Raw genomic sequence first — 72,089 nt, 5'->3', positions numbered from 1 at the left:
GCCTCACTCATTTTTTTAAAACTCTCTTCCTTCTCCAATAACAACAACCTTTTGTGAGCTCCTCAAATCTCAAGCCCATACTGTTTCACCTGAGCAGGTTGTTTTAGTGTATTGCTGAGTGGGATTTTGTTAGTTGGCAGGGTAGTTCTCTAAGAGTTTGAATTAAAGTCTGAAAACCAGCATTTGAAATACTGATGGAGATGTTGTCTGTTGCCTCTCCTTATTCCACGCAACTGTGTAGTGCCTGTTTTAGCAAGGAGTGGGACCCCGTGTCCTCTGCAGGCAAAAAGTTCCCCAGTCACAAAAACGATGATGATGTAAGGTGAGAGAATAGAGGGCACCTTAAGAAGTGTGAGTAGAAGTTAAAGGGAAGAAAACTATGCATGAAAAAGCCAGTGATCGATGAGCAGTATGGGAAAGCAAACAATTTAAATTGCCAAGGTAAAGCAACTGTAGACAATGAGGAGCAGAACATTGGAGAGAGTGAATATTAACAAGTTAGACATATAAGTAGAAGGGAATGGCCCGATTATGTCAGTAGTGATGGAAATGGGCTCAATAAAATCAAAGTTCATATTGTGTGTGGCTGTAAAATGTCAGACAAAAAAATGGATTGCCCTTCGTATGGATCATACCTCCTTCAAGGTTTTGCTGTCATTGCCACTTCATGAAATGGTGTAATCTTCTGCTCAGTGAAGCGATGTATAGGCTACCACAGTACCTTATCTGACTGTGTTATTCTCCGAGGCTGGGGAAGCTCAGTAGCTCATCCAGAAGTAGAGGCAAATGCTCATAGTGCAAAGTAGGGTAAATAGTACAAGGAAATATTTATAAGAGTCAATGTTTGACTTTCACACACAATACTTGAGCCCCAAGATAAAAGTTGCAATTATCTCTGTGGTTTAAAGAATAGAGTCTTTCATTGGTCTTTGTTCCTGTTTCTCACACTGCTGCCCCTTCTGATGGTTTCCCCCACTGAGCCGTTGGTGTTCCACCTCTCCAATCGCCTCACATATTCTGTCACCTTCTAAGTTAGAAGAAAGAAAGCTAAATATAAATTATGAGATTCTGTCTACTCCAACACCCAAAATAACCAGTGTCTCCTCCCTCCATGTTCTCTCACTCTTCCAGCAAGAATCAATCCTTCTCACTTATGAGGCTCCCCGCAACCATAAGATGCTTCAATCAAGAGCAACTTCTCCCATCTTTGTAAAAGGGTTGTGTTGAAGCCTCTGGTGATTTCATTTGTCCCAAAATTCATTTCTAGACTAACCATTCATTTCTAGACATCCTATAGAAAATAAGGCTTTTCAAAACTTCATACATATATGTTGGGCACATGAAGGTCCTTGTGCACACAGATCACCAGGATTGTTCTCTCACAGGAAAGGACATAAAATCTGTTTTTCTACTCAAAAAGCTGTGAATCGGAGGTGATCAGTAGCCTGATGATCTATCTGCATTATCTATTGGGTCAGGCCACATTAAGCTCCCATACCAAGGCCTGAGGTGGCCAGTAGTCTAAATGACATTTACGTTATCTTCATAGCCAGGGGCTTCCCACAAAACTCTCTCAACCAAGACCCAAGGTATCTCATAGCCCAAATGACCTCCATGCTATCTATATGACCAAGACCACACCAGACCCTTCCTTAGGTGGTTAAGCTGATACTGGAACCCTATTTCTAGTACTCATCTTCTTGGAAGCACTGACCTGTAATTTGAGTTGAGTTTCAGTATAATATGCTTCCTTGTACACAATGGATTGTATTACACCAGGGAAATATTTTTCCAAATTGTACTGTGTTTAAACATGCTGGCAATAAACTGCCTGGCATTAGACTCCCAAAGATTGATCCAGCCAACCTAAGTCAGGCTGAATTCAGCTCTCACTCTCACCTTCTGTGATGCTTACAGGGACCCACATACATATACAGGATACAATTGATATCTATTTCTGTGTAACAATTGCCAACCTCAGTGATTTAAAATAACAAGCATATACTATCTCAGAGTGTGGATGATTCTGGCATGTTCTGGTGAGTGTCTCTGACTTGGAATATCCCACAAGTTTTCAGGCAAGATGCCCCAAGAGCTATATTATTGCTGACAACCTAGAGCTCAAAAATCTGCTTCAGAATCCTAAACTCATATACATGGTTGGTTGTACAACATGACTCCTGGCTACATATACCCCTCTACAGGGACTCAAGTGTTTTATGCATATGATGGTGAAGTAGAACCATAACTTTATTACACAGTCTTGGAAATTACATCCATCAGTTCTGTCATACTCTATTACATTTAAATCAGTAGTTCATTTGATGTTCAAGGGAAAGAGGGTATCCTTGAGTGCCAGAATGAGATACTGGGGACCAAGGCAGAGATTGTTATCCAGTTAATAGGAAAGATACACAATAATTTTCCAAGAAATATATGATCTGCTTGATATTTGTTGAGCATCCTGAATCTGAGTTTGTCATCACCACCAAATCCAAGTTGGGTAAGAAGTGTTCCAACAATTATTTCTCTTGACACTTCTATGTCCCCAATTGGATACCAGTTGTAGATGATAGCAAGCTGTTGAATATTGCCACTGGGGTCTATAAGAAAATATGCTGAGCGATCCTCAGTGAAAAAGCCAGAAAGCAGAACTCTTCCATGGCCTCAGCTTCAGTTCCTGCCTCTAGGATCCTGCCTTGACTTCCCTTCATAAAGGACTGCACTCTGTAAGGTGAAACAAACCCTTTTCTCCCCATGCATCTTTTGGCCATGGCATTTTTCCACAGCAGCAGAAACCCTGACTGAGCTCTGCTGGTGGCTCTGCTTGAACTCTAGAGAGTGTTACAGCTGTTTGCTCACATTTGGATTTCTCAGATACCCAAGCTAATTACTGTTCAAGCATACATTAGGAACAATCTCTTCCTATTTCTCCCAGTCTCTGTCTCTTTTTACACGTATGCACTTCCCTTCCTCTACTAGGTCATCTCTGAGCGCATGCGGCAATCCTAAGACTCCCCCACAAAAGAAAGCCACCCTGCCCTAGGGAATTTTCCCTGAGCTTAGAAAAGCCACCTGGCTCTACTTGGTGTCCTCACCTCTGAACTATCAAATGTGCTTACTCCAGGCTGTAAAGTGAAAGAAATTCAGAACTCATCTCCCTTCCTTTCCTGGGAGTAGGGCACTGCACTACCTGTTGTCTAATGCAGACGAATGTTACTGTTGTTAAATATGAAGAGGGACCAATCCAGTTCCATTTATCTCATCATGGCCAGGTATGGAAGTCTAAGCCTATAGGCATTTGACTGGGCCTCAACCATGTCTATCATGACACTGATTCTAGGTGAAAAAAGACATGACCCAATTTTTTAAGTCAAGAGAACTACATTAGAAGAGATAGCTGAGTTAACAACTTAAGTCTTCAGCAAATTAGAGTACTATTTCTCAGGCTGTTTGATGAAGAGAGTTAACCACATCAAGCATTTTCAGTTGTTTCACCCAATAATTACTATTATTATTATCAATTTTGTGACACTGGGTATCTTATTGCTTGTTCTAATGAGAGGGTCCAGCCTCCAAATTCTTGTCATGTTTTCAACACTCAGTTAGTGTCTGATGGACATGAAATCACATCCCATTAATTCGCTGAACTCATCTAATTCCAGACAGAAGTGAAATGGCCACATCTTTGAAAACCTTTCTGAGAGACAGTCATTTTCCATTAAGAATAAGCCATTATGGCTCTACCACTTAAAGTTTATAAGCTTTTGCCTTGGTACTGAAAAGTGTCTTTCTACAGTAGTAATAATACTTAAGACTTCTTACAAGACTCATCACTCTCATTGTCACCAATCCTTTAAATATCACACAGGCAAATTTCCACTTTCTGATGACAGCCAGAAAATTTTCTAGGTCACAAGCAGTTGCTCTTTGAAATATACTGGGAATGTGATGGGTTCTTTTCCCTCAAGACACTTGGACAAGATCTCAATGTGGTTTTTCTTATTATGGCCTTGGAAATGAAGCCACTAAGCAACTTTGCCTCCCCAGGTGACTGGCAAGCAATCAAAGTTATGATTCATGACCAAAGCTCCCTGCTGCATCTTTCCTTTTGGGGAGGAAAGATGCAAATATGTTAGCATCAAAGTCTCTCTATTCCTGTCCTCAGTAGAGTCACTTCTTGACCTATACTGTTATTGACTGATGCTGCTCTTGTCCTTGCCAGGTCAGATATCATATCGCTTATCATACATTAGGGCCTCAATATGTCTACAGCCACCCACAGCATGAACAAAATTAGTCATGGCAACGTTCTTTTCCCCTGAGCTCTATGTACTATTTATCCATGTATTTCAGTAGAGTGATCCTTCAAGTTTTGATGATCATTTCCCCCTGCTAATTTAATATACTTTATAATCTGAATCAAAGCAATTTCAAACTTGACTCTCTAGTTGTTCAAACTGTTTCAGTTATTTTAACACACAGAGAAAATCTACTAGACTTACAATAAGAACAAAAGCAACCAACAATAGTGAATAAATGAGCACAGCAAATCTGGAACATGAGCTTGTTTCTCTTGAACAAGCAGAAATCCTACAGATTGGAGCTGGAATAGTACCTGCACTCGAGGACTGTGTAAAGAGATTTTGTATTTTGAATATATCTGAGCCAAAACAGATTCTCATTAATTAAATCAATGGATGTGATAATGATAACATTGATGATAAAGTTCATGTTTATAAGTTGATGCCCCAAGCCCTAATTTTCTTGGAGATTTTACATTTTATTATGAAATTTATACAGCATTTATAAGACCATTAACCTATGTATTCACTACCTATAGTCTGTTATTCATTTTATTACATACCAATTCTATCCTCTATCTCTGTTTAATTTTGACACATCTCAAAGTAAACAGAAGGTTTCTTTGCACATCAGCCATCATACCACTAATTAGAATGCAGGTTTATATTCTGTATGTATGTATACACATATACATAACATGATATACAGTTCCTAATATAAATACTTTCACTGTTTAATTGATAAACACAGGTATAGTGCCAAGCTATTAAGACATTGTCTTTACCCTCCAAAATTACTTCATCTATTCCTCTTAAGTCAGTATCTATATGTACACACACACACACAGAGAGAGAGAGAGAGAGAGAGAGAGAGAGAGAGAGAGAGAGAGAGATCACACTCAACTCACAATGTATCAATGTCATTTCTGATATTTTTTCCATCACAGTTCAGTTTTGACTATTCTAGAACTTCAAAAAGACAACACACCTATTATAAATAGGACAACACCTTTATACTCTTTTACATAAGACTGACTTTTTTCTTTCCTCATTGTGTCCTGTTTTTGCTGGATGATATTCTATTGTATAACTATTCACAGTCAGTTAGTTGATTCTATTGATAGACACTTGACTTTTTGCACTTGGAGGTATTGAATACTGTTGCTAAAAACATTTTTTGGATTAGCCTTTTCCATAGAATGATATGTTCTTTTGTTGGATTTTAAGGTCACAGGAACTGATTGTTTTCCATTTTCTGTCCCCCAACCCCATACACCTACTCTGTACTTTTGAACTGTTAAATAGACTCTTACACAATGTAGTGGTTTGTATGAGAATGGCCCCATACACTTGAATTCTTGGTCCCTAGTTGGTGGAACTGCCTGGGAAAGATTAAGATCACTGGTGATGGGCTTTGAGCTATCAAAAGCCCACACCATTGACAATTACCTGCCTCCTCTCTGCCTCTCAGCTACTGCTCCACTGTCATGCCAGCCTGCCTGCTGGTCATGTTTCTCACAATGATGGCCTTGTATTCTACTGCCCTCTGGAATTGTAAGCCCTAAATTAAATGCTTTCTTTTCTAAGTTGCCTTGGTCGTGGCATCTTTGTTAGGGTTTCTATTGCTGCAATTGGGGAGGAGAGGGTTTATCTGGCTTATACTTCATAGCACTGTTCACCACTGAAGGAAGTTAGGACAGGAATTCAAACAGTGCAGGATTCTGAAGTTAGGAGTTGGTGGAAAGGTTGTTTCAGGGTGCTACTTACTGGTTTGCTTCCCACGATTTGCTCACCCTACTTTGTTATAGAACCCAGGACTACCAGCCCAGATGTGGCTCCACTGACAGTGAGCTAGGTCCTCCCCCATTGATGTCTAATTAAAGGAAATGCCTTACAGATAGATCTTATAGAGGCATTTTCTCAATTAAGGCTCCTCCCTGTATGATGACTCTAGCTTTTGTCAAGTTGGTGTAAAACCAGCCAGTGCACATGGTATCTCTTCAAAGCAATAAAAAGTAACTAACGCACACGCACACACACACACATACACCTCTATACACAAGAGTAGTAATTTTACTAAATGAGCAAAAGGAAAGGTGATCCATGGTTTTGTTCCCATATTGAAGATTAACAATAGTAGAAATTTCTACTATGTACCACCTCATCTCCACCCCTGCAATTTCATGAAAAGATTGGAGTCATACTCCTGGAATGAACTGAGATTGGAGACTTGCTTTTCGGTCACTGTGTTGTTCATGATGCTCTCTTTACCACTGCTTACTTAATAAGTTTTGCCTAAATATCCAAAGAGTCAAAATGTCTAAATTTAAGTCCATTAAAGCCTAGGTAGTACTGTAAAAACCTACAGCATGCTGATCTTAGATGTACTGTTCTCCAGTCTCTCTGCTTTGCATTATATTTCTTAAATCCATTTCCTTAAAGTGCTGAGGTGCGTTACCATCCATCTAGGGGTGGAGTAGGGGCTCCATGGCATCACCCTAACTATGCTGCTTTGGAAAGCCTCTCGATGACTTATAAAGGTTTCCTGTTTCTAGAGGTATCATGAGCAAATGGGATCTGATTCCTATTGGAAAACCTTGGTAATTAATGGAAGGGAATTTTAGGATATTATATTAATTAAAATAAGTAAACTAGATTCTATGTTGTCTTCTCTTTGGAGTTTTGTAAAGTTCTAGAGCTGTTAGGATTCTTCATCAATTCCCCCAGGAGTTTTAAGAGTTACTTGTATTAAATATCTAAGAGAGAAAAAAAATCCATGATCTTCAGGCAGCAGCACATACCACTATTGGTCTAATAAAAAATCTTTAGTCTTCGGTACTTCACATGGACATGCTGACAGCATGAGCTCCCTGAATAACTGGGGGGAGTGAGTAAAAGCCCATGAAGGACATACCACTAATGAGCAAATGATAAACCATCTCTGCCTAGGGCCTCCCAGCATCCTGTAAACAGCAAAGATGTCTTAAGGTGATGTAGCCACAAAGGTATAGCATTTCCTCCTAAGTGAGAGGTGATTAGAGCTTCAGGGCCCTAATGGATGAAGCCACAGCTGCCTCTCACACAAAACCATTGTTGACTTTACACTGGAAAATTCTTTCTTCTCTACCATTCCCGAAGAACTTCAGACCAGAGCCTAGTGTTCCCTTCTTATAACTTTTCTCAAGATTTTAAGATTTCTTTTTTCTAGTCACCTGTATGTTTGAAGTCCAATATCACTTCTACTCGGTGAACATTTAATACACATACTCTAGAGACAGATGTTTTCATTGCTTTTTCTCATTGCTGTGACAAAATGCCAGATGACAGCAATTCGAGGGGTTTATTTGGGCCACTAGTTCAAAAGTCCTGTCCCGCATGGCATGGAAGGAATGACAGTCAGAGCATGAGACAGCTGATCACATTGTGTCTGCAGTAAGGAAGGGGAAAACAATGAATGATGCTACTCAACTCAGTTTTTTTTTTTTTCCTTTTCATCCAGTCCATGAGTTCTGTCAATGAGAATATTCAATATGTACCTAATTAACACAATGTAGAGTTAAGTTTATTTGCTAATGATTTTAACTTTGGTCTTCTTGTCTATCTAGAATACCTAGCAAGCCCTCTTACCCACTGAACCATCTACCCAAACTCTTTACCTTTGTTAATATATTTTTGTTTGTTTGTTTTGTTTTGTTTTGTTTTCAAGACAGGGTTTCTTTGTGGCTTTGGAGGCTGTCCTGGAACTAGTTCTTGTAGACCAGACTGGTCTCAAACTCACAGAGATCCGCCTGCCTCTGCCTCCCGAGTGCTGGGATGACAAGCATGCACTACCACTGCCCAGCTACCTTTGTTAATATCTTAAGATCTCTTGAAACATTAGTCATAATTAGGAAGGAGACACTGGTGGCTACTATTAATTAACTGCCAGTCTTTATTTGAATGCCACTTTTTCCCTTACTGCAACACTTTATGTTCAGTGACCCCATGCAAGATGACACCATCTGCTTGGTTCTCATGTTTCCCAGGTCTCTTGCGGTCTATAAGCATGTCTCTGGCATTCCTTGTGGTCCATTCCCTCAACACCTTTGAAGAGGACTGACCACATATCTGGTAGAAACTGTAACTGTTGGATTTGTTCTGTCACTTTTTAAAAGTGTTAATACATTTGAAAATCTAATCTTACCCTGAAAAAAATGTCAGAGAAAAGGTACAATTGAGAGGGCTTTATTGTCACATTAGACTGGGGGCACCTAGGCATCCATATGATACTGCTGGTGATGGTTGCCTTCATCACACGATAGACCCTCAAATTATCCTTGAAGACCTTTGGAACCTGTCTAAGAGTTTTGTCTCGTGTGGAGAGATACAGAGCTTATAGGTGGGTCTGTCCTCTGCTCTGCCCTCTGACAGTTTCTCAAGCTCCTGATTCGGGAACCTGGCTCTTTCGATAGGCAATGCCCTTCTCCAAACAGGAAGGGACAAGTGAAACCACCAGCCGTAATAAACAGGGTTTGGTTTGTACCTGCCCAGGCCAGAGCAGAACAAACATGCAGGCTTCCGGTAATCTGCTAAGTCATGCCTCACCCTCTTACAGCAAGCTTTGCAAAGTGGAAGAGCAGTTCCTGGGAAAATAACTCATTGTAATCACGCAAACTCTACAGGGGAGATTTGAAATTAGGGAGTCTGGGTGGGGAAGTAGCGACTACAGCTTCCCCAAGCCTTTCAGACACACTAGGTCCACATTGTAGGTTTTACAGAAGTCTCGGCTGTGCTCTTTCCTGAATCAAGAGACTACAATCCAAACTGTCCTCATCCATGTGATGAATTCTAAGGCACATGAACAATAGCCTAAAAATAGAGCTACCTTGCTATTCTTCCTCTTCAACCATACAGCCCCACCACAGGCTGCTCTTCCTTATAAATACTCAGATTTTAAGGAGGAAGCTTGCCTGCCCCAAGCTTACTGTATATAACAGTAAGCTTGGGAAGGAATAAAAACAAAAGAAATTCCCATGTGTTTTATTCTCTAGCTTTTTTAAAAAGAGCCACAGAAAATTCCTTTTAGGAGAGACACTAGAGGACACAACTGCCCCAGTGTGTTGCAGGTACAGACAGGAGTAAGAAGGCAGGTACAGCATGAGGCTGGCTTTCCCCTGCATCAGTACCTCATATACTGACAGTCATCGGGGCGGGACTCCTGTATGCAGCAACTCTGGAGGTGTGTTCCTCAGAATTACAACAGCAGCACAGGTAATTTCCCCATTGCTAACTCTTTATAGACTTTTCCTGTTAAAACTTTCAAATGGAGACTAGGAAGGTTTGCATGGACTACCCCCAGTAACTAGATCCTAAAAACAGGTTTACTTAACTAGCATATTAGTTGGTTGAATTCAGTTTCAACTATAGAGGACAACCTGGAGCTCATCATCAATGCACCCCTTTATTGAAAACTGTAAATTTTCAAATCAATATCATTGTGTTCAGGTGTATTTCATTTAAAGGTGTTACTGCAGCATTTGTCACTTAAACATATTATTAAAGAAGGATCAACTTATAATGAAACGTGCATCTTAACATGCACATCATGATGGGTATGCATATTTTTTAAGCACAAGAATAGAGACAAAGCATGCAGGCATCACTCTTCCAAGTCCACTAGTGCCCCAGGGCACACTCCCACAAGCTTTCTCCTCCTTTAACAGGTATCTCCTAGAGCTTGGGTCAATGAAATCAGCTTTCCTGAGATCTAGTTCCGTGCACTCCTGATGGTCATTTTGAGAGTCATTCTCTTGGTCATATGCACTAGTATGCTCAGAGCTGTCACACAGTATTTCATTCATTTGAAGAGACAATGATGTGTCTGGTATTCCACATCTCAGTTCTTTTCAATTTGTAGTAATTATGAAGTTCAATGGCATTTAGCAGGACATAGGCTTTCTTTTTTCCTGGGTAAATGTGTAGGAAGGGAATGACTGTAGTTGGACCATGTATCACAAGTACATGTGCTTTTGAGCTCTAGGAATAAAGGATACTGTATTGTGTTTAATATATACAAATAGATCAGTGGTCAGAAGAAATGCAAGAAAGTGGAATAATGGAGTTTTTTAATTTCCCCCAGTCTTCAGGAAATGGCATTTAGTCTTTTACTATTAAACATGATACTTACAACAGCATCCCAGGATGACAGAGTCCCATCTAGTTCCAGTTTCCCGAGTCAAACAGTGAGTTGGACCTTTATCAAACAACTTTTTTGTATCTACTATGATTATTAAAAATTAATTTTTGATTTTCAGTTAGTTAGCATGACCCACTATGTTCTTCAACTTCGGAATGCTGAACTACGCCCAACTTACAGATTCCATTTACTTGGCTATATTATTCTTATAGATTGTTAGGTTCAGTTTATTGACATTGTCCTTATAATTTTTGCATCATTCTCTGTGAATTCCTGGACTCTCCCTGCCTTTCTTTATCACTATGGTAACACCAGCTGTGTAGAATGAGCTGTTCGTACATTTACATTAGTTCCCATTTCTATACAATGAGTAATTGCCTAAGTCCTCAGCTCTGAATACTAAAGGCCACAAGTGATGCATTAGCTGTGTTTCTTCTAGAGACTTGGATAAGGCCTCTGCTAATTTTTGCTGTTCATTTGTAGGAGGAGAATACTCCTCCTAGCCAAGTGTCACACTCATCTCCTAGAGTCTCTCTATACATCTTGTTAACTTCTGCCTCCAGTCTTTAAGACAGTTACTAGAACCTATTCATGCTTCGGTACCTGATCATCCTTTGGGTCACCTGAAGAGAAAATTTTCATGTTTTTAAATTAAATTTATGTATTTATTTTACATAATGACCTCAGTTTCCCATCCCTCCTATTCTCCATTCCCTCCCTCACTTCCTGTTTGCCTTACCTCCTGGAATCCACTCATTTTTCTGATCAGTAAGGGGCAGGCCTCCCATGGGTGTCAGCAAAGCATGGCATATCATATTGAGGCAGGACTAAGCTCCTCAGATTAGACCTGGCCCACCCGAGACACGCTTTCTGTTACCTGACCTATAGGCTTAATTATATTCATTAATTAAGATCAGAATTTGCTTGAACGCCTGGGAAAAGGTGTGTCTACACCATGTGCTGGAATTTTCTGAAGTCATATTAGAAGGCTGCTGGCTGTAGAGCTTGCACATCTTTGTGTCTTACCCACTCATATTGGTTCTTCTTTAAGTGTGTGTTAGCATTCTTCAGTGGTCATTTGGGCTGCTGCGGATGGTTTTTTTCTTGAGAAATTTGTCAAGTAAAATGTCAATTTATTTAATAAATTTAGCCATGTAAATTGCTCATTGCTTCTTGAATGAGCTCTATTAGTTTATCCTTCCAAAGAATTATGTAACTAATATTTTACTGTTGAGTTTACTGGCAGGGTTGGCTATAAAGGTCCCCTGATATTCTAAAAGCTGTAGATTGTCAACATTCCCCTCATTGCTTTGAAATTTTACCTCTTTTCCTGTACCAGATTGGCTAACATGGTAATATCCTATAGCATTCATTTCCTCCAACAAACAAGATGATAGGTTTCACCAAAACCAATGCCAGGTAGTAGACTTTTACACATTACCAATTCCAGTTGTCAACTTGAAAGGCATTTGTGGTTATATATTATTTATGATCTAATAAAGCTTACCTGGAGATCAGAATGCAAAGCTAGCTACAACCATAGAGGCCAAGCAGTGGTGGTACAAATCTTTAATCCCAGCAGCCTTACTAGTTAGCCATAGATGGTGGGCGATGTTTTTCTAAGCTCTGAGTAAGTAATGGCTTTTCCAGCAGCAAGTTCCAAATGCTTCAATGAATTTCCCCCAAAACTACATGATCAGGTCCAACACAGAAAGATCCTACTCTTGCTACCAATTTATATCCTAGCTTGTTTTCTGTTGCTATGATAGACACCAGACCCAAAAGCAACTTGGGGGAAAATAGAAACCACTGTACAATGCTGATTACTGGCTTCCCTCTCTGGCTTGCTCAGATAAATTTCTTATATATATAGGCCAGACTCACCTGCCTAGGAATGCCATCACCCACAGTGGGCTGAGCTCTCCTATATCAATTAACAATTAATTAAATGCATTAAAGAAATGACCACAGATCAATGCAGAAATTTCTTCGAGGTTCCCTATTCCCAGGAAATTCTAGATTTGTATCAAGATGACAGCTGACATTAAGTTTAACAAAGATATCTGCTTCATTCACTTTCTCTACTGTTTTTGTCCTTGTTTTCTATTTTACTTGTTTATGATCTAATCTTCATAATTTTCTTTCTTTTGCTTAACTTAAATGAAATTCACTCTTTTAGTTTCCTAAATTCCTTTTATTTATTCTTTGACAATTTAATACATGGACATACTGATTTTAAAGCCTCTTCATCTCTCATTATCTTCTCTTATCTCCCTCTCTGTAGCTGAAATTCTTCTTCCCAAGAAGCCACTTCTACTGTTAGACCCCTGGAAAACTCAGGTATCCAGGGTCCCAGGCCACGTTCGCGGTCACCCCAATCACCAGGCGGATTCGAGAGCTTGCTGCAAACTGCACGAGGCTTTATTGTAATTTAACGAGCTAACCCCATGTTAGCTCGGGTCTTTCACCCACCTGCCATGGCGGATGGCTTGCAAAAGACAGCTCGAACCCACTGCGTACAGATCTTGTAGGGCAGCGTAAGGGGAGTGTCTAGGGGTACGCACAGGCTCATGATTGGTGTGCCTCCAGACTTGGAGGGCTTGACCTGTGTTGATTGGTCAACTGGTTGTTATGGCCCATAGGCCTTCCCAGGGTGGTTGCTATGCTTTGTGCGTCATTGCTATGTGCTTGTCCGTAAAGCACACCCAGGGTCGTAAAGCATAGCGCCACCAGCTGACTTCTGATGGGTTCCTTGTCACGAGACAGGCATCTGACTTTCTAGTGACTAACTAACTTCTGATTGGTTCCTTGTCACAAGGCAGGCATCTGACCTCTAAGTGACCAAGGCAAGTTTATGGCAAGCACGTGTTCGGCTGTTATGGCTGCCGAAAGGGGAGCAGGTCCCTTCACTACTTAACTTCTCTGCTTGTTTTAACTAAATCTAAATAGAGCTTTCTGCAAGGGCATATAGAAGAATCTTCTTGATTCAGCTTTATATTTTCCTTTTTAATTGATCTGTTTGGTAATTTACATTTAATATGATTACTGACATTATAAGTTTAAATCTATCACCTTGCTATTTATCTTCTAATTATATTATTTGAGTTTTGATGTCATTTCATTTCTTCTTTTTATACCATCTCTGGGATTATTTGTATATGTTGTCATGATTCCATTTTGTCTGCCCCTCTCCCCATGCTTCACTAGCTATGCTGTTTGTTCCATTATTTTAAGCATTGCTTTAGGATTTGACTCCAATTTAGCATCAGCTATCAAGGTAGACATCACTTTATAGGTAGCTTAATTAAGTTCCTTGTGATAAGGATATGCTTCTACTTCCCACTTCTTGGGTTTTAAGGGATTGTTCCGTATTGTACTTAATAAGAAAACTGGGTGAGAGCAAAGGAGAGAGGTGAAGGAAATAAATGAAGGAGGGAATTGAGAGAAGAGGAAAGGGGAAAGACTGAAAGGGGGAGGAAGACAGACTCTACTGTAATTCCTTATTAACAAGTTTAACAACCCAAGAAACTCAGAAAAACATGATTTTCATGAGATTGTTGCCCATGGCAATACCTCCTCCTAGCTAATTGATGGTGACATATGGAGTAAGCAGTGGCCTTTGTTGGATCTTTGAGGTATAACCCTTCCCTATATTACTACAAAAGAATAGCATCAAAAACTTAACATAGCAGAAAGCTCTCTTCTGACACTGGTGCAAAACTGACATATAAAATGTAGATTTTGGAGCCTTGCTGCCGTTGCCTAATGCCTAAGAATGACTCACTGTGTCTGAGCTGTTTATACAAAAAATAAGACACATGCTAAAAGCTCATCTTTGCCTGGGAGCCTTAAATTTTTTCAGGTAGAAAACCCAGCTGTTGGGGGAATATCAGTGGAGGGAAAACAATCTTGTCATCAATACTGACTGCCATCTTTGCTTCATTGAAAAACACAATCTGAATACTGGGCAAAGGTTTACAGGGATATTAGTTCCTTGTGAACACCTGTCTTAGTCACTATTTTCTCTTGCTGTGGAGAGACACCATGACCAAGATAACTCTTATAAAAAAGAATGCATTTAATAGGGGCTTGCTTACAGTTTCAGAGGTTTAGTTTATTATTAGCAAGGTGGGGAAGAAGGTGTCACAGACCATGGCAATAAACAGGCATGTTGCTGGAGAATTAGCTGTGGTTTTAGGAAGTCTCCAAGCCTGTCCTCAGTGACACACTTTCTCCAACAAAGCCACAGATACTCCAACAACACCTACTAATCCTTCTAATCCTTCTTAAAAAGTGTCACTCCCCATGATTAAACATTCAAATACTATGGGGCTATTCTTATTCAAATCACCTTAGTCTTCCTTAATGCTAAGTCAATCTCATGTGGAGTCACGTGTTATCACAATGTGTTTGTCAGAAAATTAAATGTACCCTTTGTGGCTACAATGGGGCAGACTCTTGGAAGCTCTGTACTTTTCTCTATAAGCCAGTGCCCTCTGCTACCTTCTCACTGTATCCTTTGCTGCGGTAAATTATAGCCAAGGAGAGGAATGAATGCATCCTAAGTCCTTTCTAGCAAAGCACCTGACCTGGAAGCCTCCTTGATGCAAAAGTGACTGCGAATGATGACAGGGAGTTAGAGATTGCTGGGACTGCTGTGTGGCACCAATCCCCTCTGTAAACACTCTAAGTTTCTTAATTTAAAACTAAAAATTAGTTGGAAATTTTGAACAGAATACTGCAGAAACATGTCTAAAAATGCACATCTAATAAAAAATGCATCATTTGCAAATGTGTGGAGTCGGGTATTCATTAGCTACAATTCCTTTTGAAAGGTCTAGGCATTATGCTGGCCTGCTTCTGCTACCTGTCAGAATCTGCTCAGGCAGTACCTGGGTCAGCCCAGGGTTCCATGGGAACTAAGTCTGCATGCAGGTGCAAAGGATCCCTTTAAAAGACAGACCCCCCCCCATTTACTCTCTACTCTCTCCTTCTCTGCTCTTCTCTTCTACCACCTATGCTCTTGAAAGGCCATGATAAAGAAGACCCCTCAGCAGACAAAATAAGGCCTAGGGTGGCTAGCCGGTTCAGCAACTCTGTTCCAGGAAAAGGCTAGCCATAAAAAGTTAGATTAGAATCTTACAAATGATCTTAAGTAATAGGGAGTTTCCCCTTGTGATTTTCCTCGGGACCTTTCACTGGTATTCTTGGTATTTTGGGTTGTGGTTTCTTCCCTCAGGACCTTTCACTGGTGTTCTTGGTATTTTGGGTTGGGGTTTCTTCCTTCACTGGTATTTTTGGTATTTTGGGTTGTGGATTCTTCCTTTAAAAACCCCTATTCCCAGCCATTCGGGGTTGAAACTCCTGTACCCCTGTGTGGGATATGAGTCTCGGCCCCAGCACGCTTGTTCCTGTCAATAAACCTCAAGTGATTGCAGCAAGGACGGTCACTCGTGAGTTCTTGGGGGGGTTGCGTCATCCCGAGACTTGAGTGAGGATCTTCCTTCTGGGGGGGGGGTCTTCACTCTCTCTCTATGGCCACCGGCCATGGCAGTCAGCCATTAACCCTGTTTCTCTTCTTTCTTAGTCTCTCTACTCTGCCAGGCCTATAATAAACTGGTTAATATGTCTAATAGTCTCATGTCTCATCTCTTGTCTCCTTTTCTTTTATTTTTAATTTAAGCAAAAGAATAACACCTTTCCTGGGAGGAAAAATTATATCTGTGATAAGATGACAACGAAGAGTTCGGTAGAATAGGAATTCTAATGATGTCTTCATGTCTTCATGCCTAGCACCATATGGGTTTACAAATTCTAACAACCTCAAGAAGTAAATTATGCTACTCTTCCTTTTCTGTTAAAAGTAACTGAGAACTGGAGTTGGGCAATAGGGCCACATCAAGAAGTTACAATAATTGGGGACAGGATAAATCCATCCATCTTAGATGCTACCCAAGCCCCTATCACAAGGCCAAGGAAGCAGCTCCTCAACATTCAGCTCATCTATTTTTCTTCATTAGCCCTTTGTCTATATCACAGGAGTTGCTCCTGTCTTGGTTTAATTGTAGAGCTACATGTAATGATTTGCATGTAATGATTTGCATGCCTCAGTCAGTGCTTCTGGTTGTCAATTGAAATAAATATTCCCCCATGATCTCTTCCTCAGCTTTGTTCCTTCCCATAGAATCTCCAGAATATGTTGATACTTTTCCATGCAAGTAGTTTTATATTATTTTAAATGCTTTCCTGGGCAGAGATAAAATAAAACTATATTAATCCCACTGTGTGACAAAAGGGACCAAGAACAGGGAGAAAAAATTGTGGCAGTCTGGATGGATTTAATAACAAATAAGTCCAGGCTTAGGCATGAATAAAAAGTCAATTTGATACCGAAATGATTGCACAAGGCAGGGAACTTCATGTCTGAAAAAGCGGGGCTTGTGAAGTTAGTTTGTATGTATAGAAAATATACCAAAATACATATGGATAAAGGCTCAAGAAGATAATCAAGAATCAGGAGGTCTAAAGTCTTTCACATAGCTCTGCTTCTCTATGGCTGGCATGACATTGAATATCACTGAAGCTCCACTGTCATTGAAAATAAAATCAAGTTGCTAGAAATGTCACATGCTCCACACTAATCACCATACATTACAAACACATGAGAAGACTGAGAAGATGTTTGGGAGATGACACTTGGAGGTTCTAGACCAGGATCATCTGGCCTTGCATCTCTGGGCCTGTGGTGAGGCAACACAGTACTGTGAGAGTATCATGTGCAACAATAGCACTCATCTTACATTCAGGAAACAACAGAATAGAAGGGAGTGTCCCACACCCCCTTCAAGAGCATGGCCCAGAGACTGAAGGCACTCCCACTGGGCACCACTCTGAATCAAGGGTTCCCAAGTAGGATTACCCTAGGGAAACAAACCTTCAAAACATGGGGTTATGGGCTACATTCAAGACCCAAATTAAGCTGAATCCTTTTCAACTCAGAAATCCTCTGATCATCCAAAATAAACATTTTATGGGTCAAAATATGTGTCATTAGGGGCATCCGAGGAGAATAAAGACTATTTTTGAGGGGACTATTTTTAAGGGGCCATTGAACAACTAAGTCAGTGACTGTGGTAAGGCTCTTAAGGCATTGCCTATTCAGAATCTCAGAGACTTCTGTTTACCTTAAAGTGTCCGCTAATCTTTATGAAGTTTCAGACAGAACAATACTAGAGCCACTGTGTTTTAGGTTTGTTGCAGGAACTTTCTTGGGCTCACATGAACAAATATCTCTCATGTTAGATAGGACACCAAGGACAGACCAAAGAAAAGACTCTGCCAAGGTATCACTTGGTGAACCAATGAGGTGTATAGAATTATTTGCAGGTGCAGAAAATAATGCATTATTCAGTCAGCTACCAGAAACATGGAAAATCCCACTTTAGTAGGGCCGATGACTTGCAAAAACTATGTCTGTCTATATCTCTACAACTTGCAGGCAGATCCACCATCACTTAGATAAATAAATCACTACTAGACTTCCAGAATGTGTCACCCGTTAAATGAGGCCCAAGAGATTTATTGTGCATCTCTCTGAGAAAATGCTACTTCAAGTGATAACCACATTCACATTTTCCTCATAGGTTACATAATCGCTTTTAATTTGCACATAAAGCCAGAAGTAAAAAAAAATCCAGATTTACTGTCTACATCAGTTATTAAGGAGTTAATAATTTTGCTTTTAGTAGCAGTAGGTTAACTTTATCACATGCTTACAGTGTGTGATCTGGCATTTGGTACCTTGGCTACATCACTTGCTAAAACCAGTACAGCAGCTTATGACAAGGGCAACAATAGTTTCTGCAGTGAGCAGGTATGAAAATCAAGGTCCAGAGGAATGGAACCTGCCCAAGATGACACAGCACCCCACCGAAGAGCTGTGTGTTTGAGTCACACTGCAATTCTGATAGAGAAACAAACAACCAGTGCCGTAGCTAGACCCGTTAGCAATCTTTCATCCCTGAAAATATGTAGACTAAAAGCTTTGTACTTAAAGGGATGCAGATTCTTCAGCTCTACAAAGCATCCTGAGAAGAGGAGGCTGACCCTCAGGGGAAAAAACACGGTCAAAAAGGAGTTTGAAGGAAAATAAAAGAGTAATTATTCTCTTGGTCTTTCCATCTAAGGGTAGCCATTACTATCCTATTAAGGTCTAAATGGACATCTATCTTAGAAGTTCATCATAGAAAACTTACTGTTTTAGTAGTGTTAGCAGTTCTTACTGTGAATTACATCATTCTTAATGTATTCATCAGTTGTCTTTGCATAGCTTCTCTGAGCAAGGAGGGAGGGTTCCTTCCAGTGAGATAGGGATCAGAGTTCTGCAAGATTTTTCTATAAAGGGACAGAAATAAAATATTCTCAGGTCTTCAGGCTTTATAGTCAGTCACCTTCACGACTACTCAATCCTGCCTGGTAACATGAAGTCACCACAGGCTTTGGGAGTAGATGGTATGGCTGTGTTCTAACACATCTCTAAAAAGCAAGTGGGCTCTTATATACATGAGTATCTATGGTGAGTTGGGTTCCTAATCCATCTCATTTGCTGGAGACTTCTCCATATTTAGCATCAAAAGGCCTATATCTCATAAAATCTCACTCCAAAGCAAATTAGGATGGTGGGTTACTGGGAAGTGGATGGGTTCAATTTGAACTTGACAGCAATCCAGAAATAAAGACTAATATACTGAGCATGGTAGGCACCATTCCTCCATCTCCTGGCTCTAAGAGCAAATGGGGTCTGTGAGCCCTGAGGTATGGTGCATGCATAAAAGAACGGAAAGAATCACAATGTTTTTTTGCCCCCTGTATTGCCCTATGGGGATTCCCCTCCCAACCCACCCAGACACAAGCTGATCACATCTTCAGACTAGCTATAAACGGAGTGTTGTCAAGGCATCTGGCGATCTCAGGAGAAGAACAGTGACTCATAATAGAACTACCATTCTTGAACTAATTACTGTTCTATAGTAGCATGAGTCCCAGAGAGTCTGAGGGACTTCAGATGATAAACAAGAGAGAATCTTCAGGGACTAGCACACTACAGATGTACAGCTACTTCCAACACAATACTAATTGACTCTTTGCAGTTTGTATGTGGAATTTTACAGTGAAGTGCCAAGAACTGCTGAAACCACAAGCTCCATGATTTCCTCCATGTTTCCAAGACCCATGAACACAAAGAACAAGAAAAGTTAAAGATATTTAAGGTAAGAAAAATGGCACCTTCCCTAGCTACCTACATGTCTTTCACAAAAATCCTCATTTTCCAAACAGTTGTGAGAATTAAAGGTGACATTCATTGTCTATCTGTCTGGTGTATTGAATATGACTTGATATAAATGCTTTGACTTGATATGATACCATAGTCTTTTAATGGTCTGCATAACTGGGAAACCTAACTACTGAGTTGAGGAAATCATTTCAATGACGTATTTGAACAGAGGATATAGCTTAGTAATGGAGAATTTATCTAGCATAAGAGATACCATGGATTCAATCTCAATATAAAGAAGAAAAATAAGGAGAAAGGGAGGAGGAGAAATGCTGGGGCCCGGCTTGAATCAGTCCCACACTACAGAGGTTATCTATTCTGGATTGATGTCCTTGGGGGCTGTAATTGGAGCCATCTGCACAGCCTCAGGTCCATCCCTAAGTGGGGGAGCATGGACCTGGAAACTCCTAGCTACCCAATGGTGATAAAGACCAGACACAGGCATTTCAGGAGGGCTCTCAGTCCATCCTGGAAACTGGAGTCCCCGGTTTATTCTACCATCCTCCTAAATAACTTTCCAACAGTTGGGGTGACTGCATAAGGCATCTACTATCACGTATATACCGGTTATCAAGTAATTATTTTCATTCAACAGGTACCTAAACAGTCTTTAGACATGTAAGCAAGCTCTCTGAATAGGAGCGGGCACACCTAGGGCCTAGGTCTTTAGTTATGCAAACTAGGAGATATTCTCCACCAAGGCAGAGCCATCAATTAAACCAGTGTCTGAAAGACAATGGGAGATTCAGGCTCCTGGAAAATGGAGCCCGAGAAACTTTATAATTGATAATTTTTAATCTGGGACAGAGAAGAAAGAGGAGGGGAGGAGTAACAGCAGGAGGTGGAGGAAAAGGCAAAGAAGAGGAGAAAGAGGAGGGGAAGGAGGGAGAAGGAGGCAAGAGAAAAGTCAGAGACAGGTATCTTGATGTGCAAAGCTAAAGGGAGAGTTAGAAAGATGGCTTAGTAGTTAGAGCACATGGGGCTCTTACAGTAGAACCTGAGTTAATTTCCCAGCACCCACAACTTCTTGTAACTACAGTTCTGAGAGATCTGACACCCTCTTCTGTCTTCTGTAGGAACTGCACTGATGTTTATACTACATACATGTACACATAATTTTTGAAAAGGTTGAGTAATGATTTATCTAACTAAAGGAAGAAAGAAGGCATACATGAGCATAGAAAAAACATATGTAAAGGGGTTTAGAGACCATATAAACAGTCAAAGATGTTGTTAAATATATGCTCAAATTCTCTTCTGACTTTTCTCTTTTGAGATATATAATAATTTATTTTCAATTATGCTGGCTGTACTTTAGAACAACAGAACTTCTTTTTTTGCAATAAAAGCATCGTGCTTATCAGTCTTCTTCTAACATCCAAAATCTATACATTAGTCTTTCAAAATTACTTTCCTTCAAAGTTGCAAAGTATCCATCAATAGATTACTTCTATGTCTCATAAATGAACACAGTTGTTAGCACATTAAAAGCAGACATGTCTATTATTATATAACCTTCAGAGAAGTGTTAGATACTGCTTGAAACATTCAAATCATCCTAGAGATGATTAGTTTCACAGTGATTTTTACTTGTCATATTTATTGTAAAGCCGTTATTAATTTCTAAGGAGGTATTTGGTTTAAAAACTAAATAACAAGTCACATTACCCATACTTATCAACCCCTATTACTAGACAAGAATTTGACAGAATTTATCTGGTAATTATTATGTTAATTGTAAGCATGGTGGATATATTTTGTAACTTTTTAAATATTGGCACAACTATGAATATTTTTTCAGATAGTTTTATTAAGTCTTCCATTAAATAGCAGATAGTTTGATGAAAGGTTTGTCCTAAATCTGTGAAAGTCTAACGAACCTTTAAATATTTTATTTTACACATATGGGTGCTTGTCTGCATGCATTTCTGTGCACCATGTGTGTACCTGATGCCCGTGAGCCCAGAAGAGAGTACTTGATCCCCTGGAAAGGGAGGTAGGAGATGTTTTGAGGAATCACAAGGGTCCTGGGAATTGAACCCAGGTCCTCTGGATGAGCAGCTTTTAACCACTGAGCCATCTCTCCAGCCCCCCGCCTCAATGTTTTAAATCAAAATAACTTACCAGTGAAAATCCACTGGCAGGCATTTTGTTTGTTTGTTTGTTTTTTTGCAAAATCTGTTTTCTGAAAAATCTATACTTACAGCAGTAAAATAATTTTCTCAAATTAAGACACAAAGAAACACGAACTGAAAGTGTTCTAAGAATAATTGTTATTTCAAACAGTGCATACATTTCATATATGTTTGTTAACTTAATGCCTTCTTCACTTAAACCCACAAAGAAACACAATATACAATTACAGAAATGACATAGTCCACAAAAAGTGCTTCATATCTTGTGTTGTTTTTCATTTCTATTCAGATCGATATATTTTCTTTTTTCTTTGAGATATCCTCCTCCTAGGCCTATGTATTATTTAGAAGTGTGTTCTTGGTTTCTAAGTGTTTGCATCGGTTCCTGTTACCTTTCTGTTAATGAGTTCTAGTTTTATTTTGTTGCGGTCAGACAAAACACTCTGTGTGACTCCAGTGCTTTCAGATTTGCTGAGGTTAATTTTATGGCTCAGAATCTAATCTGGTCTTCATGAGAAATCAGAAACCATGTGCATTTCTAGTAATGTACTTCAACAGCAGAGAGCTTCCCTAGTATGTCCTTTCCAGGGCTGGAGCACAGCACTGCGAGGGTGTGGGGCATTTTGATATTGAGTGGAGTGCTCTACAGATATCACTCAGATAGTCTTGGTTGATGGCACGTTGAATTCTTCCATATACTCATCAATTTCCTGTCTTGTTATGTTTCTATTACTGATAGAGATATGCTATAGTGTTCAGGTATCTATGAGAATTTCTATCTCCCCTGTGGTAGCTGTGGCATTTGACATCACAAACAGTGGGTGTTTACCTGGTACAGCCAGGTCATTTTGATTGCCTTAACCTGTTACCACAGTTTGAAGAACCTTTTGTCTGTCATCAATATTTACTGTGAAGTACATTTTGTCTTTTATGAACATAGCTTTCCTACTTTTCTTGATTAAAGGATGTCTTAAGTCCTTTTACTTTCAGAAATTCTGTGTTACTGTATTCAAATGAGCTTCTTATAGACATAATGCCACTGTATAATATTTTATATACTTTCTGATCTTTGTCTTTCAGCTTGTTTGTTGTGACTATTTACCTTTAATTGAATCGTTGACATATCAAGGTTTATATCTGCTATTTCCACTTGACAGCTGATTTTTATTTTCCATAATTTTGCCTATGTTTTCTTTTTAAAAAAATCAAAATAGATTCTTCTCTCATATAATATATCCCAACCGCAGTTTCATGTCTCTCCACTCTTTCCAGCTCCTGCCCCTACATCCCCTCTCTCTCTCTGATCCACTCCTCTTCCATTTCTTCTTTAGAAAAGAGCTGGTCTCCAAGAGAACTTATCTATGTTTTCTTTGTTCTGTATATCACTAAAACTTTAGGATTTCATTTTCATTTACTTATATTAGCCATTTTAGGGTATCTCTTTTAGTGCTTTAATGGAACTTCCAGCTATATCATATTCAAAATTTGTTTTTATAAATATCAGCACATAAAATGAATGTATGCACATATGTACATGCATGTGATAAAATATTTATGTATAAAATGTAAACCTTATTATTGTCTAGAGATATTAAGGAATAGATAGAATCCTTACTTTATGCCTCCTTTTCCTACTTACAATTTTCTTAAATATTTCCTCAATGAGTATTTATTTATAAACATACATTTATAATATATCTGAGTGTACTATGATTATTGACTCCATCATTATGTCATCTTGATATTAGCTTTCTTACTGGGATGAGGTTATATCTAATTGTGGGTTGAGATGGATACCTATATGAGCGTTTGTCATTATCCCTGTTGATTGTCAATATGTCTCATTTTGAAAAATGTCTTTTTACACCCTTCACTCCCTTTGAAACTGGATTATTTAGGAGTATATCCGCTGTTGGATTGAATGTCTCTTTTCATATTTGAATATTAACAACCCCTTTCAGATATATGGCTTAAAAATATTTTCTTGCAAAAGGCAAGTTGCCCTTTCAATTTGCAAGTTATTTACTTTCCAAGCAGAACCTTATAGATCAGTTTAATCCAACTGGCTTACTATACCCAAACAACTGTTTCTCAGATCAATGCCATGGAACCCTCTCCTTGTTTAGTTTTGTCATTTCTCCCTGGTAACTATGAGTTAGGGTCTTCTACATGGCTCTTTAAGGCACTTTGAGTGGATGTCTTGCATGTGAGTCCACTTTCATTCTTCTGCATGCAGATTTCTAATTCCCAGCACCGTATATTGAGGAGGTGACACTTTTTCATTTTATCTTTTTGATGTCTATGTCAAAATTTAGTTGAGCATCTAGAAATTGTTTTATTTCCCAATTCCCTACTGTGTTCTGCTAATCTATGATATAGGTGTTTTGGGTCTTTTTTTCATCCCGTAGCAGGCTGCTTCGAATTCTGTAGCTTTGTTACTGTTGTGTCCTGCATATGAAATGCCCCCAAAATCCCCTTTCTTGAAGGCTTGGTCCCCATTGCAATATTATTCAGAGGTGCAACACCATGGAAGCAACTGGCTCTTGGGGGCATGGCTTCATCATCAGTAGATTACTTCATAGACAATCATAATTTGATGCATTGTTGGAAGGTGGTAGCAAGTAGGTGAGGTCTATTTCAATAAGTGAGTAGGGCATGACCTGGAAAGACACAGCTTGTCTCTGGCCCTTACTTTCTACCTCTGGTCCTTCATGAGACAGACTATTTATTCATCATGATGTTCTGTTCCACCTTGCACATTAAAGACCAAGTGGTTGAAATCAGTGACACCATGAGCCAAGACAACTATTTCCTCCTTTGCCTCCTATGACTCACATGTTTTGTCACCATAACCAAAGGCTGAATATCACAGGGCATAATCCTGAAATCAGTCAAGATTTCTTTGCCTATTTGAAATCTTTTGAGGATATGCATCATCATTTTTCTTTGTGAATGTAGGGGATGCTGTAGACACGCCTGCTTAGGGGCTGGCTACAGGTGTGCCTGACCATGCCTTCGAGGGCGTGGTTCGGGTGACATACAGTGAGGGATGCTGAGGTGGCAGCTGCTTTTGTTTTCATCTTTGGCTTGCTGTTCAGACTGCTGCCCTGCCGGCTGGCTAGGTGGCTCTGTAAGTAAGGCTTTTCCCTATTAAATTCCCTTGTATTTTTACCTGGCTCCGTATTGGTAATTTCCCACATTATAAATCCATATTAACTTTTAATTCCACAGAATAAGAGGGCTAGGAAAAATGCATATAACCTACTATCCTGAAACTGACTATCCTCCTTTTCTGTGGTTTCTATCTTTAAACTATATGTCTGTTTGGGAAATGGAACCATAATTTGAACCTAACTGTCATGATTGATTGCTCAATTGCCAGAAGGATAGACTCTGAAAAGCAAAAACAAAAGGCAGGGGTAGGCAAGTTAGCTATTTTAACTGCCTTTTCCAGATTAATTTTTAGTGATTTTTTTTTTTTTACTTTACTGCTCATAATGGAGTCTTACAAGGACTTAATGACAAATGGAACTTTGACATTGGTACCTATGTAGCAGATCAAAAACCCATTTTCACGTGGGTTGTCCAGTGGATCGATCAACAATTATTAAATGTATTCTTGGTCCTAGAAGGTTGTACCTTCTAGATTTTAACATGATAACAATAAATATAAAGATGAACCTCTTCAAGCTGGGCAGAGTGGTGCCCATGTGGGATCACCGCATCTGAGAGGCTGAGGGTTATAAATCTGAGACCAACTGAGATTACACAGTGTTACCTTGCCTCAAATAAAACAAAACAATGCAGAACAGCCAAGGTGAAAAGCCTGGTGCCTCCTAAAATGCTAAGGTGATGATGTACATGAATTAGGGATGCTATTTACTGGCTCTACAAAAACCCTTCATAGGTTGTGATTCTACGTTTGTTTTTACTTAACTCTCAAATCTGGCCAGGAGTGATTAATTTTAGATTGGCCATGAAAATGAAAATGAATTATCCTAGGCTGAGCAGGTAATGACTCCAGTTGCATTTATTATTTAGGTGTGATCTATTTCAAGGAGGAAATCAATAGAAGTCCTCATATTGATTTAGTGCAATGAAGTTAATTTCAAGTAGCTGAGCATCTAACAGTATGTCTCAACATCTCACCCTAGGATGATTTTAGCCATTTGTTTCCACACCATAATTTAGCCTACAGTGATATGACCATTTTCCCTACTCAGAAGACACAGCACACAGGTCTGATAAATTGGCAATATCATCTGTGAAAACCTGAAAAGGAACACTTTGGTCTTCCTAAAATCCATATATTATGGAATAGAAGGTAAATTCTATGAAAATATAATAGTTGGCACACACCTTTAATCCCAGCACTTGGGTGGCAGAGGCAGGGTGATCTCTGTGAATTCGAGGCCAGCCTGGTCTCCAGAGCGAGTGCCAGTATAGGCTCCAAAGCTACACAGAGAAACCTTGTCTCGAAAAACGAAAGAAAGAAAGAAAGAAAGAAAGAAAGAAAGAAAGAAAGAAAGAAAGGAAGGAAGGAAGGAAGGAAGGAAGGAAAGGAAATATAATAGTATCAAAGTTCATGGGAAAAAAACATATTGGTGTATTTTCTTTAGAGTAAAAGACAAGTTACAGGTGCTGGAGAGATGGCTCAGAGGTTAAGAGCACTAGCTGCTCTTCCAGGGGTCCTGAGTTCAATTCCCAGCAACCACATGGTGGCTCACAACTATCTGTAATGAGATCTAGTGCCCTCTTCTGGCCTGCAGGCATATATGCAGGCAGAACATTGTATACATAATAAATAAACAAATAGATAAATCTTTATGAAAGAAAAGTTACACTACTTTGTACTATGTACATTTATGAACACAACCTACATTTGAAAACACATTTAAATTCATCAGGAATACATCCTCAATACAGTGAAATACATGATCATGCTCTAAATATCAGAACCAGTGCAAGTGACACAAGATGGAAAGGGGAACTTGTTAGGTGAGACTAAGTTGAAGATCTTGAAAGAGATCATTCTGGACTTGAGGTAGACCACTCTAAGTCTACAAGCACATGCCCTTGAAATCAAAGGGGAAGATACACACAGTTACAAGGTAGAAGACAATATGCATTCACAAGCTCTGAAGATGGCAGGACCTTAGTTAGGGTTTCTATTGCTGTGATGAAACACCATGACCGTAAAGTAAATTGGGGAGGAAAGGGTTTATTCAGCTTATACTTCCATGTTGAAGGAAGTCAGGACAGGAACTCAAACAGGGGAGGAACTTGGAGACAGGAGCTGAATCACAGGCTATTTAGGGATGCTGTTTACTGGCTTGCTTTCAAAGGCTTGCTCAGCTGCTTTCTTATAGAACCCAGGAGCACCAGCCCAAGATGGCACTACCCATGAAGGCTTGCTTGGGTCCTCCCCCATTGATCACTAATTGAGAAAATGCCTTACCGAGGGGTCTCAGGGAGACATTTCCTCAACTGAGGCTCCTTCCTCTCTGACAACTCTAATTTATGTCAAGTTGACACATAAAACCAGCTGGTATAGCAGGTGCCGCCCACAAATCCAGAAACAGCACATTCCTCTAACCCTCCTATAGGAAACACTTTTTCTGATTTGAGGTATATAGTCTCCAGAACTGAGAGATAAAAAATAGTAATAATGTTACTGTTTAATCCCACCAATTTTGTGGTAATGTTGTATAGTAGTTACAAGAAATGGAAACAATAGCTCTGTTTGAATGGAGCCTAGAAGAAAGAAACCATTGTATACAATCCTAATTAGAAAGGTCAAAATAGTGTATTTAAATATTATGAACCCTAATAAGAAATGTGCAAACCTCTTGGATTTAGGGTAAAGTTCTGCACTCTTTGGCAATAATATGTTACTCTCCTTCGTAGAAAAGAGCTTTGGGGTTTCTATGTGGCCTCAATAAAAACTGAACACCTGTGCATGGAAACCAGGCACTCCTAGGCACTGAGTTGCCTCTGTGAACTCTGTGTCCCTTCCACTTGGAAAAACATCATCAAAAGGATGTAGAAGAGATTGGGCCTGAGCTTGTGCCAAAGGCTCACACAAGTGTATCAACAGGTGATTCACATTCAATTCGTGCCCACTCCTGCCCTGCCACAGCAAGCCAACATCCATTAATACCTAGGCCAGGGTCAAGTGACTTCTACACATGGTAGGAAAGTGGGAGTAAACTCAAACTCAGTTTACTTTGAGAAGGCAGCAGGAAAATACCATTCTCACTTTCCTAAGCCACTGGGAGAAAGTAGTCCATGGTATTGCTCTTGTTTGTAGTCTGGCTTGGAGTGAAGATGCCAGCATAACTCAGAAGGAAAGCCAATCAAAGCTCAATGTGCAAAGCCATCAGAGACTGCAAGTGCAAACACAATGAAGAAGTGGTGGGGGTGACAGATGGGTGGGGAGGCTTGAATTGAAAAAGGCCCAGAGAAGAAAAGAATTCATCTGGTTCTGCCGGGAAATGCCTGTTAATTTTCCTAGAGGAATTCTTGGCATAGACAGGACAGGAAGGTCTGTGCTTAATGAGAACCTTACTATTGCAGAAGTGCCTGAAGCTATACAGGTCTTAGAAGTGGTGGTGGCCTTCTGGGGTGTGGCCTAGGATCAAGCATGTCACTTTGAGTAACAGACAACACAATGCTTATAATGATACATGATAGCAGCTCTCCAGTCAGAAAGGTGCCTGTGGGTCCTGGTCCTGATAATTCTCTTTCTGGGACCCCAGAGCTTTGGAGAGCTTTCACCATCCAGAGCCAGCATGCACAGCTCTTTTTGCCGCAGGCTGTTAATGTTGGACTACTGGAATTTCTTTTCTCCAAAGTAATGATTATTGATGACGTTGGAAACCTAAACCTTGTATGCCCCTTTCATTGGGTCAGCACTGGCATGAACCCAACTCCAGGATTTTCCAGTGGGATGAACTAAAGCAGTTCTCTGTAAAACTTTGGCTGACTTCCCAGTTTGTTCACAGGTTCCCTCTTGGGGTCCATGCATCCATCAATCTCCTACATAAAGTGTCCTGCCTTAGAGTCCCATGTGGGGACAGTTGGTCTAAGACATGTACAAAGTCCTCAATACACAAGCTTCAAGACAAACTCAATACCATTTAAACAGATTCAGAACTCGGAGGAGTGACATCCTGATTTACTTTGCGAATGTCCTGATTATATGGCCAGCAAATACCTGACTTTGTAGCCAAGCGTATTTGAAGCCCTTGATAATTCCTCCAACCCAGTCCAAGAGAAATTTGTCACAGCTGATTTGCCATTAAGATTGTCAAAGGATGGTTTTCCCATTACCAACTATGGAAATCAGGCCATTCTCACATCTGAAAGTATTTCAGACACAAAAGTAAAGCAGATGGTAACTTGTGTGTATTTTATTTACTGATGATTTTGTTAGTCTTTAAATTAGTGTGTTATGATGCTGGAACTTTTATTTAAAAAGTAAACAAACAAAACCTGCTACAGATGGAGGGGAGGGTGAGTTAAGACAAAAATATCCATTTCCTTGAAACACAGGAAATGCAAGGGAGGGTGGTTACTCTGGGGTCCACTGTCTCTGGTTTACAGTGGCTGCTTGCTGCATCCTTGTGCGGCCTTTCCTCCATATGTCCATCAACTCTGATGTCTCTGCGTGGGTCCAACATTCTCTTCACACTAACACTCCAGCTGGATCAGATTAGGAACTTAATCACCACTTTGAAGGACCCGTCTTCAAATGAAATCACATTATGACGAAATTCATGTTGGATTCTTCAAACTGTGAATTTGAGGGGATATGGAACCCAGCCCATAACAGAAGCATATACAATAAGAATTTAAAGTGGCAAATACTCCTTGCTTCCTATTTGAATGCCAAATGCTTTACTCAGAAGGAAGAAAGCACCATTAATATTTACATAGGCAAAACTGAAACTGCAAGTCTATTGAGCTGTTCTGATTTGTTAAGTCACCTCTCCTTATAGACACTTATTCCCATAATAAAACAGTCAGAGCTGCTTGTACAGGATTGAAGTGCAGACTCGAACTACATGACAGAGGTACTTCTCACTTTCATGTGGATATATATATATATATATATATATATATATATATATATATATTTCTGCTTGGTGGTATACACATATATATACCACCAAGCAAAATTAGGAATTAGATGGCTAAGGAGGAGTGAAACTTTTCAGTTTGGTAAAGGCAATCATATAAAAGGATTGATATGCCATAAAGCAATTACATTTTTGTTCCCACTCAACATAACAATTCAATAGTCTATAAACATTATGAGAAAAGCAGTTAAAGGAAACTGAACTACTACCCATGCAGAAACAGCTAGGGCTGATGTACTTGTGAATGTTTCAGCTTACCCAACAGTGAAACACTCCAAAGACTGATGTCTATATGTGGAGGAAAAGTAGGTCCTGAGTGAGCAGTAGGATCAGTCACTAACACGACCCTCAGCCTTCAGATCTGCTACAAGAAAGACAAGTAGATCCACTGCTCAGATTGCCTTCCTTATTATGTGGAACTGTTAGAAACAGCTTTTCCATTCTGTCTCCTTCCACTAAGATGACATATGCATTGGTCTCTTGTGGTTTTGTGATCAGTTTACAAGTGTGTTTGGAGTTTTTGCTGGTGGTAGAGGTCACAGCCTCCCCATGGCCTGACAACTTATCTCAGTAGCTTGGCAATATGGTTGTCCCTTCCTGCAGCAGAACTTCTTGCCTCCACTTGCCATTATCTGAAGAATGTCACTGGGCCTGGAGGACTGATCTTATCTGAGAACTGTCTCTTCACCAGATGCCTGATTCATCTTTAGCTTGACCCTTGGTACAGATCCCTGCTAAGAAGACATGTGCTAGAACCTACTTCCACATACAAAGCCTTGTAATAGGAGCATGCCTAATCCTGTATGTTTTTTATACTCTGGAGTAAAGTTGAGCTGATTCTCCAAAGTGTGTCTCTTATAGGCCTGTCTCCATTCTTGTTCATGGGCTAAGCACAAAGCTTTCAGTCAACCCTTCTGCCAATTTCTCCTCATTGACTGATGTCCAAGGGATTGAGAGGGAAAGAGAAGCCCCACACAGCTGGTGACTCACAAGAATAAGATAAGACAGAATTATAAAGAAGAATATATCACAGCCAGAAGCCTCCATGCCAGAGCCTCAAAAATCAGGGAGAAGTTTTTAATTGATGTCTGGGAACTATTTTCTGGTGTGTGAGCATGAGCTTGTTTATCTTATGTAGAAGGCTTTTATACTGAGCTTTCTGTTCTTGTTTGTGAAGAACAGCAAGAGGAGTGGGGGCAGACACATGAATAGAGTAACAATGAACGTGGGTGAACAAATGTCTCTGTGGTAGGTTCAAGAACATTTTGGGTATGTGTGCAAGAATGGGATAGCTGGATCTTGAGGTAGATATATTTCCATCTTCCTGAGGATCCACAACACTGATTTCCATCGTGGCTATAAAAGTTCACACTCCCACCAGCAATGTATAAGTGTTCCTCTTACTCACCAGAATGAGCTGTCACTTGTTCTGTTGATCTTAGTCATCTGACAGGTGGAGATAAAATCTCAAAGTAGTTTTGATTTGCATTTCTGTGATCACTAAGGACATTGAACATTTCTTTAAGTGTTTCTCATCCATTTGAGTTTCCTCTGTTGAGAATTCTTTGTTTAGATCTGTACCCAACTTTTTGGTTGTGATATTTGTTTTCTTGATATCTAATTTTGTCACAGGCTTTTTCTGCATCTAATGAGATGACCATGTGGTTTTTGTCTTTCAGTTTGTTCGTATGGTGGATTACGTTTATTGATTTTTGTATATTGAACTGTTCTTGCATCTTTGGGATGAAGCTTACTTGATCATGATGGATGATCTTTTTGATGTGTTCCTGGATTTGGTTTGCAAATATTTTATTGAGTATTTTTATATCAATGTACATAAGGGAAATTGGTCTGTAATTCTCTGTCTTTGTTGTATCTTTATATGGTTTGTTTATCAAGGTAATTGTGACCTCATCAAATAATTTTGGAAATGTGCCTTCTGTTTTTCTTTTATGGAATAATTTGAGGAGTATTGGTATTAACTCTTCTTTGAAACTCTGGTAGAATTCTGTGCTAAGACTATCTGACCCTAGGCTTTTATTAGTTGGGAGATGTTTAATTACTGCTTCTATTTCACTAGGGGTTATAAGTCTGTTTATATTGCTTATCTGATCTCAATTTAACTTTGGAAAGTGTTATGTATTGAGAAAAATTATCCATTTCCTTTATAATTTCCAATGTGGAGGAGTACAGGATTTTAGAGTATGTTCTTAAGGTTTTCTGAGTTTCTTCAGTGTTTGTTGTTATGTCCCCTTTTTCATTTCTGACTTTGTTAATTTGGATTTTCTTACTCCACCTTGTAGTTAATTTGGATAAAGGTTTGTCAATTTTTTTTTTTTTTTTTTTTTGGTTTTTTGAGACAGGGTTTCTCTGTGTAGCTTTGGAGCCTATCCTGGCACTCGCTCTGGAGACCAGGCTGGCCTCGAACTCAACTCACAGAGATCCGCCTTCCTCTGCCTCCCGAGTGCTGGGATTAAAGGCATGCACCACCAATGCCCGGCAGGTTTATCAATCTTATGATTTTCTCAAAGAATCAATTCTTTTTGTCATTGATGTTTTGTATTGTGTCTTTGTTTTTACTGCATTGATTTCAGCCCTGAGTTTTGATTATTTCTTGCCATATCCTCCTTTTAGATGTGATTTTTTTCTTTTTTTCTTTTTTCTTTTTTTGTGGGTGTGTCTGGAGCTTTCAGGTGTACTGTTAAGTTGCTAGTTTGAGATCTTTCTAAACTTTATTTTTTGTGGGCACTCAGTGTTATGAACTAGAATAGTCTTCATTGTGTCCTGTAATTTTGAGAAGGTTGTGTATTTGTTTTCATCCAATTCTAGAAAGGGTTTAATTTCATTATTAATCTCTGCTTTGCCTAATTTTTCTTTCAGTAGAGAGTTGTTCAGTTTGTGTGAGTTTGTAAGTTTTCTGTTGTTTCTGTTGCTGTGGATAACTAGCTTTAATTCATGGTGGTCAGGTAAGATATAGTGTGTTATTTCAATTTTCATGTATCTGTTGAGACTTGCTTTGTGACCAAGTATGTGGTCAGTTTTCGAGAAAGTTCCAGGAGGTGCTGAGAAGATACACACACACACACACACACACACACACACACACACACACACACACACACACACACACATTTGGCTTATAACTTTAGCCAACTTTAGCTGCAACATTTCTCTGCTTAGTTTTTGTCTGGATGACCTGTCTGTTGTTGAGAGTTGGGTATTGAAGTCCCCTACTATATTGATGTGATTTAATCTTTTGAAGTGTTTTTTTTGTTTTTGTTTTACAAACTTGAGTACCTTTGTTTTAGGGGCTTAGATGCTAGGAATCCTCTTGATTTTTTTTCCTTTGATGTGTATGTAGTGTCTTTTCCTGTTTCTTCTGATTATTTCCAATCAAAGTCTATTTTGTCAGATATTATGGCTACACCAGCTTGCTTTTTAGGTCTATTTGCTTGTAATATCTTTTGCCAACCCTTTACAATCATGTGATGTCTATCTTTGATGGTGTTTCACATGGATACAGCAAAAGGATGGATCCTGTTTTTGTATACACTCTATTAGTCTGTGTCTTTTCCTTAGGGAATTAAGACCATTCATTGTGAGAGATATAAAAGGCCAATTATTGTTAATTCCTGTTATTTTCTTGGTGATAGTGGTGGTAGTGTATATGTTTTCTTTCTTTTGACTTTACTTGTTTACTGGTTTGGAATTATTTATTTCCTGTATTTTCTTGGATGCAGTTAACCTCTTTATGTTGGAGTTTACCTTCCAGCACCTTCAGTTGGGCTGGACTTATAGATAGATATTGTTTAGATTTCATTTTATCATGGAATGCTTTCTTTTCTCCATCCATGGTAACTGAAAATTTTCTGGGCACAATAGTCTGGTCTGGGATTTGTGGTCTCCTAGAGTCTGAAGCACATCTGTCTGGGCTCTTCTAACTTTTAGAGTCTCCATTGAGAAGTCAGAGGTAATTCTAATTGGTCTGCCTTTGTCTGTTGCTTTTTTCCCCCCTTGCAGCTTTTAATATGTTTTCCTTGTTCTGTGTGGTTAGTGTTTTGATTATTATGTGGCAAGTGAACTTCCTTTTCAAGTCTAGTCTATGTAGTGCTCTATATGCTTTCTGTACCCTGATAGGTATCTCCTTCTTTAAGTTAGGGAAATATTCTTGTATGATTTTGTTGAAAATATTTCCTGTGCTTTTTGGCCTGTGTTTCTTTTCCTTCCTCTATTCCTATTAATCTTAAATTTTCTGTTTTCATACTGTCCCAGATTTCCTGGATGTTTTGTTCCAGGAGTTAGTTTAGATTTTACAATTTTATTTTGGCTGATGTATCCATTTCTTCTATTGTGTCTTTAACAACTAAGATTCTCTCTTCCATCTCTTGTATTCTGTTGGTGAAACCTGTCTCTAATTCCTGTTAAATTTCCTAGATTTGCCATTTCCAAATTTCCCTCAGTTTGGTTTCATTATTATTAATTCTATTTCTACTTCCAGGTCTTGAATGGTTTTATTCATTTCCTTCCACTGTTTATTTGTGTTTTTATAGATTTTTAAGGAACTTATTCATTCCTTTTTATAGACCTCTATCATATGCATAAAGGCTTTTTTAAGGTCTTTTATTTGTGTTTCAATTATGTTGAAATATTCAGGACCTGCAGTGGTAGTAGGATTGCTGGGTTCTAGTGGAGACAAATTATCCTGATTGCTATTGATTGTGTTATTGAACCATTATCTAAGCATGTTTAGTTGGAATGATTATAATTCTAGGTGCTCATATCTGGTCTTGTCTTTGTTGGGTGGATGTTTGGATACTTGGTTTCTGTTTCCTCTCTTTTCTTAAGAGAGTGTGGTGGCTATGTGTTGCCTGTAGGAAAATCTTCTGGGATCCTGATAGGTGTAGCCACTGGGGGCTTTAAGTAAAATGTATTTCTGGGTATTGGGAACTGACTCTTAGGAACAGTGTTGTGCTGGAATAGAGAGCTGAGGGGGTACACAGGAGGGAGAAAAACAGGGTGTTCTACAAGAATCTACTTAGTCCCCTGGGAATTGGGATATAGAGTGAGGAGAGGCCAGAGCAGGTGGTCTGTATGCAGTGTTGCAGTGTGGATTATCCACCAGAGCTGACCTCAACTTCATCACCTCAGATATTTAACCTATTTTGCATGAGAACACTTGAAACCCACTCCTCTGGCAATACTGAATTGGGAAGCACTTGATTATTACTAGTGATCTAAAAATCAATAATTCTTTTTGTCTGCTTGAGGCTTTATGCCCAAGGACTATCTATGCCTAATTTCCTCCATGTCTTAGCTCTGGTCACCATTATTTGGCTTTTTTTAATTATTAATTTTTATTTTATGTACATAGGTGTTTTGCCTGCTGGTATGTCTGTATGAGGGCATCGGATCTCCTAGAACAGGAGTTACAGACAGCTGTGAGCTGCCATGTGGGTGCTGGGAATTGAACGTAGGTCCTCTGGAAGAGCAGCTAATGCTCTTAACTTCTGAGCCATCTCTCCAGCCCCTATTTGGCTCTTTTCTAAAATATAAACTTTATTGTAAATAACTTGCAAATATAAAATACATCATGACTGAAAGTAACTGGAAGCAGAGTCTATACATCTCAATTAAATTGTGTACCCTTTGAAAAGCCATTCAGTGGAGTTTCACATTGTATTTTACACCCTCACTGTTAAATATATTTTTACGCACTTATCCACCACCAACCACCCCCCAAAAAATCCATAATACACTTAGAACTATAAAAACTATTAGTTTTATACCCTCTCTCTTAACTCTATCCAACACCTGCATTCAGTCCTTCCATGTCCCCAATATTTAGCTCTCCTTGTTCTTTTTCTACAAGTTATGTTATACCCACATGTACATTTGTGCATGTATATATGTACATGTTATGGGATAGGTACTTTATATAAAGAAGATCATGAGGCTTTTTTTTTTCTTTCTGAGAACCTGTGACCTTGCTTAGTGATCCATATTTTAAGTCCATCCATTTTCCTGAAAATTCTGAGATTATGTCTTTCTTTAAAGCCCAATAGCATTCCATTTTATATACATACAAGTTTTTCACTCTGTGTTATCTGTTGATGGGCAGCTAGATGGGAGAACATTTTGGGAAGGAGGAAGCCATCCTCTAGGTGGTCGTGGGCATCAACAGTATGGTCTCATTGATGGTCATATACAGCTGGAGCCTGATGTGGTTGTTTGCAGAGTGGAGAAAGGAGGCCAGAGGCACATTTCACTCTTAGACTTCATCCTGCTAGCATTTGAAGAGTACTGAACATTTTCAGGAAGGAAGTGATATAAGTGGATTGAATCACCAGGTGCATGAAGAAGACATTCCTGAGAGATATCATCTAGATTGATTGATGGACATATGGAATGACCAGACAGCAATTTCCCACTCCTTAGTCCATCCTTCAATGTCTGATTTGAAGTGTGAAGAAAAACAATACATCTATTTCAGTCCCAAGTGCCCCCTTTTTTTGTCTTGGCGAATAGTTAAGGGGTAATAAAACACCAGAGGGGAGGAAGAGGTCAAAGGAAACAGTTCCAAGATCCACCTGCCGAAGTGGCTCAGGCATAGGAATAAAAGTTAAGACTTTGGAAATAGGATTCCTCTCCTGCCTGCTGGTCCTCTGAAACTTTCTCCCTGAGGCCAAAGGCCTCAACCAATGGCCTGCACTGCCACCTGCAGTCTGAGACTGGAACTAGTGATTGGAAGTGCGTGTGGTTTATCATCCACACATCATCACTCTGCCTCTGCCTGGGTTTGCATCTCCCGTCTTTATGTGTATGCTTAGTCTTAGACTTTAAGTCACCAGTTTGTAGGAACCTTAAAAGGTAGTCTGCCACACGCATTTCTAAATGTCAAGAAATCAGAATGAGTCTTGGACTTGTCAGTTTAAGTGACAGAGTCACCCAGACCCCTCCCTGGGTGATAAGTGAAGGTGTTGTCATCTTCAGCTTGGCCATATTTAGCTTTCATATGGTAGGAATGGCCTGATGCTACAGAGACAATTACTTCATGTCTTTTCTTTACTATTTACCACCACCCCCATCCCCTACCCCACCCTGCCTTCCTGGAATTTTAGATCTCTATTGCTTTCCAGCTATTGGATTTGGGGGAAGATGTTCCTTGTCTTGCCTTCTTCATCTGGAATTCCACTTACAAGAGTTAAGTGAATGGTGTATAAAGTCCTTGAGCAGATTTTACCTGGCCCACCGAAAGAATAAGCGCTAACTATTCTAACCAAATTAATGTCTCATGCAAAGATAGCTGCTCCTGTTGTCACCTGAGTTAAGAATCACCCAAATGGAAACAATGTTCCCAGAACAAGCTATCTAATCCCAAATACGTATGTGCAGATTAATCCTGGGAATTTATACCACCTCCTGTTGAGAGGTTTGATGGTAACTAAAGGCAGGATTGCTCAGACAGAATTCAAGGCGGCACTTATTTGAAATGTACCTATTTACAGATGTTTAAGGTCTTAAGTTGAAACTTTGCCCACTATAATTCAAAACCTCCTGGCATCCAGCTACACTGTTTTCTCCATGTCCTTCAAAATACCCAACCCAGATTCTGCCTCGTTCTGATATACACGGAGTGCAGGGCTCAGCCTTTTATGTACAACTGTTTCCTGGGTATTGAGGGCGGCTGCACATAAATGAAAATGATAACAGGTAACGTGATGGCTGACTCCCGGATGCTGTGTGAAGGTCTCCCTAGCAATCACAGGATAAAATAAAGCTGGTGTTGAAGGATAGTTTCTCTAATTGCTCCAGCAGGATGCTAGCAGTTGGACTTGAATCCTGGGTTAGCTCTGCAGGAGACCATCTCTAAGGAGAATGGGAGGAGACGCAGCCTGGGAGATGCTCAGAAGTGGCTTTTGTTTGCTGAGTGGCCATCACTGAATTTCCTAGCCCCCCACCCCACCCCCTTCCTTAAATGCTGTGAAAATATACAGTTCAAGTTCCTAGGACAGACCTCAAGGAAACAGAAGCAACTAGCAAAGGGAAATAAAAATCACTCCTAGCCCTGATGGCTGCCACATTCAAGCAGGCACAGCTCGTAGAAACATAAACATATACAAATATGTGTGTATACATATTTATGTACACATGTATAGATATATACATATGTATTTTAATAAATATTTCTATATATGTACATTTGAATAAATACACACACATATATGGTATGTACGTGGAGTGTGTGAGTACATGTGGATGTAATGCACACGTGTGTACATGAATGTAAAGGCCAAAGTTTGATGGCATCTGGTATTTTTTCTATCACTCTCCACCTTAAATTTTGAGGCAGGGTCTCTCAGTGAACCCAGAACTCACTAGTTCAGTTGGATTGGCTGGCCATTGAGCTCAGGGGGCTCATCCTGTCCCCACAAGCCCAGTACAGAAACTGAAAAATGCACCACTTACAATATCCAGCTTTGTGGATGCAGGGATTCAAACTCATGTCCATTGGGGTTTTTCTGACTTATGGCTTGAAAGGTGCATCATAAAGGAGTTCTAACAACAGAGAGTGTGTCCACCTGTACCCCTGAATTGTAGCAGTCCCAACTACTAATCATAAGGTATTTGAGTCCATTTGGCTAAAGGTTGGTTTAAATCTTTATTCTCTTTGTGGAAAGCATAGTAAAACTGTAATGATATTGGAGAAGACTAAAAATACCTAGATGAATAGTAGGCAGGCAGTAAACATCATTTTTTTTCTGGATTTGGGGAAGTTTGAGATATTTGTCAAGTGACTTAAAAGTGTATTCTGTTGTGACTTACCTTCCCATTGTAAACAAATATTTTGAAATCGATTTGTGTTTAGATCTGAATTTTAGGAAATCTTTTGCATTTGGGAGGTTTGAGACAGGGTTTCTTTGTGGCTTTGGAGGCTGTCCATTTTTTTTTTTGCATTTTTGTACATCCATTTTTATCATTGTATAATTATGTGTCTGTGTTTGGATATATGCACATGAGAGCAAGAGCCTTTGGGGGTCAAAGTTATTGGAGTTCTCTGAAGCTGGAGTCACAGGCAGCTGTAAGTCACCTGATGGGTCTTCTGGGAATCAAACTCGGGTCCTCTGCAAAAGCTGTATAGGCCCTTAAGCCCTGAGTCATCACTCCAACCCCTTGCAGGTCTTTTAGTGTGAGCATTTCCCTTCAAATGTGAATCATGACAATAAAAACAAATACATAATCCTGGAAGAATGTTAAGGAGTTGCAAACACTTAAGGTACCTAGTTAGCTTTCCTTGAACTCATGTGGAATTGAATACGCATGAAAAGAAAAAAAAAGTGAGCAAATGCCACTTGATAAAAGTGACGCTTTAGTCGGGCAGTGGTGCCACACGCCTTTAATTCCAGCACTTGGGAAGCAGAGGTAGGCAGATCTCTGTGAGTTTGAGGCCAACCTGGTCTACAGAGCGAGTGCCAGGATAGGCTCCAAAGCTAAACAGAGAAACCCTGTCTCATAAAACCAAAAAAAGTGACGCTTTATTAAAAATGTTTGTATACCAAAAGATTACTTCAAGAAAGTCAATAGAAAATAACAGAGTTTGCAAAATACGTGTGCAAGCCAGAGAGCAGAATGTGAACTCAACAAAGGATCTTGAGAGTGAGGGGCTGGGAAAGCAAAGCATTGAGGAAAATGAAATCCCACAGTCTGTGATGATGCAACGTTCTCTCAAGCCTGCATGGGCAACACAGAAAGTGAATTTCAGCTAGTACAGCATTTACCACAGAGTCAACAATGTCAGATAACAAAGTAGAAAACAAACATGGAAACACCAAAAGAACCTATTCACATGGAAACATTCGATATACTGCAAAGATAACATGGTGTTAATAAGATTGTCTTGGAAGTCAAGCGACTGTTTCGAATCACATTATAATAAAAATAGCTCATAGTGGAGTTGTAGAAAACATGTGTAAGTGGAGCCTCAAGTGTTAGCAAAAGGGACAAATGACAGAATGGATGAGTTATGCATTCATATCCAGAAAAAGTTTAAATAGAATACTGTATGTAGGCCAGCGAAAAGATTCATGCTGCCAAGTCTAATGACATGAGGGCAATCCTGAGAACCCCCTTGTTAGGAGAAAACTCCCACAAGTTCTTCTCTTTCCTCACCACATGCCTCTGTGACATTCACATTTATTTCCCCATTTCTAACACACACACACACACACACACACACACACACACACACACACACACACGTACACACCCATGCACACAATTAATAAAAGTAATTTTAAAATATACAAAAAGAACACTATACCTAAAAAAAAAGACAGAAAAGCAGGACAAGTTAAACTTGTAGAACACACAATAAACACCCAAAGCAAACAAGCCACTCTGAACCTGCAAATAGCAAAGATGCTTGCTTACTTTACATTGATTAATAAAATGAAAATTCTGATACTATGAAGCAGGACAGTTTATGGAGAAATTATATTAGTAACCAAGAGAGGGCTTAATTAGAGATATAGTGTGGTCACAAAGATGTTAGAGAACTATGAATGACAGCAGGCCAATTTATTAAAACCCGAGATGATTCTCTAGATATATTATTTATATTTATCAGATTTTCTACTTATATTTATAACTTACAAGATATGTGATTCTATGAGGAAGAGAATTGATCTTTAGCCCTTAAAATGTAATAATAAAGTTTATCCCCTAAAGTGACTTCTGGGTGAGATGTTTTGGTCCCCAGTTTCAAAGCATGCTTTATCCATTTCTCCTTTGAAAGTAGTATTTCTGGGGACAGAGAAGAGAAAGAAAGTTCCCTAGCTCATTGTGTTAATACCACAATAACACTGACACTAAAACAGAAAGAGATCTGCACAAGGAAGGTGCCATGCAACCTTTTGTGAAATTCCTGGACACCAACTACCAAGCAGGAGCTACTACTTTAGTGCTATCAGTGTGACCAGGGTAGGCTCCTCAGAGAGCCCATGGGTGATTAACAGGAGAAAGTAAAGAAAACCCTAAATGTGATTCAACATTTAAATGAATTGAAGAGTAAAATCTACATATGTATGCACAAGTGGGTACAAATAGGTATTTGATGAAACTGACAGCCATTCAAGGTTACTTTAACGTGTGTGTGTGTGTGTGTGTGTGTGTGTGTGTGTGTGTGTGTGTGTGTGTGGGCGCACACACAGATACACAGATACACAGGCATACACACACAAAGAAACACACACACAGGCACATAGACACACACACAAAGAAGCACAGACACAGACACACAGATACACAAACAAATATACACTCACAGACATATATACACAAAAACAAGCACACATAATATAAAAGTACTTCTAGTAGATCCACTGGCTGCCCTGAGGCCATGTGGCTCAAGCAGGCAAAAGACACCCATGGGACAGCCTGGGTCCTCGTGGTTTGGGCTGACTAAAGAAATCCATGGGCATGCACTACAAGACACTAGGCAGGTGGTGGATGCCATTATGATGAGCAAGTACATGGTGGAGAAATGGGAGAGCAATAGAGGCAGAATGGTTGGTGTATCATGGTAAGAGGCAGATCTGAAGAAGTGAGGGCAGCAAGAAATGGGCTGATGTTGGTAGCCTGCTTGCCTCACAGGACCCATGTTGCCATCAAGGTCATAGGGATGTTCAGGGCTACCACATGTGGCGGTTTTGATGTCTGAGGGCCATGCTGTCACCAGAGTCATGTTGATTGGAGTGGTTTGTGCTGCCACTTGGGGACATGATGACATCTGGCCCCAAACTAATACCAGGGGGGCATGTGTGGATCCATGGCTCTAAAGCAGCCAGAGTCTGTTTTGATATCTATGGCTTCGGTAACCACATGGTAACCAAATGGATGACAGGAGGTCTGGCCAGACACTTGAGTCTATGTTGGTGTTTGAGGGCCCCCACTGCCACCAGGGCCATACTAATCTAGAAAGACCATGCTGCCACCCAGAGCCATAGTGGAGCTATAGTGATGTCCAAGCTGGGGCCATGCCTGGATCCGGGGGCCCCACAATGCAGACAGGGTCTAGGTTGATATCTGGGGCTTCTGACACCACCATAGGCCATGACAGTACCTGGGGTTTGGGGTACTACCTGGGGCCACGTTGTTGTCCAATAGCCCATGCCATCCCCCAAGACCATGCCAATCTGAGTGGACTTTGTCATCACCTGGGGCCACGATGTCATTTGGGCCAGGGTTGCTGCCAAGTGCCATATGTAGGTCTACAGCCCAGGATCTATGTTGATGTCCATGGCTCCTGATACCCTCAAAGGCCATGCTGATGTCTGTTGTCTGGGCTGTCCCCTGGGACCATGTTGGTGTTTGAGGGCTACACTGCCACCTGGAGCCATGGTGACATCTAGGCCCCAAGCTGCAACCAAGGACCATATCTGGATCATGGTCCTACCATAGCAGGGTCTGAGTTGATGTCCATGGCCCGTGGTAACACTAAAGGCCACATGGATGCCCAGGGTCTAGGCCTCAACCTGCGGCTATGTTAAGGGCTGTGCCGACACTAGGGTCATACCAACCTGGGTGGCCTGCACTGCCACATGGGGTCATGGTGTCCTTCAGACCTAGGCTGCTACCTGCTGCCATGTCTGGGTCTATTGCCCAGCAACAGCCAGGGTCTGAGTTGATGTCCATGGCTCCTGTTACCAGTGAGGACCATGGGGACAGCCATTTGGTGTCCGAGGGCCCTGCTGCTGCTGGAGCCATACTGATCTGGGTGGCCCATGCTGCCACTGTGGCCATGTCTGGGTCCATGCTCCTACTGTGTCTGGGGTCTAAGATGATGTCCATGGCCAGTGGTGCCACAGAAGACTCATGGGAACCATGCACATTGAAATCCAAGGGCTGTGCTGAGCTGGCCACACCCATCACTGGCCCTGTGATAGTTAGCCCTGACCCTTGCTGGATATTACAGCAGGAAAGATGGCCCCATCACCCCCATGGGAAAGCTGGCCCCTGGACTCAGGAAATATGGCCTTACCCATCACCATGGTCATGGGAGAGCTGACCCCTAATGGCATAGACCTAGGAGACCTGGCTCTGTCCCTCATCTGAGGGGAATTGTCTCAGTGGCCCAGACAAACCAGTTTAGCTGCCACCCAGACCATATCCTGGGCCTTAAATTGGCCCATCCTAGCTTCTATTGCATCTGTGTTCTCTTGGAATGTGTGAAAGGACTGGTCCTGTGGAACAGTAGCCACAGAATCCCCATGACTCAGGCCAGCAATGGAGCTTCCGAGGGGAATTTTGGTGAGGGTCAGTGATGATGATGGTGTGCCAGTGGCCTTGAACCAGACCAATAACTCATTACAATGAACATTTTGTGGGTGGGGTTGGTTGGACAAAGGGGTATGCTGTATGATGTACCAAAGCTCCCAGTACCACTGGGATGAATAAAGAGGTGTTGAAAAGATGGAAGAGTGAGGTGGTGGGCTTTGTTTGTTTGCTTGCTTACTTTGTTTTGTTTTGAATTGATTGTGGAAGTCCTTTTGCAGGGATGCTGCAGAGGTGATGGAAGGATATGGAGAGACTGAAAAGTGAGCAGGATTGGGGGTGTGTGATGTGAAATTTCCAAAAATTCAGTGTGGAATTATGTTATTTTTTAAAAAGCGCTTGTATATAAATATAACTATGAAAGCTATCTAACTCAATTTTATAAAAATCTTTATACTTAATAGTGAGTTGTAGAGGTGAACCTGCTCAGAAACATCTGACACCAGGGGTCTGCTCACTGGATCCGAACTCAGCAGCAGGATCCAACACACCCAGACACTGCCAAGACCCCAGTAACAGTGCCACCTCCATCCACTAAAGAAGACAGACATCAGAGTATTGGAACTGTTTGCATCTACCAGAAAGGAACCTTGGTCCCATACACACCAAGAGTGGAAGAGACTCCTACTACACCCACTAGAAGAAAGGATGAGAAGAGGACAATGTAAAAGCACATCCAACAACAACAACAAAAAAAAACTCAATATGACACCACCAAAGACTAGGAACCATACACCAGCAAGACCTGAACATTACAATGCAGATGAAGCAAAAGAGAATGACCTTAAAAACATCTTCATGAAAATGATAGAGGAACTCAAAGAGGACATCAGAAAATCCCTTAAAGAAATGGAAGAAAAAACAAACCAAAAAACACGTTATCAACAAATCTCTCAAGGAAAGAGTTCAAAACCTAAAAACTGAAATAGAGACAATAAAGAAAGCACAATCCGAGGGAATGCTGGAAATAGAAAAGCTGGGTAAACGATCAGGAACTACAGACACAAGCATAACCAACAGAATATATAGAGATGGAAGAGAGAATCTAAGGAGTTGAAGATACAGTAGGAGAAATAGACTCATCAACCAAAGAAGATCTTAAGTCTAACAAATCCCTAACACAAAATATGCAGGAAAAATGGGATACCATTGAAAGACCAAACCTAAGAATAGTAGGTATAGAAGAAGGTGAAGAAATCCAGCTCAAAGGCACAGAAAACATATTCAAGAAAATCATAGAAAAATACTTTCCCAACCTAAAGAAAGACATGCCAATGAAAATACAAGTAGCCTACAGAACACCAAATAGACTGAACAAAAAAGGTCTCTTTGCCACATAATAATCAAAACACCAAACTTACAGAATAAAGAGAAAATATTAAGAGCAGAAAAGGAAATATGTCAAATAACATATAAAGGCAAACCTATCAGAATTACACCTGACTTTTCCATGGAAACTCTGAAAGCCAGAAGGTCCTGGAGAGATATTCTACCTAGACTAAGAGACCATTGATGCCAGCCCAGACTACTATACCCAGCAAAGATTTCAATCAATATAGATGGAGAAAACAAGATATTCCATGACAAAATAGACTCAAACAATACATATCCACCAATCAAGCCCTACAGAAAGTTGTGGAAGGAAAACTGCAACTCAAGGAAGTTAAATACAACCAGAAAAATGACAATAGACAATCCCACTTTACCAACAGCTGAAAGAAAAAAGGGTTGGAAACCCACACATAATTTCACCACCATCACCAAATCAAAAACAAACAAGAATGAACAATCAATGGTCATTAATATCCCTCAACATTAATGGTATTAACTCGCCTATAGAAAGACACAGATTAGCATAATGTATAAGAAGACAGAATCCATCCTTCTGCTGCATGCAGAAACACACCTCAACTTCAAAGACAGACGTTACCTAAGAATTAAAGGTTGGGAAAAGATTTTCCAACCAAATGGACCCAAGAAACAATAGCAATTGTAGCAATCCTAATATCCAACAAATTAGACTTTAAACTAAAATCAATCAAAAGAGATGAAGGAGGTCACTTACTACTCATCACAGGAGAAATCCATCAGGATGAAGTTTCAATTCTGAACATTTATGCCCCAAATACAAAGGCATACACCTTTGTAAAAGAAACATTACTAAAACTCAAATCACACATAAAACCACACACACTTACAGTGGGAGACTTCAACACCCCACTCTTGCCACTGGACAGGAACACCAGACAGAAACTTAACAATGAAACAAAGTAACTAATAGAAGTTATGTGCAATTGGACTTAACAGATATCTATAGAACATTCCATCCAAATACAAAACAATTTACCTTCTTCTCAGTGCCACATGGAACCTTCTCTAAAATCGACCACATACTTGGCAACATAGCAAACCTCAACAGGTACAAAAAATTGAAATAAGTCCCTGTATCTTATCAGACCACCATGCTTTAAACTTAGAATTCAACAACACAAACTACAGAAAACCTACAAACTCATGGAAATTAAGTAACACCCAATTGCACAATTTCTGGTTCCAGGAAGAAATAAAAAAAGAAATTAAAGATTTCCTAGAATTCAATGAGAATGTGAACACAACATACCCAAAACTATGGGACACTTTGAAAGCAGTGCTAAGAGGAAAGTTCATAGTGCTAAGTGCCCACATGAAGAAACAGGAGAATAATCACACTAGAGAATTAACAGCACAACTGAAAGCTTTAGAACACAAAGAAGCCAATATACCCCAGAGGAGCAGACACCAGGAAATAATCAAATTGAGTGCTGAAATCAATAAAATGGAAACTAGGAGAACAATACAAATAATCAATATAACAAAAAGTTGGTTCTTCGAGAAAATCAACAAGATAGACAAACCTATATCCAAACTTACCAAACAGCAGAGAGTTAACATGCAAATTAATAAAATCAGGAATGAAAAGGGGGACATAACAACAGACACAGAGGAAATACAGAGAATCATCAGGTCATATTCTATATTCCTCAAAATTCGAAAATCTAAAGGAAATGGACAATTTTCTGAAAAGATTTCACTTACGAAAATTAAATCAAGAACAGATAAGCAACGTAAATAGACCTATAACCCCTAATGAAATAGAAGCAGTCATCAGAAATCTCCCAACCAAAAAAAGCCCAGGGCCAAATGCCTTCAGTGCAGAATTCTACTAGAAATTCAAGGAACAGTAATTTACCAATTTTCCTCAAAGTATTCCACACAATGGAAGCAGAAGGGTCATTGCCAAACTCTTTTTATGAGGTTTCAATAACATTGATACCCAAGCCATACAAAGACACAACTGAGAAAGAGAACTACAGACCAATATTCCTCATGAACATTGATGCAAAAATACTCAATAAAATACTGGCAAATAGAATCCAAGAACACATCAGAGATATCATCCACCATGATCAAATAGGCTTCATCCCAGTGATTCAAGGAATGTTCAGCATACAAAAATCCATTAATGTATTCCACCATATAAACAGACTGAGGAAAAAAAAACCCACATGATCATCTCACTAGATGCCGAAAAAACCTTTGACAAAATCCAACACCCCTTCATGATAAAGGTCTTGGAGAGATCAGGGATAACAGGAACATAACTCAACATAATAAAAGCAATATACAGCAAACCAACAGCCAACATCAAATTCAATGGAGAGAAACTCAATACAAGTCTTCTAAAATCAGGGACTAGACAAGGCTGTCTACTCTCTCCATATCTCTTAAATATTGTCCTTGAAGTTCTAGCTAGAGCAATAAGACAACAAAAGGGGATCAAGGGAATACAAATCTTAAAGGAAGAAGTCAAACTCTCATATTTGCAGATGATATGACAGTCTACATAAGTGACTTAAAAAACTCTACCAGAGAACTCCTACAACTGATAAACACCTTCAGCAAAGTGGCAGGATACAAGATTAACTCAAAAAAAAAAAAAAAACATCTGTAGCCCTACTATATACCTATGACACATTGGTGGAGAAAGAAATCAGAGAAACATCACCCTTTACAATTGCCACAAACAACATAAAATACCTTGGGGTAACACTAACCAAAAAAGTGAAAAACATAAGAATATTGAGTTTCTAAAGAAAGAAATTAAAGAAGATAAAGGAAATGGAAGGATCTCCCATGCTCTTGGATAGGTAGGATCAACATAGTAAAACTGGCAATCTTGCCAAAAGCAATTACAGATTCAATACAATCCCCATCAAAATCCCAACACAATTCTTCACAGACCTTGAAAGAACAATTCTCAACTTTATATGGAGAAACAAAAGACCTAGGATAGCCAAAATCAAGCCTGTACAATAAAGGAACTTCTGGAGGCATCACCATCCCTGACTTCAAGCTCTATTACAGAGCTATAGTCTTGAAAACAGCTTGGTATTGGCACAAAAATAGACAAGTAGACCAATGGAATAGAGTTGAAAACCCTGATCTTAACCCACACACCTATGAACACCTGAATTTTGACAAATAATCAAAATTTATACTATGGAACAAAGAGCACATCTTCAATAAATGATGCTGGCATAACTGGATGAGGACATGTAGAAGACTACAGATAGACCGAAGCCTATTGTCATGCACAAAACTTAAGTCAAAATGGATCAAAGACCTTAACATAAATCCAGCCACAGTGAACCTATTAGAAGATAAAGTGGGAAATACCCTTGAATTAATTGGTACAGGAGACGGCTTCCTGAACATTACACCACTAGCACAGACCCTGAGATCAACAATTGATAAATAGGACCTCCTGAAACTGAGAAGGTTCTGTAAGGCAAAGGACACAGACAGCAAGACAAAACAGCAGCCCACAGACTGGGAAAAGATATTCACCAACCCAGAGGGATGATCTCCAAAATATACAAAGAACTCAAGAAGCTATTCTCCAAATCACCAAACAATCCAATTAAAAAATGGGGTACAGAAATAAATAGACAATTCTCAATAGAGGAATCTACAATGGCTGAAAGACACATAAGAAAGTATTCAACATCCTTAGCCATCAGGGAAATGCAAATCAAAACAACTCTGAGATACCATCTTACTCCTGTCAGAATGGCCAAAATCAAAAACACCAATGTCAGTTTATGCTGGAGAGGATGTAGAGAAAGGGGAACACTTCTACACTGGTGGTGGTAGTGCCAACTTGTACAGCCACTTTGGAAATCATTATGGCAACTCCTCAAGAAAATGGGAATCAGTCTACCGCATGATCCAGCAATTCCACTCTTAGGCATATATCCAAAGAAGCACATTCATACAATAAGGACATCTGTTCAACGATGTTCATAGCAGCATTATTTGTAATAGCCAGAAACTGGAAGCAGCCTAGATGTCCCTCAACCAAAGAATGGATAGAGAAAATGTGGTACATACTCAGTTAGATAATCCAATCACAAAAAGTCAAACATGGTATGTACTCACTCATATGTGGATTTTAGACATAGAGTAAATGATTACAAGCCTACAATCCACACTGTCAGAGAAGCTAGTAAACAAGGAGAACCTTACGAGAGACATACATGGTCTCCTGGAGAAGGGGAAAGGGTCAAGATCCCCTGAGTAAATTGGGAGCACCCGAAGAGGGGGGAAGGACCTCCTATAGTAGTTCAGTACTTATCCCTAGCATAGATGTGGACTTTGGGAGCCCATTCCACATACAGGAATACTCCCTGAGCCAAGACACATGGAGGTGGGCCTAGGCCCTATCACAATGGATACAATAGACTCTGAGAACACCCTATGTAGAGCCACTCTTTTTGAAGTTAGGTACAATGTACCAATTATCTCCAGTCTAATGACAATCAATAAACATATTAAAAATTGCTCTACTATACATATACTAGATTCATAGAGGAGCAAAAACCTTTATTAATTAATATAGAAGAGAATAGACAAGTTCTTAGATTGAAAGTCACATATGTGTGAAGGTGTCCATTAATTCTGAATTGATATGTGACTTGGAAGAAATTCTAAGGAAAACTCTATGAATACATTTCTACTACTTGAAGCACTCATTTAAAAGTGTATTAAAAGGATAAGGCAAAAAAGAGAGCCACAATAATTTTGAATGAGCAGGCCAAGAAGTCACCTCATTAGACACTGACTTGTTGTAAAGTAGGACTGAGAAAGTCATACATGTTAGGTACAAAGTAAGTACAGGGAAGGCTGTTAAAGATTCAGAGTCTCAGGGGCTGCAGCTGTCTTTGGTGGGTTTTGTACAAGAAGATGCATGTGAATCATAGCAAAACCATGTATCACAGAGTTTCCACACTTTCTAGGCTTGACACACCTTGGCATTCTCAATTTTTTGCCAAGTTACTAGGCAAATCTTCTCTTTATGAAGTAGTTGGAATGCAACAAAAATAAATGCACTGCAAAATGCATTTGAGAGAGTGAAGTGCAATGAGCTAGAAACAGAATGGGGAAAGAAGGCTCTTGTCTGGATAAGCAGGTGGTATGACAATCTGGCCTTATATGGTGGGAAGGAGGCCTTCACATGTCCTCACCACAGAGCAACAATAAACATTTAAGGGTAGATGAGCTACTTCCTCTAACTAAATCATGCAATGTGTTTCTGAATCAAAACATCACCAACATCCCACTAATATAACCATCAACAATGAAAACTAAATAAAATTAGGACAGCAGTAGCTAAAGAAAAGCACAATGAACTATTCACCTTTGCTTTCTCTGGCAAGCGCCTTGTACTGCACAGAGTATTCCACAAGTGTAAAACAGGACTCACGGGTATACAGATAACACAAGTTGAGCTTGGTTCCTTTTTCACTTTCACTTTTTGTGGGGGGGAGACCTCAAGGGTAGGGGATCAGATATGGAAGGACTGGGAAATGGGTGTGATTAGGGTGCAGGATGGGAAATTGATAGGGGAAGTCCTTCTGTGTATATGTCTCTCTTGTCAGTTAATAAATAAAATGCTGTTGGCCAATAGGGAAGCAAGATGGGCAGGACTAGGAGAGAAGGAAGATTCTGGGAAAGGTAGTAGGGATTTGCCATGTGATCCCAGGAGGAGAAGACACATGAGTCTGACATTCTCGGTAAGATAAGACCTTGTAAAAATACATATATTAGTAGTTATTGCTAATACTTAAGACAGAGATAGCCCTAGACATTGGCCAGCAGCACTGTAACTGTGTGTTATTTGGGGCTCTGAAGCAACAATGGTACCCAGGTAGGAATCCTGTAACACAAAATTCCCAAAGAATAAATAAAAATATTTATTAAAATATTTATTAAAATATTTTTTAAAAAAAGCCAGGTGGTGGCAGGCAAGCCTTTAATCCCAGCACTCAGGAGGCAGAGGCAGGTGTATCTCTGTGAGTTGAAGGCCAGCCTGGTCCACAAAGTGAGTTCCAGGACAGACAGTGCTGTTGAACAGAGAAACCCTGTCTCAAAAAAAAAAAAAAAAAAAAAAGCAACAACAACAACAACAACAAAAACCGAACAACAACAAACCGGATTCACAGCCCCAATGAAAATAATCGTTCAAAAGGAAGGTACAACTGTAGGGGACAGTGTAAGCCACGCCTGCTAGAAGCTGGCTACAGGTGTGCCTGACCACACCAGTCAAGGCGTGGTCAAGGTGAAGTCAGGATGACTCGTGATAGGGCTTTAAGGGGCTACAAGGCACATGGGAGCCCCTTCTCTCTGGCCTCCCTGTCTTGCAGCCTCTTAAAACCCTATCAGGAGTCATCCTGACCTCACCTTGACCATGCCCTGACTGGTGTGGTCAGGCACACCTGTAGCCAGCTTCTAGCAGGCTTGGCTTACACTGTCCTCTACATACAACCCATACAGGGCGATGAAAGTTTTGTGCATGAAATCAAACAAATTTGTTTAGGAGTGGGCTTCTTTTTATTTCAGTGTTTTGTGATCATGAGTAACATGTTTAAACACACATCAGGGAAAATATCCACAATTCTATGCCACTTAGGGGTGATAATCAGAACTTCACTGGAGATTGTTTTCACCTTCGAATTTCCAGGTACTATGCTAGTGGGAACTTAGTCAAAGTTGACCTAAATAATTAACATGACTTAAATTACTGACTAATCAGAATGACCTTTCACCCAGTTAGCATGCTGGACAATGCCTCTATTCACTATGGTGATGCTGTATAAATGGACAGGCAAGCTTCCAAAGGGAAGATGACTTGTCTCTGCTAAAGGAAAATTCACACAAGTGTAATCTGTTAATAAAGAAAACATTAAGATCAAGGCCCAACCCTGCTGTTCTCGAATTTTAGAGCTGTGTAGGCAGAAGGTTCTATTGCTGTGTTTCTCAACCTGTGGGTCATCACCCCTTTGAGAGTAGCATATCACATATCTTACATATTAGATATTTACATTATAGTTCATAACAGTAGCAACATTAAGGTTATGTAGTAGCAAGTAGTAGCAATAATTATGACTGGGAGTCCCACAGCATGAGGAACTGTATTAAAGGGCTTTGGCATTAGGAAGGTTGAGAACCACTGCTCTATTAATCATCACATACCCTGATCCACAAAGAGCTGTGTCAAAACTTAAGATGAAAGGTTATATAAAGGCACTCTTCAGGTCTCACATAAAGCAAACTATCATTATTTTACAGATAAAATCTAGAATTGGGACACAACTGGCCTTCATTTCTTTTTCATTTTCTTCATTGTTCTCTTCTTGAGATTATTTAAACTGGACTTCCATTATGAACAATCTAAATATTACAGAAAGTAAACCCCTCCACAAAAAGAACTTTTAATAGTGTGAACAATTAAATAACCCACCAAGAAGTCAAGTAGAGCTGGGTGTGATGGTACAGTCTTGCAATCCCAGCACTTGGAGGCAGAGGCAAGAGGACCAGGAGTTTAATGCTTCTTTGGCTACAAAGCAAGTTCAAGGTCAGCCTAGATACATGAGACCTTGTTTCAATCTTCCAGACTTTTCATCCCACAAAGAAGCCAAGTGGTAGCAGGGTGTCAATCAGATGTCAAAAAGGTTTGATTTATAGTCACTGGCAGATGGGCTTTTCCAGTGTGTCTACTTAGAGGGCAAACATATCCAAAACAAGGACAGATCTATGGGGGAAATGCTGAGGAATTTATCATTACTCAAAAGCTAGAGCTCAGCCTGAGGGCTGAGTTTAATATTAATCTTGATAGAGGCATGTTTGCAGTTGGACAGAGAATAACAGAAATGCATCAAGGATTTATGGAACACGTGGTAAGAAGAACCATTTTTCCAGGGCTATTTTTCTTCGCCAGTAAATGATTAGGAAATAGAGAGAGAAAAGCTTCAAATTGGTGTCAAGCTCTTTATTTCCACCATTTGGGATTATCTGGAAGATAAATATGTCTGTTTATAACATATCATTTCTGATGAAGTTGAGAAGATGGAGTAGAGAAATGCAGTGAGCAGGCAGGGGTTGGCAAGAATTGAGCTGTAGTCTTTACAGTGGGATTTGTCAGGCAATAACAAGCTGCCATGGCCTTCTTACTGACTGAATTTGATACACAAGCTAAGTACAGTCCTTAACCAATTATATGAGAAAATAGATGTTACAAAATGATAACCAATCTGTTTCCTGCCTATATGTTACAGATAAACACCGTTTTCTCATCTGTTCACAAAATGCCCCAATACTGTGAAGTGGGGATCATTGTCACATTTGGGGGCTTGTGTTAAATTACAATTGTGAAAATTAGATTAGTGGGGTATACATCCTTGTGGCCATATTAGTTGGTGGAAGCTAACCATAGGAGTTCATAAGTCCTGCAGGCATCATAGACCAAGGCTTCAGGGTAGCATTTCAAACCATGCCCTTTGAGTGCTGAATTGAATCACCCAGCTTGATTTAAGACAGATGTATTCCCTTTCAACCTCATTGCTAATTCTCCCCAGGATAGTCACAGCCCCAATTTTGGTTGAGTTTAAGTCTGTTAAATAGCATTAGCTTCCATAGGTCCGCTGACTGCATGCTACAGACAACACCACGTATTCAGTCTTGCTGAACTTCTAACAATAATTTAAAAAGAGGACAACCGGAAAAATAGATATATAGCTCTGTGCTGTTCTCTGTGTTGAATTTTTGTTACTGTTTAGTGCCCATCTAAGAGACACCAGCTCACACTGCTCTGATGAGACACTAGATGGTGGCAGCACATAGATCAGCTTCGTCTTGAAGCTCACAATACAGGAAATACCTTTTCCCATGGTGTTATTTTTTGACCACAGTTTTACAAAAAGTTTACCTTTTGTCTAGATGAATGTTTTGCAGTGTACTTATTATCTTTAAGTTCGGCCATGTAACGTATCTATACCAAAGTCCTTCATATCTTTTTTATTTTTTAAAATCTGACCTTTAAATAGAGAGAGGATATATATTTTCCCAACCAAGTCCTAATGTTTTAATTATCCCATTTAGTTTGTAGTCATCATTTCCAGCTTTATCACAGGACTTTGCCTAAGGGAAAGATATTGTTTAGTTCATCAATATCCTCCACCCTAAGTTCTTTGGAAGTTAAAAGGATTTTTTTAAAAAAAATGTTTGCAGGTGTCTGCACTAAGTCAGTCCCTGGTGTCAATGACCAAATCTGTTATACTACAGGTATTTACTCTTATCATCCAGGCCCTGTCGGTCCAGTCCAGATGTGTCCTATCACAAACACCACCGACTTAATGTGCATAGGCGGTATTATATGGCAGAGCGGCAGGCTCTCTCATATCTATCTAGAGCATTAACACATTTAAGGACTACAGCTTATGGCATGTGGTGTTGTATAGAGAACTGCTTTGCGGGGATTTAACTATACACCTCATATACATATATATACATACATACATACATACATACATACATACATACATACATACATTTCATGGATCCCAAGAATGAATGTCCAGGAAGAGAATTCACTGAGTTCTGTCCAATTTCTGTAAGAAACAGAGCTAAAATTATGAGCAATGGGTTGGTAAGAAGACAGGAGTTTCACTTCTAGTACAGAAAGTAGGGAGCAAGATGTATCAGCATTAGTGAAATGAATGCTCCTCCCAGCTACTATGGTAACCCAAATTACTTCTTTTGTCATACTCCCAAATTTCTGCCAATTTGCTTAGTGATCTGAAGTTAATTTAGAATTAAGTCTATCATATGCTAGGTAAAAATTCCCACCCAGAGCTTTGCCCCCTCTTCTGCTCCTGTCTTAGGATAAAGTTCACAAAAACAGGGTAGGAGAAACAACCACTTAGCTCTTGCTATAGGCACCTCTACCACCAGTCCCGTTCTTTGTCCCCACCTCTTCTGTTTCCTGTGGTAGAGATCCCTAGAGCCTATTCCAAGAGATCTACACAAGATCTTCCAGGTGACTAGGGGCACTGAGTATAGCCACTTGCATGTTATCTCCCCAGTTGAGGCCTTTGGATGGACTTGGGACATTTAAGACATGAACATCATTATTTTTTACAGATGATTCTCTATCTAAAAGTGGCTGAAAGACAATCTTGGACCTGCAAAATTTCAGTGACAGGCTTGTCCTTTCATGAAGGAATACATCATCATTAACCCAGATGACTATCTGAAACATAGAACATTACAGGGGCAAGGTGATGAAAAATGGGCAAGAAGGGATTTCATGGATGTGAACTTTGGGAATTAAGATAAATTTATGCCTGTGTCCCCATGTTAACTATTCACTCTCTGCAAAGCCTTTGTCAACAACACTTTTGGATTCAAGGAGCAAATGACAAAAAGGGGATGTAACATAAAGACACAGCTGCCCAAATATTTATCTTCCTCTAAGCCAAATTCATATGAAGGAATTAGAGGCAAGCATCTGGGTGTGGGCATGCACCTCTGCCTAGCAGTGAGACTTGGTTTTTAATGGATAATTAGTTTCTGAAAAGTGCCAGTGTTTTAAATAACAACCTATCTGCTCCTCTCTAACAACCTTTTCTAACTCAGAAGTTTTGTTAGCAGCTTATATAAATCGTACTATGTTCACAATATGTTTGAAAACTCAGCACTAAAATTATCTATCTGTCCTTGTAATCAATACAAAGAAAAACAATAAAAACAGAACAGTGATCATTGCAGACAGGCATTTCTTGCAGCTGATCTGTGAGGCACCTTTTCTTTCCTTGCCTATGCCTCCTCCTACACCAGCCTAAATCACCTGCAATTCTTACCTGCCCTTGTTTCAGGAAAGCCATGTTAGTGTAAACGTAATGCCTCCCATAGTTTTCCTTGACGTAAAATGTGTAACATACACACACATCTGCACACTCACAGATTTTTCACACTTAAGATCTCAAAATAAGCCCTCAGAGTCATGTGACATTGTTACTTGTTTTAAACGACTACAGACTGACTCATGGGGTACCTGCATTGTAGCTTATTAAGCTACAATACTACTGAAATGTATTTATACTGTTTTTCAGTTTTTCCCCCAAAGACAATCTATCACGAATAGCTTAGTGCAGGTTGCATAGCAACCACTTAGAAAAAATAATTACTTACTTCCACACTCCACATGGGGAAGCTACAGCTAGAAAGTTATCTAATATGCAAATGATCACACCATCAGTCCAGTTTGACTCTAATATCATCTCTTTCATCAGATTTCATGACACTGTTCTGAGCATCACCATTCACTTCTTGAAATTTTGGGGTTCTAGCTGAAAATATGTGTGACTGAAGTTAACTAGTACCTGAAGTTAATAGTACCTATTAGTGAGAATTAAATACAGCTTGGAGAATTAAGAAAAGATATTTTTATATTTCTTAATATACCTGTCTCTAAAATAATCATTGTTTATTAAAAATGTGAATCTTTGACAGAAATTTGATGAAGTACTATTTCAAAGAAACAACTTCCGGGGTGGGGTACTTAAAACTGGTGATATATAAGGAACACTGGGATTTTGAGTTGTTAAGAGATAACTTAAGATTAAACAGGGATAAACTTCTTGGTGTCTGCTGTGGATCAACAACACTTGAGAATCATAAAAAAGAAATGAGCAGAGATGGACTGATGCAATTACTGGGGGGAGAGATGCAGACAAGAGAGGCCATATTGGTGTTCGCTTTTCCCAGTCATTTTCCAGTTAGCCACAGAGAGAAATAGTGACCACACACAGGCAGTGATTGCCTTGCTGGAGTAAAGGCAGAAGTTGGATTTTCAAGCCTTCATACTGTCTTTGAATTAAAAGGCAAAATCCTATATCGACCCTCCATTAATTCATCTCATTTATTGGCTGCGCTTTAAGTGAAACATGGCAGAGGGAATCCAAAGATGAGTAGGCTACAGCATCTGAGATACCTTCGGGCGAGCGGAAATTTCAGCAGCTCTGTTGGCAGGAAGACAAGAGTGGAATGCATGCAGACGTTCAGTTGATGCACCAAGAAGCCAGGAATAAGGCAACACTTTAATAGGTTGCAAAGAAGCCACCAAAGTGTCAAACCTAAGCACTAGGATCAAACACTAACTAGATGACAGTGACCTACTGGGCCTGTCTGTTTTCCAGGGAAACTCGGCACTTGGAGGAAGATGTGCTAGTCATAGTGTGTATCTACAGTGTCAGGGAGCCAATGAACGTGAATAAGAAGTAAAGTGCTAGGCCACTTATCACAAAGTATTTCTTAGAAGCCCATGGTTGAAAAGATCCACCAGAGACGCACTTGATGCAGATGCTTTAAAAGTGGATAGAATGAATAAACAATAAACAGAGAACCTGAGTCTGTAAACTAAAACTCTACAAGTGAGAAAATATTCCATCTGGTTGTGAGAAATGAAGTTGTGGGTTTAGAAGATTAGACACCACAGGCCAAGTGGTTATTGAACTGAAAACAGGTCAATGAAAACATCAAAACAGAAGTGTGGGAAGCAAATAGAAAGATGAAAGACAAAAATCCCAACATCCTTGGTATCAGTGTGTAACCAGCATAGCATCCTACACGCAAAGTAGAAGAGGAGTATTAAATATGAAGAAGACAGGCGAGGTACCCTACAGGAAACATTAGAGCATATCTCAGGGCAAAGGAAGACATTAAAAAGAAAAAAAATTTTCAGTCACCAAGATAAGCAAATAGCACGGGCAACATTGTCTGTGACCATAAATATTGTATTGGTTTGTGTGCTACACAGACAAAATACCTGAAAAAAGTACTTAAGGAAGGAAGAGTTCTTTCTGGCTGACAGTTGGAGGGCCAGTCCTTCACGATGGGGAAGTCATGGAGGCAGAAGGTTGAGACAGCTGGCCACATTGCATCCGTTGTCGTATAGAGAAATGAATGCTAACACCAAGCCCACATTTTCCTTTATTTTTCAATCCAAGACTCTAGACCACTCAACAGTGCCACCCACAGTCAGGATGGGCTTTCCCAACCCAATTAACATAATCTAGGAGATTGCTCACAGGCATGCGCAGAGAGGCTCATCTCCTGGGTGATTGTAGATCTTGTGAAGCTGGCAATAAACATTAACCATCACACATATACTGAAATTAAAGTGTTCAGCTTTTCAAGGGCAATCAACTGTTAATAGTGACATGTCCTGTGGAAGATTCTAATGTACACAGAAGTGCCTTTTATAAAGACAGTTCCGATTAAGTGGTGGGAAATGGCAGTGTACCATTACAGTTTCTCCTGTCACAGATAAAGGAGGGAGGTTACTGAAAATCAAGCCACAGGTGCATAAAAAAGTGTTACAATAAACTCTAAACAGACACCAAAATAACAAAAGCAGGAATTAGAGCTAACATGCTGTGGAAGGGGCCACAGTGTCATCATGAAATTAAATCAACACAAAAGAAAGCAGAAAAATGAAAAGGGAAACAGATGGTTGAAAGAAAACCAACATAGCAGATTTAAGAACTTGACTACCAAGAGAAAAAATCACAGCACTGAAAGAAAACAGGGAGCCAGATTCAGTCACCCATATCAATAATAGTATTGAATGTAAGGTATTTAAATTAGATTTTGATTGTTCATCGGGCATAATAACTTTGGGTTTAGAATAAGACAAGAGCTAAATAGATTCTACCTCTAAGAAACACTCTAATTGTGAAAGTGCAAGCATGAATTCTAGACACATCTACCATGAGCAAGGCCCTGGGTTTGGTCTTCAGCGACATAAAAAATAAAGATTAAAACAATACTTTAGACATCGTTCCACTGACATAAGAAAAGCTAGATTTCAGAGAAAATACCCTGTCATTTTTTGTGATGATAAAGAGGTTGATTCAATGATATAAATGCTTCTGTACCTAATGGAGCATAAAAGTATTGAAGTGAAAAGTGACAGAATTAAGAGAAAAACAACACCAAAAAGTGTCCAACTATTAAGATCTTCTCCTCTCCCTTGTTCTCATCTATCGTGGACCATGGGGGTCCACCCCCTCCTCCGCCCCAGATCCACTCCAAGGTGTTGAAGGGAAAGTCGGAGTAGTGGGTAAGATTCTATGAGGGTTACTAGACTTTTCTGTCTGAGGGGAAAAATACACTAGCACACACTTTCCGCTGGTAACCTAAGGAAAAAGGAACAAGCACACATTTCCTGCTGGTAACTTCCTCCTTTACTTTAACTTAAATGGTTTCTCTTACTTGAAAATCTCTCTTTTCATACAAACACTCCTCTTCCAGACAGTTACATGTTTCTATATTCAGCTACAGTTACAAATCTCCACACAGCCACAGCTAACATGTCATTACATAGCCTCTCATCACACAGCACTTTACACAGTTCCTGGGCACAGCTTTTCCATGGCAGCAGCTCTTCCACACAGCTCTCTCACGCTCACTCACAAACACATACTTGTACATTATTCATTCATTCTTTACTCACTCCCCTCATTCATTCTCTCACACTTCTCTCATGCTTCCTCTTCTTCGGCTCTCACACTTCTCTCTCCCGTAGCAGCCTTCTCTTGCATAGCTCTGCCTTCTGCCTTTGTTGCCCTTTCTTCGATGTTCTTTTGCTCTCTGCCTTGCCACCCCTGTCTCTTGCCTCTCCTCTGCTCTCAATCTCTGTCTTCTCTCTCTCTCTCCCTGTTTTCTGCCTCTTCTTTGCTCTCTCTCTCTCTGTCTGTCTCTCTCTCTCTCTCTCTCTCTCTCTCTCTCTCTCTCTCTCTCTCTCTCTCTCTGTCTGTCTGTCTCTCAGTCCAACTCGGCACAATTATAGATTGTTTTACAGGGTCTTACCCAAACTCAAAACATAAGTTAAGTCACGTAGTTTCTCTCAGGCTAAGAACATCACATAGACCCCTGCACTAAGCTCTAAGTTGGTGAGGGTTCCCAGACAATGACATTGGAAAACAAGACTTAACAATAATAATCAACTAGCTGGACCTTGAGCCTGAGAATGGGACAAAGTGCAGACTAAAATTATTTCAAGTTCTGGCTTAGAATCAGCATAATAACACCTGGGAGAATGACCTTGTGTATGTGTCTCTAGTGCAAGCCAGATATTATCTCCAGGGGCAACCACCCTGCCTTGAATCTGCTCCAGAGTCTAACATTAGCTTGTCTGTGTGAAAGGCTGTCTTTGTGACTGAGAATTCTATGTCAGTCTGCTTACTATAAAACATGGTAGTATTATTTCTGTTCGTCAATATTACATAACTTATGCAAAAACTCATCTTCTGGCCATCCGCAGCTATATGTATGCCCAACAACTATAAAACACACCACCAAAGGGCCATGGAAAGAACCCCACAGCTGTTCTTATTAGGGAGGCATAGCAGTGGTACCTGAGAAAGTTACAGGAACAACCAGTCACTCATTCAACAAACCTATGACTTTGCCAAGTGAGGGTCCCCATTAACACCTGGTGAGTTGGCTTTGCCAAGTAGGACTCTCCAAGTGGGTTGACTGGTTAAATACCAGTTGTCAGTGCTGTACAGTCCCATGGTTCTTGGCAATCTCTTCTCCTCTTTTCTCCCCTCATATCGCCTCCTCTCTTCTCTTCTCCCCTGTCCTCCATTTCCCTGCTCTCCCCCTTTCTGCTATGCTTTCCTTGCCTCCTCCATCCCTCCATCCCTCCTCCTCTCCCTTTCCTTCTCCCTCTCCCACCCCCTTACTTATGTTTTTCCACATCTCAGTGGTAGTAGGACAAGTGGACAGAAAATGAGTAAGCACATAGAAGATGAACAATTTTGTGAACTGGCCTCATCTATCTGACCTAATTTATAAAGAATTCTCTCAAAAAAATGGCTGGCTTGTGTTTTTATATTCTTACCAAGTGTACATGAAGATTTCAGAAAGACCTCCTATATTCTGGGCCAGGAAACAAATCTCAATTTATATAAAAGGATTCAAGATCTCCAAAGTCCATTATTTTGTCACAATGGCATTTAATCAGTAATCAGTAGCAGAACATATTTGAAAGGTTCACATATTTGGAAATGAAACTGCACAGTTGTGTATAAGCTATAGCATAAAAGAAAGAAAATGAAAAGGAATTTAAAGAGTATTTTGAACTGAATGAAAATAGAAATGCCATTTCTGTTTCTAGCACTGAATGCAAAGAACTCTGAACAGAACAAAGGCACAATCAATGACTTCAATTCAGCTCTTAATGGGACTGAGTGTAACAGGTGATTTCCATTCTGGGGATACATGCAACATCTCAGAACTGAGGACAATCCTTCCATGGAGTTTCTGGAGCACTTGTTCTAGGATATGCACCCTATGCCAAAATACAGGCATATACAATCACCTTATAAAATGCATATTGTACTTCATTGTAGTATATGCATCCTCCCATGCACTTTGAAGCAGGTCAAGATTACCCACTAGCAGTACATGCAATGTCAATCCTATGTAAATAGCGGTACACTTTTTGCTTACAGACTAATGACAGGAAAAAAAAATCTGTGCATGTAGAGATTTGTTTTTGTTTTTGTTTTTGTTTTTTTTTAAACTGTTTTGCTTTTCAAAACTTCCCATCTTTTCTTAGTTGACTCTGCAGATGTGGATCCCCTGGATATGCTTGGAGTAAAAGACCATGGAACTAAAACAAATGGAGAGATACTTCCAGTAAATCCTTCCAGGCTTCATGTGGAAATTGAGTTGTGGGAACAACTCCAGGAGGATTCAATCTTCCAGGAGTACTGAGGAGTGAACTTTCAGGAACCCAATGAGGTTCACACAGGGAAAAGCTGGTAGGGAATCCCATGACCCTGAATGGGAAGAAAAACAGACAATGGCAGTATACCTTCAAGGAAACTTGGATTAGAGAGATGGCCAACCTCTTCATTAAGGTACTACTACCTGTTTTGCACTAAATAAAGAAATCACATGTTGTTCCTGTCCAATCAGAAAGGGAATGCCATTGTATCCTAGGATACCCTCCCCAATTCGCAAAACCACTGCCAGCCACAACTATCACAGAGTATGTACAGACCACGAAAATTTTCTCCAAAAGGCTACTATACGATTTTCTGCTTGTGATACTTCACCAGTAAGGGAATTTTTAAGAGAAAAATCAATTCTATTGTTCACGACTCGCTTCATCCATCAGCTGAGCATGATTTGAACTGGTTTAACCTTAATGAAATTTCTAGGCCTGATTTACACAAAAGCAGCTCTCCACAAGAAAAACCCTTCAGCTAACAGTCTCTAACCTTTCTGTGGGCAGTCCTCACTTGCAAAATCATCTACCCTGACACTCAGAGTATGCTTTCATTTGCTCAAAAAACCCTTACCCTTATTGGGCCATAGTCCCTATCTCCAAATTCTTTTACTAATGAGACAAAGGGAGAACTAACTCCCACTGCCCCTATCAACATCTCCTACAATCCTGTGAAATACACTTGCAGGATATCCCTTAACAAAGTCCTATATTCTGGGGGAAATGGTGCTTGACTTTAATTTACCTGGAGAAAATGCAAAACAGGAAGGGAGAACCAAATCTGTGACTTGGAGAAACACCTGTGAACAGCAGGTCTCAGCTATCAGGCTCACCAAAAGATTGTAAGGTTGATAAATACCTCCCTATCTTTGGTGCTTAGCCACGGCCCAACAAGATCACATTCACAGACAATGGATTACATTGGGAAAACTGCAAAACCCTGCATCCCTGATGAAGAGGACTGAAGGCAGCCCAAAGCCAGAAAGAAATAAGGTAGAGGACTGTTCAGATTAACTATGTGCCATAGCACATAGAGTAGCTGGCCTCCTAGCAATGCAAAAGTTAAATCTTTGTATTAAAAACTACTTCTCTCAATTTCTATCACCTGATGCAACATGCCCCACTTCCAACAGCTAGAAAACTTGTCAAAAGGCACTCTGAAGCAAAGACATTAAAAACAAAGAGTTGGACTCAGACATTGAATTTCCAATGAGTATGGTATACATCAGAAATGTCAATGGGAAAATCAGGCAACAATAAGAGAACAAATGAATGATGCCAGCACAGATTAAAAAATAATAAGGGGAATGTTACAAATAAAATTTAAAAACTTGATTACCAAAAGGAAGAAAGCTTTGGAGAATCCCTCTGGGAGACTGGATACAGTAAGTAGGAAGGTGAGTCAAAAAAGATGTCTAAAACACAAATATGAGAAGAGGGAGGGAGGAAGGGAGGAGGACCACCAAAGACTATGTGGTCATTTCCAAAAATTAGAGTGACTGAGGAAGGGCAAAAGAATTAACACAGCAGAATAAATATTTGAGATGTAATTGGAAAGTTTCCACACCTAATAAGCCTCTCCTCCAATGCAGCAATCCAAATCAAACTGAATAGAAAAAGCCCACGTTTAATGGGTACAATGCTCCTGGATGGCCTTCCAGTCCCCCAGAGAGGAGCCAGGAAAGGGAGACCAGAAAAACCATTTTCTGGGAGGCAGTTTAAATACCCTGTGGGAGTGGTCTTGAGCATCTCTGGGGGATGGGGTCATCATTTGGCAGACTTTCTGAGATGCAGCAAGGTTTGAAGAGAGATGGGCCAGGGAGCTTGGGTGGAACTTCTGCCATAACAATAATCACCAAGTACTTTCCAAAATTAAGGGCATATGAAGTCAGAGATTCAGAAAACTCAGAGTATATCAACCAGCAAAAAGACCCGAATCATACAGCTGGATACAGCAAGTTCCTTGTAGAAAACCAAAGACACAAAGACATTTTTGAATAAGGCAATGAAAATTTAATTTACCAAAAAAGTACTATAGGCAAAAAAAGGATGAGTTTTTACCACTAGCTAGCAACCAGGAAAAGAATGGAGTGAGATATTTTATATTTTTTTAAAAATTATAGTAACCTTGAAATTTATATCCAGAGTTACTGAATCTCAAAACTCAGGGAGAATACAAAAAATAATAAAGCTGAACTCAGTGATGATGAATTTATTCTGCAAGAGACATTCAAATGATAGCATCTCAAACACAAATGAAAATAAATAGAGAAGAATTCCTCGGTGACAAGAACAAACGAACTATGCCAGCAGTTAAAATGATCTCTACTGAAAGACAGATAATCAGAAGAAATACTATATACAGAAAAGATTTTAATTTCTTTATACATTTAAAAAACAATTAAAAATAATAATTTACAGCATATGAATTAATTAAATGAATGGCAGAGATGGCACATGGGATAGCAGAATGAAATTAGGGGTATTCTTTCATAAGGATGATACTGTATCACAAATAAAACAATACATTGCTATTAAGAAAAGGCCTTAGAGTAGCATAAACGTAAAGTTCAATTCTTTATTTCAAATGTGGAATAACTAATAGACTGATGGAGAATAGAGAATGGAGTCATATGAAAGACAGGTAAAATCAGAGAAGTCAGAACAGCAGAAAAAAAATACCAAGAATATAGTGAAGAGAAAACAGAAGCATTGTAGATAACTTCTGTGTTTTGCATGTAAACTGTTTCCTAGAAAGCTCATGTGTTCATGGTTGGCTACCAGGCACAGGGCTTTGGGGAAGAGTCTGATCACACAGGTTTTTACCATACTAATAGAGTAGTCCACTAAACTCATAAGTTGATGGTGTCATTAGGGTCATTGGGAGGTGTTGCAAACTGGAGATTGGAGACTGGTTGGAGGACATAGCACAGAGTGTGTATTTTGTCTAGCCCCTTCTAGTTTTCTCTGCTTCCAGCTTTCAGGGAGGGAGCAGTTTTCTTCTGCCTCGCCCTTTCTTCATGATGCTTCCACCTTACCATGGGCCTAAGAGCAAAGGAGCTAGACAACTGTAGCCTGACATCTGTGGAACCATGAGACAAAATAAACCTTTCTGCTTTTTAAACTACTTCTCTGGGGTATTCTGTCATAGGAACACGAATGCAAATAATACATTAGTGCTCCACCATATCAACAATTACAGAAAACTTGAGGGGTCTACATAACAACATAGAAAGGACAGAAATTGTTAAATTGAGTGAAAAATAGAACCTGATTATATTTTGCCTATAACAAACTCACTTTAAGTATGATGACGCAGAGGGGTTAAAATAAGGGAATGGGTAAATACATACTGGGAAAACATCAATCCAAAGAAAGCTAGAAGGGCTATTGTAAGTACATATTAGGTCACACTTACAACTGTCATAACACAGATGACCAGATAAGTCCCTGATATTTAAATTGCAGCAACACACTTGTATATAACATGTGCCAGAGGAAAGGGAATGAGTGAACACAGGATAGTGACAAGCTGCAAGGTAAATATGCAAAAGTGAATTGCTTTCCATATTCCAGCAATAAGCACCTGGGATGTGAAATGTAACAAAAAACACACTTTATAACAGGAGCCAAAGTGCAACACTTAGATATGAACTTTGACAGTATAAATGGTCTCCAGTTGCAGCCCTAAAACCTGAGGAAAAGTTATAAACCATATAAACAAAAGGAGCAGTATTATGTGCTCAGAAACTGAAAGACATGGGCTTGCCTGGATGTTTGAGGTTGTGTTGAACATTATGTATGTTTGCAATTCTTACATGTTCCTGGGAGACTGACCCTTTGTCAACGCATGGCATGTTTGGTCTTTCTTGTTCTCATTTTGAGAAAGCTGTTTCATCTAATACACATGAGGTGCTCTTATTTGACTTCACTATACTTTTTCTATTCATTTCCCATCTTTGCTCATTTTCAGTGTTTGCACTGTATGTCACAATTAATATTTTAAATTGATTAAAATCTCACTTGAATTAATAGTAAATCAACCTAATTTGTCACACAAAACTCTGCCCATACATCTTCTCTGCACCTATATGTTACTATATCCACAAACAGTATGGCGCCACATTGTGCAATAACTACTTTCTAATCCATGTAAATTTTGGTAATCTAAAGGCAGGAGACCTTGAAACCCAAAGTTTCAATGATACCAAGTTTTTACAACCATCTATGTTATCTTCACACATGTGGTATCTTTGCTTTATTTCTGTTTTCATTTTTTTTTTTTTTTTTTTGCTCAGCTTCCTACCTAAGGCCCTTTTACTATGCTGTGAGCATTCTCTAGCAGTTTTTGTGAGATGGGTTCATAAAGTGGTGGATTCCATTAGGTCTGATTTAAGAAAAAATAAAAGTGTTTCTAATAAAAGTTTTTCATTAGTTCTGAGTAATGTTGAGAGTTTGGGAGCCATAAAATGTTCTTAAAACTGAACTTTCTTATTATGCTCTTCTTTTGGTCTCCCTAGTTTAATGTCAATACCCAGAGTGATCTTGAAAGTGTTTTCTGGATTTTCATCAGATTCTAAATCCAACTGACTTGACATCTTCTGTATACCCTTTTCGACAGGCTCCACAGCAAGATCATCTTTAGCAGAGCATTTGTGGATGGGCTTTTCATTCAGGGGGCAGATTTGCTAGGATTCAGATTTTCATAAAGAGATTGACAGATACAGTTGGTGCTGAGCTTCCACTGTCTGTGATTTTGAGAGCCACTGTTTGGGTCTTTCCTTGGTTTGCTTTTTAGGTGCCTCTTCAACAGACTCTTTTTCCTCATCTTCTTCTTGTCACACTTCATCTTCTTACTTGACCATGATGTGGGATTCCACAATGGTGACTTTTATAGGAGCTTACTTTCCTTTGGCTGGTGTGGTCTCCACAGTGTCTCCTTTGAGGTCATCTTGAAAGACCCGCTCGGAATGCTTCTGCATGCCCCCTGCCCCTCTGAGGGCAGCGCGGCGGGGACTGAGCAGGGCAGGGCCAGGGTTCGGCCAGGGGCTGGAGAATGCAGCGTGGGCGGCGCCTGGAAGGGGAACTTGAGCTGGGAGAGCAGCGGTACTGCTTGTCCAGGAGCTGCGAGCGGGGAGCCGCCTCCAAGGCCAAGGACACGGGGGCCGCGGAGCTGCCAGGGCCTCCCAAGCCTGCACCCCGGCAGGGCTCGCGCCCCCGGCCCGTCCCGCCTGGCACCGAGCCTCGGGGCTGGGGCCAAGCAACGAGCACCAGGTGGGCCTGCCCGAGGGCGAGCACCAGGTGCGTTGGCCCGAGGGCGAGAGCACCAGTTAGGCTGGCCCGGGGCCCTGCCCCCACACCCCCACCTGATGAGAAACACTCCCTCCCAAGGTCTCCACCCCCAAGGTCAGCCATCTGGACTCGGAGGGGGGGGGAATTGAGTCTGTTGTACCAGACACCAGACCTTGAGAATATGCTGATCTGGAATGGCTCTGTGTCTCATTTGAACCATCCAATAGAAATGATTCTGTATTTCGCCTCATTTGAAAGACTCTGTGTTTCACCTCATTTGAATGACTCTATACTTCGCCTCATTTGAATAACCCTGTATAGCTCCTCATTTACATTGACCAATGGGAATAGCTCTGTACAATGCCTCATTAGAATTATCCAATAGTATCCCTGTTTCTAGCTTGCGCCTTTTTCCCTATATAAGGACCCCTTTCCCTTGGCTCGGCGCGCTTAGCCACACAAAAGCTAAGTCTCCCCGGGTACCCGTGTATCCAATAAAGCCTCTTGCTTTTGCATCCAAGTTCGTGGTCTCGCTGGTTCCTGGGTACGGGTCTCCTTCTACGAAAGTACCTCTTCGGGGGTCTTTCAATCTTCTATTATCCCCCATCATCCTCATCATCTTCACCATTACCATCATCATCTTCCTCACTGTTATCCTCTGATGCAGGAGATGCAGCCTCTTCATTTACTACTGTTGGCTCAAATCTACCCTTGTCTTTGTCTTCACCCTACCATCTTTCTCTTCCTTTTCTTCCTCATTACCTTTCTTGTTGGCATTCTTGCCATACTTTGGCTCCTTGACTGGACTGACAGTTTTCTTTTTCACTTGTACTTATTGACAATGCTTTCTTTGGCATGGCTCTCTTCTAGAAAGGTCTTGTGACTACTTTCACTGGTATAATTATATTCCAAGTTAGTATGGCTGCACCTTTTTGCTTCTCAGTGGGTGGGCAACTGAAGCATTTTGCTTATTTTTATGTTTGTTTGTTTGTTTGTTTGTTTTCTTTTTGGAAACAATCACCTTGTTTGCTGGAGAAGTGTTAATCTTGCCTTTTATCTGAATACACACTACTCTCCAATTCTGTCATATTCTCTGCCTTCTGTCATTTCTCCATCTTCACTGTATTTCTCTATCTCCTTGGTGGGAGAGCCTATTATCTTAGAGTCCTTTGATTTTTACTGAACTTTAAAAGTTTCACAATGAAGGCAGCTTATAATCACGGAGTATGTGAAAGTGTGGGTGTAATGATTTCACTAGACCCAAGATAAATAATAAATGGTTGTTTTGTTGGTGAACAACTTACACAGAGCAATAAAGAACCACCTCAGCATTTCTCTGTGACCCAAGACAGAGTGTGAGTGAGAGACACCATGCCTCACACTTTCCTCTTTCCACTTACATCCACACCTGAAGCCATGCCCAAAGGGGTGTGACCACTGTTCCTGTTCCACTTTCACAGGCAAGATGCCACTACAGAGTATGTGACAAGTGAGTGCTATAGCTGAGGCTAAAGAAACACAAACAACATTGAAGGCAGCTTCAGGGGTGTCTGAATTCTTTCCCTTTATCCCCTTCTGGGATTCCAATTATGTATATGCTGGTAGGTACATTCCAGCTTGTGTCACACTTCCCTTAGACACTTTTTTATTTTGTTTTGTCCTTTTTGTTTCCTGATCTCAGACTTGATCATTTACAATGTTCTATTTACTAAACTCACTAGTTATTTCCTATACCTCCTTAAATCTGCTGCTAAAGATTCTTTTCCAGATCTTTTATTTTTGAACTCCATAGTTTCTATTTGACTTATTTTAACAATTTCTAACTCTTTCATCTGTGTTTGATGAGATATATTTCCCCTGGCTTCCTTTAGTTTTATCTGTGCTTTCCTTTTTCTCTCTGAGGGTATTTAGAATTTTAGATGTAAGGTCTTCATCCAGGAGACAACTATCTGGCCAAGCTCAGGAAATGTTCCTATGAACATGTTTCCTTTTAGATGAGCCTCATTCCATTCCTATGTATGCCTTGCACATTATTGTGGGAATCTAAACATTTCTTAGTTGTATAATGTGGAGACTCTGGGAATCTGATCACCTCCTTCCCTGGGAGATACTCTTGCTGCTTATTGTGGACTGTAATTGCCATTTTGAGGGGATTGCTGACCTTTTTACGAAAATTGGAGCCTTTTCTCTGTTAGCTTAGTAGTAAGCTAGTGGGCTGACAGAGATTGTCTCATAAACCCAGATTCCCCAACTACAAGCCAATAATTAGCAGTGTCATGGTGATTATATTAGCCCTGAGTTAGGCCTTCCCTCCATAAGGCTTCACAAGACCTTTTAGAAAACCTTTGTAAGGGTTTTCTCATGTGAATTTTCCCAGGGAGATAAAAGAATTATCTATCTATTCACTCCAAACACAGAGCTTCCCAATAGACCACAGAAAGGATTTTGTCTGAGAGTTTATTGATGGTACAATCAAATGCAACTGCAGTCCCAAGAAGTTCTCTCATGCAGGTACATGACAGAAATGTCCCAACCACAACATGGACAAATCATGGGGAAAGATTGCTTAAATGTCCTCTCAACAATGTTCAAAGTCCCCAGCCCTGCCAGTCAATTGTTTGTCATTTATGTAACTGCAGGAAGGAGATAGGTTTCATGAATGCTTCATGAAGTCTTATGAGACTTGAGAGCCCTGTAATTCTTCTCAGGTAACCTTCTCCCTGTGTCAAGCTGACCCTCTTGGGAGGATCTCATCAGGATGATCACAACTTCTCTCATCCAGGAAGGCAATGCCATGCCCAACTCAGATCAAACAGTTACAAAGCAGTCCTCCACTGTCTCTGGAGCTGACATGCTTTGTACCCCTATCCAATGATAGTCCTTGAGCCTGGGAGAAGTGATATAGATTTATGATTATTCTCTTCCATTTAGGGCTGAGCTGTGAGATGCTGGGACCCTCAACAGTATGAACCAAAGCAATAGACACTCACTACCAACCTTTTGACTAACAATGAATTTCTGTAGCAACTACTCCCACTGTAAAATAAGTTTCCTTCAGTTTCACTCGACAGTGACCAAAATCCATCGTAGTGATATATTATTTATGATTTAATAAAGCTTGCCTGAGGATTCAGAAAGCAAAGTCAGCCTTAAGCTATAGAGGTCAGGCAGCGTGACACACACTTTTAATCCCAGGACTCAGGACACAAAGGCTGATGGATCTCTGAGTTCAAGGCCACCCAGGCTTAAGCAAGATTGAATCAGTCTAAAAAAGTAACAGAGTTCAAGCCTTTAATCCCAGGACTCATGAGAGGTACTTAAGACAGGAACAGGGTCAGTATGAGGTATTCATTCTCCAGCCATGCCGAGGAGAGGTTGAGGTCTGAAGCTCGACGAGAGCTCGTGAAAACTGGATCAGCCTATTCAGGCTGAGGTAGAGGTAAGAAGCTACCGGCCAGCTGCTTAGCTTTTCTGATATTCAACTTGAAGTTTGAACCCCGTATCAGTCTCTGGGTCTTTTGTTTATTCATGTTACAATCCATGGGCATACACAATGTTCTGAAGATGTCTTCGTTTATTTGAAGTTGTGGTAACAAAGCAATTTAAGGAAGGAGTGGTTTATTTTAGCTCATAGATAAAGGTACAGTTCACCATGGCAGAGTAAGCAAAGCAGGAGCTTGAAGCAGCTGTTCACATTATTTCTACAGTCAGAATATAACAGTGACTGCACACAGTCCAGATCCACTGCCCAAGGAATGGTGCCACTCACACGTGGGCAGGATTTCCTATCTCAGTTAACTAAGTCAAGATAGTCCCCCACAGACAGGTCCAGAGGCTCATAACCCAGGGGACCAAATCCTGTCAAACTGACAATTAATGCTAAATGTCATCAGTATTATAGTATTAGAGTATACTAGTACCATCACAGGAGAGAATTCACTTAACAGACACATCATATCACTTCAACAACACAAGATCGGTAGTCTTCCTTGCTGAATCCTGTTTTCCCAGTCACAGACTTGTCTGGACTGCCAGTAGCAAATATAGGTTCTCTCCAGTGAACAGAACCTTAAATGAAGTTAGAAAATATTTGCCATATGTGGTGGTTTGAATAGATATGGCCCCTGTAGACATATGTGTTTGAATGCTTGGCCTGTAAGAATGGCACTATTAGGAGGTATGATCTTGTTGGAATAGGTGTGGCCTTGTTGGAGGAAGTATGTCACTATGAGAGTAAGCTTTGAGGTCTCATATGTTCAATCTATGTCCAGTGTGGGACACAGTTCATTTCCTGTTGCCTGAGGATCAAGATGTAGACCTCTCAGCTACCTCTCCAGTACCAAGTCTATCTGTATGCTGCCTTGCTTTCTGTCATGATGATAATGAACTAAACTTCCAAAACTATAAACCATCCTCAATTAAAAGTTTTCCTTTATAAGAGTTGCAGTGGTCATGGTATTTCTTCACAGCAATAGAAACCCTAACTAAGGTACCACACTTAGAGCAGTTGTATCACTAATGCATCATCGGGCCTGCAAACACCATTGGTAGCAATAGCCTATATGGTGGTAAGGGGTCTCAGAGGCTTCTTTAAGCTCACAACTATACTCCTACCCCTGGTACTTGGAATTTTCAATCAACAACCTTATGGCTTCTGAGAGTGTCTTTTCCATATACCCTCATTACAACTCTTTAACTTCTGATTTTACTGTTCTTCCAAAAGCAAATCTACAAGTGAGTCAAGGGTATGCATTATATAATGAAACATTTTTACCAAAGCAGGACCTATTGAAGGTTCACTATTGTCAATTCCAAGCAAACATAAATATATAGAAGGACTCTGTAATTAAGGGTCTACAAAAAACAAACCAACCCAATAAAATCATCAACAAGGCCCAAAAATTGAAGAAAAGAATATATCACTTGTCCCAATTGTTGTAAAAAGAGTTATGTTGGTGATAGTAGCATGGATCTGGGATAACAGGGCATTTAGCCCTCCACAGTCTACAGTCACTCTCTATAAGCAATTCAACCTCCCTCACCCACCACAGATAGCCATTAGAGGGGCCTTGGGCTGGAGATGAATAATTTCTCAGTCTTGTACATTACTACTTCTTCTAACCATGACTGAATGACTATTCTGACACTTTGCATTCTTAGGCAAAATCCTGTAAAAGTAGTATGCCCAACCAGTACGCCCA

The sequence above is a fragment of the Cricetulus griseus genome, chromosome 3 (genome assembly GCF_003668045.3).
Source record: "Cricetulus griseus strain 17A/GY chromosome 3, alternate assembly CriGri-PICRH-1.0, whole genome shotgun sequence".
NCBI classification, from domain to species: Eukaryota; Metazoa; Chordata; class Mammalia; order Rodentia; family Cricetidae; genus Cricetulus; species Cricetulus griseus.
Note: the sequence above shows the minus strand (reverse complement) of the source record.